General features: G+C 40.9%; 1 non-coding gene across 1 annotated transcript; it reads left to right on the forward strand.

The window, feature by feature from the left end:
- The first annotated feature begins 34011 nt into the window (after positions 1–34011).
- Positions 34012–34175, forward strand: LOC137454037 (U1 spliceosomal RNA). Its single transcript, XR_010990525.1, has one exon. It is a non-coding gene; the product is annotated as a U1 spliceosomal RNA (small nuclear RNA).
- The last annotated feature ends 37914 nt before the right edge of the window (positions 34176–72089 follow it).

Raw genomic sequence — 72089 nt, forward strand, 5'->3', positions numbered from 1 at the left:
GGAGCCTTCTCTTCTCCAGGCTGAACAATCCCAACTCTCTCAAGTCTGGATTCACTGGAGTGATGTTTAAGCCCTCTGAACATCTTTGTAGCCCTCCTCTCTCATAGACTCATTCTAACAGTTCCTCGTTCTTCTTGTGATGGGGGCTCCAGAGCTGGACACAATACTCCAGATGCTGTCTCGTAAAAGAAGAGCAGAGGAAGAGAATCAAATGACTTAAAGTCAGCGAAGTGCTTAAGCACATATTTAAATCACACAGACTTTACAGTCAAAAAGTGTGGTGACATGTTCCTTGTGTCTGCAGTTGAAAGTCTTGCAATTCTTGGCCTGCTCATTTTAGTTTGTCTTAGTGAGTCAGAAACATTGACAACAATGAAGTGAACCTACAAGATACAGCACACAGTAGACTGGCATTTGGTTTTGTTTTGTTGTTGTGTTTTTTTCTTGAGCAAAAGTCAAACAGATTCTAGAATCATAGGCATGAAGCTAAGCAAAGCACATGCTTCATCTTTGGAACCAGTAACCAACTCCACTAAGATCTACTTGCAAGAACAAATGATTATTTGATTAGCAAGGCCTTAATGGACTTCACGTACTGCCCCATACTTGGCTGAACTGGATGTTTGTGCTCACCCCAGTAAGATACTAAACATGTTTTGTCTCAAAACAGATTTAAAATTAATTCATAACTATTTGTATATAATATGATGCAGCCTCTGGACAGCCTCCTCCACTTCGGGTGAGGAACCGGACTCGCATTTTCAGGAGACATGCTGCTCCTGCTGACAACCAGTCAATGCCAAGAAAACTGCCTGTCAAGAAAAATGTCTGTGTAGATACAGTAAAGATTCAGAGATCAGGCTTTATAAGGTTTTTGCCATCTCCCTCCTGCCCTTCATGAAGCAGCAACATTTTTTTTCAGAACTGAAGATTTGAGTGAGAGGTATTGCCTAGCAGCAGAGCACCTGAATAATCATAATCTGAAATATTCCCCTGATATCAAGGCATGGCCAGACACAGAAAGAATCTCAGAGGATCTAAACAACCATTCTGGACAAGAATCTGCAAACTACCTGACAATGGCACTACTTTTCAGAGGAAGATCAGCAGCACACAATTCACAAACATTTCAGTTCAGTTATTTATTTAGCAAAATTAAAGCAAAATGTTTATCCTTCTAATTGACCATAGGGAACAAAATATTTTGTGAATGTAAATTACAACTGTGATTAAAATATAAGCTGCACTTTCTTAATATTCAGAGTGATGTCTGCTACAAGGAGAATTAACATAAATTCATATATTTTCTTATCTCTCCTAAAACACATTTTTATTACAATGAGAAGTTTACTATTTGTGATTATCTTGGTGGGAGTTGGGGGTTATGTCTCTGTAAAGAATCTAAACTGTCATCTTTTTTTTTTTTATCCCATATTTGCCAAGTTGCCTTGTGGTTTATTTGTTTGTTAAATGTATTAACCTGCTCCAGCCACTCTGCACTTTATAACCAGTTGTGGATTAATTGATATTCATGTGTAGGGAGCATTTTCTCGTAGTAGTGAAGTGACACGGTGAAGTTTATAGCCAAAAATTTGAGTTTGAATACTAAAAAAGGTCAAGTTAAAAGATATTGCAAGAAATATTAAGTGAATGTTTATAATGCATTTTGTCCCATTCTCTTAAAAAACAGCCAAAAGAACATGAGAATAAAACATTACTGATCACACCAGTCATTCAAGGACTACATAATCCTGTCCCTAGTTATGTGTTAAAACAGTTTAACCCTCCCTTGAACTCCCTGCAACTCCTCAAAACAGCTTAAAACAACTTCTATTCACAAGTAACACTGTCTAACTCACTTATAACTTGACTCTAGCTTGGATCACTTTCCTCTGGAAGGCTGCTCAAGGCCATTCCTCATACTGAACATATCTCTGCAAACCAAAAACATCGCTTGGGCTCAAGCTCTCCACAAGAACAATCTATTATTAGTGTTTGTACATGAAAATGTTTTCAAGCAGCAGTTCCTAGTACTCTTTGCCCAAGCCTGTGACTTTGACCAGCACAGGCAGTGAGTTACATCCATGAATATATTGAGAGATCAAATTTACATTCTTTTATGAATATACTTCTTGCCTGGGGCCTGACAACATCACCAGGCAGCAGGAGCTATCAGTGGCAGTCTCTCTTCAGGAGAACAATGTCTGCACTTAAACCCCAAAGTCACTCTATTTTGATCTTACCTTGTGCCCTGGTAAGTTGTTCATAAGACTGTCCAGCCTCAACTCCTCTGCTGCCAAAAGAGTTTTATTCTTTCTTGCCCAAAGGCAAAAACCTTACAAACTCTTCAAACAGGTTAGATACAGCATTGTGTGAAGGCTTGTGGTAACCGCTCTCCATCCCCCTGGCCCAGCCTTTTGAGCAAAGGTAAATGTATCTGAAATGCCAAGATGAAATCCAGTGACTTCTTGAATCACTTCTCAGTAGCAAGGAGAGAGTTTTTATTAAAAGGGCAGGTTACCCTTCTTTCTGGTGTCTAGTGGTGAGTTTCCTGCATGTGTCCATGTTGATGTTTGCTCTTACCAGCAGGAAGCAGGACTACAGTATAGAGTCATAAATTGCCTGTTGGCTGAGTTCAGTTTTGCTCTTTTTCAGTTGCATGGCTTTTAGCTGGTAGAAATTGCTACTGAAGGCTTTTGAACAAATACTAAGCATCAACAAGTTTCCTGGTGTATAAATAAACCTTATGGCAACAACAAAAATGTTATATCTCTGTTTACCACCACTTTAAAGACAGCTTCACTAAAATTTGGGAATGAATAGTTGTCTTCTTACATTGTATTTTTGCCATACAAACACAGAACAAAAAAAATTCTCAGTTTATAGTCTCTGTGTTCTACAAATAGTGAACCACAGAAAAGCAAAACTATGTATTTCAAGTGAAAAGAGATGTAGTTATTTTTACATCAAATCAGTTATGCATCAAATGCTGCTCTTAAAAATAAAATATTAACATATTAGTTGGCCATCTTCTTGGTTTTCCTTAAAAATCCAGCTGATTAGAGACATTTCCCATTTTTTGTACATAGACAACACCACTTTCAGGTTTTCAGAAGCTAAAATAATGTCTGACATGTCCTTTACTATAAAGGAATCTTTCTTCATCTGAGTGATTCCACAGGGACTTAAACAAAAGCCAACAATCAGAGTAATGTTATTTTCATTTTAGCACTGTAAGTGCCTTATCAAAACTGATGTTGCATCTAGAGTTTAAGCAAAGGTGAATGCTTTTAAATTCAAGAGTTTACCTGAGTTGTAGGCCCTCTTCTGAGCCTGGAAAGGAGAATATATTTGATTTCCTGGACTTCCATGAAAATCCCATAAAAATGGTGTCACTCTGTGCCACAGACTTAATTACTCCTCATCAACACTGGAAGCAGGGATTTTTCTCCACGTGACAGGCCCTGCAGTACACAAGAAATAAGTTTAAGAGGACTGAAACAAGCTATGGGTAGATTTTAGACATACTATGCATGAACAAACTCAATGGTTTTGACTAAGATTAGGTGTTTCATTTATAACCAATACTACCATAGCCATCCAATTCACAACTGACTAGACATTTTGCAGTTGAAATCCATTAACTGAAGGAACTACGACTCAGTGCCTCAAAAGTGTTGAGCTACCTAACTCCCACAGAAATCAAGGCATCTAAATACTTACAAGGGTGATGGCCTTGTCACCTCTTAATAAGAGGAAGGCTCATAAGGCTGCTACAGGTTAAGAACAACCAGAAGTTGCAGAAACCACAGTCAGCTAATTAAGTGCTGTTTTCTGCAGATATATTAGTACTCCTCACACCTTTGCTCCCAGACCTTCACTGGCTGGTAGTTTCAATCATCAGTGCACACACACTACAGCTACATTAGCAAAAGGCAGCTTGCAGGGAGGTCTTGGATTCTGGACTCGTTCAGGAGCGTTAACATGCTCTGGGTGTCTTACTTACATGTATCAGAAGTGCAAGAGCCCCACTTCTTTCTAGTATATAATTTTTGTAGTCAAAACTGCAGAAAGGTCTCTAATACACCTCCATGTGTTCCCAGATGAGTGAGTGCAGAGACCAAGGCTACACACCCTTCACCAGAGGTTGTGCCTGTGTTTTTTGCACGCCTGAGATTTGTCTTGTATGACTTTAGGAAGTCATCCATTCCTTCATTTAGGGAGAGCCTAATTTACCTTTGTACTTCTCCTGCGCCTCAAGTTAAAAGACAGACACATTCATAATGCATGGCTTTGTGATGAGTGCTCCATGACAGCTGCAGTCTGCAAACCAGGCACCAAAACTCCTTGAGAAAAGCACTTGCTAGGCACTGAGTCCAAGGCCAGTTGGACATAACATGCCTCCCCTTCACTCTACACATTACATTTCTACCCTCCAACTCACAGGTTTCACTGCTGACAAATTCTTCAGCATCCACATGTTGAGAAACGATACACAAACACACATTTGTCCCCCAGTCCATCATTTCTCACTCTCTGAAATGTCATTTTTGGTTTAGCTGTACATTTAAACAAAGGAGATTTGGAAAATATCCAATCATCTTCAGAGTCAGTGAAAAATTAAAGTGGCAACTACATTACAAATGCATTTAATCCATTAGTCTACCTCATGTAACTGAGATTAAAAAAATGCAAGGCTTAGATTTGTTCCTCCAGTATCTAGCAGCGCATGTTTTCTGACGAGTCATCTTGCTTTTCTGATTGCTCTCATTACAGCCTCAGGAAAGAGTGCAAGTCACTTCTTAGAGGGTATCCACTTCCTGACACTCATTTCAGAATAGCCAGCACAGCAGTCCTCTTGTGCGAGCAAACTGTGGCTCCCCTGAAACGCAGATCACCAGCTGGCTCAGGAACTGCATAAGAAACCCCCTTTCTGCTGCCTCAAAGGCTCTCTAGGAGGGGAACAGGGGTGTCCACCTGCCTGCTACCAGCGTGCTAATGGGAGCATTTTGGGCAAATGATCTGTGTTCTTCACTGACTCTGTGTCTCTTTCCAGTCTGCTTGGAGGTTATAGCTGTGATTAAAACCTCAAACAGGATATTTCTTTCCAGCAGACCACAATGGCTGAAATCAATAGGAGATTTTATACTGTAGTAATGGTCCACATTATGAGGCTGGAAAATTTCAAGTAAAGACTTGTGCCTGAAGAATTCTGTACCTCCAGTTTCAACAAAAAGAAAGGGGAGGGGAAAGGTTTCATGTTTAGAGAGGAAGGGTTTCATATTTAAGAGAGGAAGGGTTTCATATTGAAGTTTGTCATGGCTCAAAGTAATGTTTCTCTTAAATATTTCCTTACTAGCAGTGGCTATGGAATTTATCAATAATGTCACTCACAGAGGCAAAGGCTGTAAATAACCCACCTAAGACTGTGACTTTAAAAAAGGAGGAATGTGAAGCCCTTTTGGGTAGAAGAGATGTCCTTCTGGATTATGAACATGACACTCCAGTGTTAAAATTAGGGGCTCCATTCAAAATACATTTCTCTCAGATCTTTCTCCTTCTCTTTGCCAAAGCTTTCAAAAAGGGTTTTATTTTTCCTTTTATGGTACCCTGAGGAAATATCTCTCATGTTGGGTCAGCATCTTGAGCTGTCTACAGCATTTTCAAGACTAGTTTCCAAGGTTTTGCCCTCTGAGAAAATCAGTAGAAAGGAAGGCATGATGTAAATATACTTTAGCTGGCCACAAATTCCCTGGGTGGCTGCTCTCAGTGCATAGAATGGTTCCACACTACCTGGCCAGCTCCAGTGGAGCTGCCCTTCATGAGCAACAGGGAGAGTCACTACACTGTGACTGATGCACCAGCTCTGCTGACCAAATTAATTTCTGTATTAATTAAAAGTTACTGCCCAAACACAGTGCCTCAGAGCCATAGTTCCTTCCCTGGTTTCCACTGAATATTTCTTTATTGCTGGGCCAGATCCATTCAAACTCCTGGTTGCTGTCCAGCAGCACAAACTGGGAAAATATTTCATCCAAGGTCCCCTCTAGTCCTCTGAGGTTGGTCTTAACAGCCCATGTTATGCCCTGATGGTGGTGTACAAATATTTCAGGAGGAGGTGTAAGACAGATTCTTGTTCATACCTATTCCTTTGACCAGGGGTATAAGCTGAGATGCAATGCTGCCCTTACTAACAGAGGTTTCTCACCTTCTTTCACTAATTTTTCATTCATGAGATCTCCTGAGGACTGCCTGCAATGACTCCCCTCAACAGGTGAGCCCACGACTTTCTAGTGAGTGATCTGTGAAAGAAAACTAAAAACCAAACATAATGGACATTTTCCATGATGTACCTCACACACTAAGCAACACTGCACAGGGACAGCAGATTTGCTTCCCAATGTCCACAAATGATTAGCTCATGCGTTGGAGTGCAGGGCTGGATTCGATTACACTAATCATTATTTCAGTTCATGTAACTCCAGACTGCTAGTGATACCCAATGACTCTGGCACACTGGGAATTCAGTCAAACATTTATACTAAGGGGGACTATTTACCTCAGCCCCTAGAGGTACCACTTAAAAAAAATTCCCTGAATATCACCGAAATTAATATTAAGACTTTATACCCTCATGTATTTTTGAGGATTTATATATGTTGAGATATCATTTTTCCTACCACTTATCCTCTTACATACTCCCACAATATCTCATCTGTGGCATTTTCCCAGATGGGGCCCACAGCAACGTTCTTGTAGCTTTTGGCTCACTTCACATTCTCGCTGAACAAAATCCTTGATTTGACAAGGTCTTCTCTGCTGTAACGCCCAGCTCCACAGAGCACCAGACACCGCCTTGTGCTGACACGTGTCCCTGTTTGCTGCATGACATCCTCCGCGCACAGCGCACCCCCAAAGCGGCCGTGGGCCTCATTCTGCTCTGCCCCACAGTCCCCTGAGCAATAGGAAGCAGTGGGTGTGCCCACGCAAGCCATCGGCAGAGAAACAGCAGAGATTTGGCATTCTGCATCTGTGTAGGCAACAAGACAAAGTGAAAGGCAGTGGATAACTGAGATCTTCATTGCTTCCCTACCATAATTTTCCCGGTTTCAAAGGCATTCCAAATGGAACGTTGGGGCTGACAGTCTGTGTACTGGCTTCGATGGGCTCTGACTTAGATTTCTATTTTTGGGTGTGAAGACCTAATTTTCAGAGGCAGATAATTTTTGAAACTAAGCCTGCATCCCTTTCACTGCTCTTGATTTACATGCAATTTGTCAAACAATTAAAATGTGCATATTGTCATCAGGAGGCCAAAACATCTTTTCATCTCTTCTTCATATTCATTTTCCCACAGCACAGGTTTTCAACAAGTGAACTTGGCACTGAACAAAGCCTTCTTGCCACTCCTGACTGAATAGGGCTTCAGTCATCCTGCAAATGTTCACATGTGGCATTTCATCTGATTTCATCTTTGTGTACTCAAGCACAGCTTCAGTTTCTTCCACCCATCGTGAACTATGTTTATTCATTAACAGCCCCTTAACTTGTACAGGCTCTTCTAGGTAAGCCATTTATCTTATCTATCTGTGAACTGAGTGCTAGTCATGCAGTCTGCAACATACAGATATTTTTATAGGTATCTCACAATCTCCTAACATTTCTGATGTTGCTCAAGTCAAGAAACAAGGCAAAACACCTGCCAATTATTTCCCTCAACTAAGCCAGCCTTCTGAAGTCAATCAGTGTGTTCCCATCCAGATATGTAATCATCCTCTCCTTATCTCAACCTGCCAATTCATGCTGCGCTTCTGGCAGACCAAATTGATATTTAGATACTAGTGAACATCTCTTCTCACAATTGTTTGCACACAGGTGTGCCAGGAGGTTCTCTTTGCTTATTACAAACATGTCAGGAACCTCAGATGCACATCTTATCCAGGACCTCTGGACAGTGGCAATAATAAATAACTGCTACTCTCCCAAGAGGAACTACATAAAGATGGCCACAATGGGTAAATTTGTATTTTATACAGTTGCATACCACATAAACTCTGCATTGTAAGAGTGTTTCTAACAGAGGGTTTTTAAGGAAAAGAAGAAAGGGGAGGGGGGGAAGAAACAGGAAGAAAAATTATGATCTGGATGAGGGCATTGAGTCCATCATCAGTAAATTTGCTGACGACACCAAGCTGGGGGCAAGAGTTGATCTGCTGGAGGGTAGAGAGGCTCTGCAGAGGGACCACGACAGGCTGGACAGATGGGCAGAATCCAACGGCATGAGATTTAACACATTCAAGTGCTGGGTTCTGCACATTGGCCACAGCAACCCCATGCAGTGCTACAGGCTGGGGTCAGAGTGGCTGGAGAGCAGCCAGGCAGAGAGGGACCTGGGGGTACTGGTTGATGGTAGGCTGAACATGAGCCTGCAGTGTGCCCAGGCAGCCAAGAGGGCCAATGGCATCCTGGCCTGCATCAGGAACAGTGTGGCCAGCAGAAGCAGGGAGGTCATTCTGCCCCTGTACACTGCACTGGTTAGGCCACACCTCGAGTACTGTGTCCAGTTCTGGGCCCCTCAGTTTAGCAAGGATGTTGACTTGCTGGAATGAGTCCAGAGAAGAGCAACAAAGTTGGTGAGGGGTTTGGAACACAAGTCCTATGAGGAGAGGCTGAGGGAGCTGGGGTTGCTTAGCCTGGAGAGGAGGAGACTCAGGGGTGACCTTATCACTCTCTACAACTACCTGAAGGGAGGTTGTAGACAGGCGGATGATGGTCTCTTCTCCCAGGCAGCCAGTACCAGAACAAGAGGACACAGTCTCAGGCTGTGCCAGGGGAGGTTCAGGTTGGATGTTAGGAAGAAGTTCTATACAGAGAGAGTGATTGCGCTATGGAATGGGTTGCCCGGGGAGGTGGTGGAGTCGCCATCATTGAAGGTGTTCAGAAGGAGACTTGATGGGGTGCTTGGTGCCATGGGTTAGCTGTTTGGGTGGGTTGGATTGGTTGATGGGTTGGACACGATGATCTTGAAGGTCTCTTCCAACCTGGTTTGGTTTATTCTAATAAAGGTTATTCTAATAAAATGTGTTATGCTTGACATGAGAAACCAGAAGGAATGGCTGGAGCTAGCTGCAAATTAAAAAGACAAGCAGTTTATTCTAATAAGTCACCATTTTAGAGAATCACAAGTAATTTTCTGCATATTAGACAATGATCCTTTTGCACTGATTTTTCTAGGAAATGGCAACATACAAGTGATTGCCATGTGTTCCCTGAAAATTGATACTATACTTAGGAACATAAGAATTACCAAAAAAAAAAAAAAAAGGGGGTGGGGGGAGGGGGGAGGAAATCTGTTAATTAATGAAGAGCTTCCACTGCCAACACAGCTGAGTTCTTTACCTACAAAAAAAATCCTCCAGGATTTTTTATTTTTATCAAAAAAAATTATTATAATAATAACAACCCTACATAATATTATAATTTTGTAGTGTAAGTAAACTAGGAGTTCTCAGATGTGCAAAGTAGCTGTTTGGTCCCAGACTTTATCTGAAAGGAAACAGTATTTCATGCAGATTATACAAGACAAAGCTGGCTTCTTCATCCTGAAAATTTCTCTGCAAGTCTATCTTCCATCTGTGCCTTGGCTTTGTCTACAAATCAGAGGCAGTACAAGGCACTGAACTTCAAAACTGCGATTTTTTTTCTTATTTAGATGCTACATGTCTAATAAATGGCCCTTCCCTGTCCTTCGGTGATGCTATATGCTGTTTCAGTACAGAAATGGATCATGGAGGACACTATCTAGACAGTGGCCTGTCAATGCACCCACTTTACTGACATGTATTTAGAGTGTTTACAGAATACTTCACTGAACATCTAGCTCAGACTTACTTCCTCATGAGATGAACACACTGCCTGGGAGAGTTACAGCCAAGCTCCCTAAAGCCAAGATCGTAGCTGCAAGTGACTGTCCTGCACAGATGACATTCCAGCAGATCTTTAATACAGCCCATACAGCTCACATTGTCAAAACTCAACATTTTCCTATTTTTTTACTTCATTAAAAATTACTGAAAAAAAACCCACTTGCCCAGATGCTGTTTTCCACATATGGCTATGCTTCATTACTGGCAAAGGTGTATCACCTTTGTCTGTCTTGGATTAGGGTGGGATTTGCTTACCCACTGAAAGATGTTATGAATCCTTTTGCATTTCCACTCTGAAGTGAGCTATTCCAGAGGAGGCTGCCATACAGTCTTCTGGAGGTGCCTGTGTTTCAGTGGTGACTGATGTAGAAAGGTCAAATCCCTGGAGTATGTAACCAGATCACATGCAAATGAGCTTCCAGCAACTTTAATAGGTATTTGCATAAAGAAAGAAACAAATTATCACACGGACAAGCAAAGCAATTTGAAATATGCATCACAATATTCATGTTCCACGCCTACATAACCACAGAGCACATCACTGGCCTCATTTCATACCGTTCTACTTCAAAGATCTCTACTAAAAAGTGAGCTTATGCCTTTGGTTACCACAGAGCCACACCTGAGATAATACAACTGACTCTTCAGTATCTAGAGCAGGATATTCCTTACAGTAATTCTGATGACAGATGTTAACCTTTTGGGAATGCCCAGTAACATATACTAAGAAAACATCAACAGTCTTATGCACTGATTACTGCCTACCATGTCTTTGACAAACACTTAATGAAGCACATATTGGGGCTGCTGGTCGGACTGTCAATTTATTCTAAGTGAATTCACATGCCAAAAGGTTTGGGTGCCAAAAGCTGGAAAAGCTTTTAAACTGACTTCTTTTTTTTTTTCAGTCCTGACCATGATAGCTGCACAGCAATATGCCATCTGAAGCAATAATTGTTTGAAAACTCAGAATACCAGGTAGTTCAAGATCATAGACTTCAGTGACTTGCCCTGAAAACACTCTTTGGCTCAACCATAACATGCAGAAATGACAAGCCTACTAGATCCTTTTTTATATTACAGAATAGAGATTAATTTTATGTTGTAAGCATAACCTGTGACCTGGGAGAACAGTAATTATATTATTTGCCTGGGTTTGTTTTGCTTCTGTCCCTGTTTTGCACAGCCCACGTGCAACTGAGCTAGCAAAGCTTAAGAGGGAGTAAGGGCCCTAAAACAAAGGGAAAAATGTTCTGTTTCATTGGCAGCAGATCTGTTTGACGATCTTCCCATTCCCACTCCTGATCTTACACTCTTCTAGCTACTCAGTTATATGGCACACCAAACCTGCCTCCCTGACCACATTCCAACTGAAAGACGGTAATGGGAGAGAGAGCAGGGAAGAGCAGGAATGAACAAAGGCTGTCAGTAACATGGGAGACGAGGCTTTCTAAAGACAGAAATGGAAAGATAAACTAATTGTCAAGTGTTAAATTGATAAATGATAAAGCAGACATAATTTAACAGTCCTAGCATTGAGCACAGATGATCTGTATGCATGCATGAAGTGCTGCTGCTGGACTTTCTACTTCTGCTCCTGGCTTCTTTCAGATTATTTCTGCTGTAAGCAAGGATAAGGCATTTATCCCAGCCACTGTTTTTTCCTTTCTCATCGATTAAGGGAAACAAGGTCAGCCACCCCAATTTGGCCTTTAAAGCAGAACTGCCCATCACTCAGAGCCTCCAGAATCATAGGACAAAGGTTCTCTAAAGTCTTCTTTGATACAATCAGGAAGGAATTTGTACATCTCAGTGTGAATATATAGAGTGAAACCAGGATCTCCGAGCACCTTAACTGATCCCAGCAACTCCACTCTTAAGAATGCTGTCAAAGGGCCCTGGCCCACCCAGACATTAAGCAGTTGTGAATGAAAGAATATCTCCCTCTGGACTATATCATGCTCATCTTTGCAGCCACTAAACAGAGTGGATTGCAAGGAACTTTCACAGAGTGAACACTGGAGAAGCTAACATTACATAGGTCAAGCCCAGAATGAAAAGGAATCCTTCTAAAAATGTAATAAATACCTGCTCAAATGGCAGTGAAACCTCAGATGCACCTTTAATACTAGCTCACATTTATTCCAAATCTTTCTTAAACTACTTCAGGAAAGAATGGCCCCTCTAGCACTTCGGGTAGGTCATCAGAATGACCCTGATAACCCAGATTTCATAAATACATGGATGCAATAGACATGCAAAATAAAAAGCTTACAAAATCATGTTTAAAACAAATAAATCCAAAAGGGAGACCCAGTTATAGGACAAACCTGACAAAGACACCAAGTTAGGTGGGAGTGTTGATCTGCACAAGGGTAGGGAAGCTCTGCGGAGGGACTTGGATAGATTGGATTAATGGGCCAATGCTAGCGGGATGAGCTTCAACAGGGCCAAATGCCAGATCCTGCACTTGGGTTACAACAACCCCAAGCAATGCTACAGACCTGGGGAAGTGTGGCTGGAAAGCTGTCTGGCAGAAAGGGACCTGGGGCTGCTAACTGACAAGCAGTTGAATGTGACCAAGCAGTGTGTCCAGGTGGCCAAGAAAGCAAATGACACTGTGGCCTGTATTAGAAATGCTGTGTCCAGCAGGAGTAGGGAGGTGATTGCCTCCTTGTACTCAGCTCTGGTGAGGCCACACCTTGAGTATTGTGTCCAGTTTGGGGCACCTCAATACAAGAGAAATATTGAGGTGCTGGATCAAGTGCAGAGGAGGGCAACAAAGCTGGTGAAGGGCCTGGAGAATATATCTTAAGAGCGACTGTAGGAGCTGGGGATGGTTAGTTTGAAAATGTGGAGACCTCATTGCTGTCTACAACTACCTGAAAGGCCATTGTAGAGTCTGGTGCTAGTCTCTTCTCCCAGGTAATTAGAATAGAATAGAATAGACCAGACCAGGTTGGAAGAGACCTTCAAGATCATCGCGTCCAACCTATTATCCAACCCCGCTAATCAACTACACCATGCAACCACACACCCTCCTCCTGAACACCTCCAGGGATGGTGACTCCACCACCTCCCCAGGCAGCCCATTCCAATGGGCAATCACTCTCTCTGTAGAATTTCTTCCTAACCTCCAGCCTAAACCTCCCCTGGTGAAGTTTGAGACTGTATCCTTTTGTTCTGGTGCTGGTTGCCTGGGAGAAGAGACCAACCTCTGCCTGTCTACAACCTCCCGTCAGGTAGCTGTAGAGAGCAAGAAGGTCTCCCCTGAGCCTCCTCCTCTCCAGGCTAAGCAACCCCAGCTCCCTCAGTCTCTCCTCATAGGGCTTGTGTTCCAAACCCCTCACCAACTTTGTTGCCCTTCTCTGGACATGTTCCAGCAAGTCAACCTCCCTCCTAAATTGAGGGGTCCAGGAATTTGTGATAGAACAAGAGGGAACAGCCTCAACCTGCAACTGGGTAGTTTTAGACTGGATATTAGGAAAACCTTTTTCCGCAGCAAAAGTGGTCAGGCATTGGAATGGGCACCCAGGGAGGTGGCTGAGTTGCCAGCCCTGGATGTGTTTAAAGGTTGTTTGGATGTGGTACTTGGGGATATGGTTTAGGGGTGAACCTTGTAGAGTAGGGTTATCGGTTCAACTTGGTGGTCTTGAGGGTGTTTTCCAACCTGAATGTTTCTGTGATTTTTGTGAAAGACACATTAAAAGCCTCATTTAAACTGAGTGAAATCAGGAAAAGTTGGGCCAAAACATCATCTTTCACTTATCCTCTTGTACCTGCACATTGCAGATAATAGTGCCTCCTCTTAGATGAGACTCTGAACAGTGGGTGACCTTATGTACCCAGTGTGCTGCAATAACTAGGTACAGCAGGGGTGAATTGAAGATGACATTTCAGCCTTTAACTGCATGTCCCACATTTCTCCAATTTACACCAGACCCTTACGTTATTCCAACTTATCTTTTCTCTGACAGCATACAAAGCTAGAGGTTCAGAAACTGATAAACACAGACATAAACATGCACATGCATCAGCCAGTTCCTCTATTACAAAATTATCTGCACATTCCCTCATTAAATATTTGTATTCAGAAAGACCAGCAACAACTGCTCTTTTCCATGCAGGACCCTTTGCAGCCCTTGACTGAGGAATCCTGGCAGCAAACATGAAGTCAAAAGCCCTGAACTGGACTGAGGTTGCACCACTAAGAGGAGTCAATGATTTTGTAAATCCAGCAAGCCAATTGCAAGTCACTTCACTCTAAATAGCTTTTTGAGGGATTTTTTTTTCCCCCCTTCATTTCTAATTCACTCTTTTGCAAATAGCTCTGTGCAAGAAAGGTACAGAAAATATTGGCTGGATTGTATATGAACCCTGCTGTACTTATGAGACTGCCTCGCACTCTCTAAGCACAGAAAAATAATAAAAGCGGGGGAAAAAAAAATAAAAAGACTTACTTTACAGAAAACTGCTGCAGGAAAAAAGCTAATTTTTGCAGAAATAGTTCAGCACCGTTAGCATGTTTGTACAGTATACACCTTGGCTGCACATCATCTGTTACTGGAGAGCAGAAGCTGTATCCATCTGTAACTTTCATTAAAATAGAATAGCACTGCATAATTGTATTTGGATTTTTTTAATCTGATTTTTCTTTTCTCTCTCTCTCCCTCTTTTGTTTTTTCTTTCCTTCCCCCCTCCCCCCCAGCCCTGGGTTACCAATAAATCTTTCTTTCTCTGTTGCAATACAGGCTATATGGGGAAATGTGCATTTACTAGGTGCGCAGCATCAAAGCCTAGCATGGAAATTAAGCATGATAAAAACAGAACAGGAAGAAAGTGAAACATCAAATGGCTCTTACTAGATATGTCTGCCACTCATAGCATCTCCAAGCTAAAAAAAAAAAATAAGGAAGAATAGAAGAGCCATGCCTGTTTCAGAAAAATATACATACCAGGTATTTCTATATTAAAACTATATATAACTCCAAAGGACATATGGATAATTCGGCCTTTCTCTTGTCACACAGAGCACAGACTTCTCTAGAAAGGCTGTAAGTGAGCAATTCAGAATAAAGCTCTCTACATCAGGTAGTGCCTAGTTACTAAAAGGATTGCCTTGAGGTCTCAGCCTTGATGACCGAGGAGTAGCAGGCAGACAATACTTCACATTTGGAGCTTCAGTCACTCTTGGAGCTGGCTCAGTTACAAGGAATAATTCTGATTCTCAGCAAGTTTAACACGTTTTCATGCAAGAAATAATTTACTCTGTTGCACCCCCTAGTGGGATTACTTTATAGCAATCAGATTCTCCCTATTTTGTTATTTTTCTATTCATAGCACATATGTTAACCAAGGAGAGTCACAAAAGGATGTACTTATGTTCCCAAATTAACTTATTTCAAGGTTAACTGACATTTCTCTTTTCTATTGGTTGCTTCCAATAAGAAATAGTAAAACATGTGGTACGTACATATCTGAAACAATCATGGATTTCTGTTTCTGCTTTTTTTGAGCTAGGTTCTAGTTTCAGTTTAAACTCAGGATAGAAAGATTTTTTCCATTCCAAGAAAAAAAAAAAACTACTCATTCTTTTATTAAGGTCAAACCTTATGTGTAATAAGGAGATATTCAAACTGAGGAGGAGAAAATGTGGGGTTGGTGCATTATTAATGTTATCTATCTTAGACGGGTTCAGTAAGTTTTTGCATATTGGCAGACGGCAAAAAGCCACTGCATTATTAACATCATTATTTGACTTTGTGTCCATGTTGCTCCTACCTCAGAGAACCTACCTGAGAAAACCAGGCCCATAATGAATGAAGCAAAGGGTTAAGGAACAGAAATACCAGGACAAATCCCGGGAAGATTTAACTCGCCTTTGGGGTTTGTACGGATCCTTGCAAAGAGGTATTTGACCGTCACATTAGCAGGAGACAGACCCAGCTCATAGATTCAGTGTGACCACTGCTAACACTTCACACAAAAAAATGAACACAAAGCATTTGGGAAAACAGGCCCGGATCAGCTACACCTTGATATAGGTCTGCTAACAACAGTTGAGTCTTTGCCCCAGCTTCCTCATGGCAGATACAGAAGCTGAGGAGCTTTAACATACTCTCAAAACCCCACACCTATAGATTATCCCAGCACAGGAGCAGAAGAACACAGACAACTTTCCCTTCATTGGAAGCACCTTCTCTGGCCTAGACAATGTGTAAAAGGCAGACTAGAGAGCCGGTGTAGGTGTGTGACTAGAGACGGGTACCAAGAGCTTCTGGAAAGGTACCTCACCCTTCCCACAGGATGGAAGTTCAGTTAGTCTTGCTAACGCTCTCACTCTCTAAGGTTTTTCAATACACTTATAAAGATGTATAGATGATCCCAAATTGCCTTCCTCACTGCATTATGATTTAAACTACCAAGGCACTTCCAGCAAGTCCTGACATCAGATGGCAAAAAGCAGCAAACAAAGAGGTCTAGCTTATCTTTTTGTGCCTAGATGCATTTTATAACAGAGTATAAAGGAAATCAATATTCCCATCATAAATCTTGCTTATTCTCCTTATAGGGGTGATGGCTGACTTCCACGTGAAAATGTCAAAATAAAAGCGCTTTGCTCTCCAAGAGACTTTGGTTCAATCAGGCATAATACAGCACAAACAACCCTAATGTAAATAAATGCACTGAGAATGCAAACGTCCGCAGGAAACAGGACTGGTAGAGCCCTCTTACTTCCACCGAGAATATCTATCTCCTGCCTAAGCAGACACAGGAACACCTTCTGGTTGCTGCTCACCAGAATGCGCGCTGCCTCTGTAATCTGATGAGTGGTGATTTTCTCTCATTCATTAACATTCAAAATGGTTTCTTTCTACTTCCTTGCTTCCCCTTAGATGGTTCACCAAAATGTAAACAAGAAAGACCATTTGTATTAGCCAGGAAAAGCTGACTCTGGCTCACTGCCTGTGTAACTATGATAATAAGCTGTTCTTAAAGCGTTATCACTGTAAGCCGCCTTGGGAATCTCACGCACCTTGGAAGACATGAATCTGTTCTGGCGAACCCTCACGATGCAGCTATTGCTCTTCTGCCTTCCTGTGGCTGACACAGGTCACATCAAATCTGTTATGACCAAAGAGAACTTTTGTGATTTACCTACAAATGTGTAAAAGAAACTACATTTAAGTGCTTCAGATTAAGAAAGAAGCATCGCTAACAAATAAGCTGAGAAGGTTATTTCACGTTACCATTTCACATTAATGAATTACCAATAAATCATTTTGAGGAAATTGTTTCATTGTGGAATCAGGACACTGGAAAAGAACAACATTATGTATAGAAAATTAAATTCTAGCAAATCTATCTGACAGACAGTGAACCTGGGAAGGATATATTTCCAATAACGGACATTTGCAATGCACTATAATCTTATCTGGGTATGTATCTAAAATGAGAAGAGAACACAAGTGAAGATTTTGTAGGGAAGTGTTGATAACAGAGGCAACAGGATGCGAAGAATAAAAGTAAAATTGCTTCTACTAACCCAGCAGCAAAAACTAAAACACAATGTCATCAATACCTATGGCATCTCTGAACAGAGTCATCACAACGATAAAAAATAAACATATTTCATTTCCTCTGTTAAGGGAGGCCCTACGATCTGACACCTCTGTTTCTTGTTATGATGCTGCCAGTAGGTGAAATTCACAGGACAAGGACTGGGTGTTATTTATGTCCTGCTTAAGCTTACGTTTAGTTGGGGTGTGTCCTATAATTTGTTGCAGAAACTGTTCTTTCGGTAACCACGGTTTCGTTGCGCCTTATTTCAACCCAACACTTGGAGGCATTTTGTGATTTCAGTGATGCACATTTAAAAGTGAAACCTTACAATACCATAGTTTTGAATTTTGTTCACAATACAGAGGGATTTCTTTTAGTGTTCCCCGTTTCCTGACGCTTATGCTGGTACTGACACCTGTACAAACTGAGCGTATAACGCGATCAAATCACAATTCCCCAATCACATCAGCGGTGGTATTTTGCACCCGCTTGGCACAGATGCAATTTATTATATGACATTAAACACAGTGGTGAATCAGGCCTGCTGCATTTAAAACAATAGCACACAATTCACCTGCAGATACCATCACCAGATCTAGGCAGGGATGGAAATAACATTTGGAGCTCATCTTAAATTCTCGCGGATTCCTGTAACTACCACCAAGTAATCATGTGGCTGGAAGGCACTGCTTAGGAGCAGCCCAAGAATAACAAAGTTGTTGTAAATCAGACTAGAAATGCACAGGCATGGCTGTGTCAGAAAGATGTCACAGTGCACAGCTATTAAAGAACTCCTGGTTTGGAAAATATTAAAGATATGCAAAATGTAATGGAAAAAATATCAAAGCCATGATGCTGTAACCACATAACCCTGTAAGGAAATATCGTAACCCCAAGTTTTGATGACTCTTAAAGACTGCTAGTTCAAAGGGGAAACAAGATGAGTTTCCAACTCTGACAAAGACACTTCGTATAAGGGTTCCCTGCATAATGTGAACATTGTGTGTAATGTGGAAACTGTACAATGGAAGAATAAATTATCAGCAAATTAATTGGACATAAATAGAATGTTCTTACGTGTTTGGTTTTAGCTGTCAGCAGCTCAGCACTCGGAGCTGATCACGGGTGTTGTTTTATTCAATCAAATAAGACCCTTTATATTATATAGTGTTCCATATTCTGTAACTAGACCTATTATAATCTGAGCTGAAGCAGTTATCTTTACTACCTTGTGAATACAATCTGAAAGAGTTACAGAAAATGCTGATATACTTAAGATGACCTTCTTTGGTTCAGTGGCGTTACAGGCATACATTTTTTTCTTTTTTTGTTACTAGGAAGGAGAAAATTACATTGGGCTAAAATGAATACTAATGAAACTCCTTAGTTAGCTTTCTTTGTGATAAGAATAAAAAATTGGAGCTATGTTCCTCCAGAATCTCAAGTAATTTTTGTCCTTTATTCTGATAGAAAGATTACTGACAGTGGAGAAGGAGAACAAAGTAATTTCATAAAATATCTGCATTTTTAAGAATGCTTTTGTTGCAAAAATGTTGGTGTGCAATTTCTTCAATCTACTTTTAAGGCTGTAAAGAAAAAGTACCTATTTGTTCTGCACTGCAACAATGCCAGCTGCATTCAATCAACTAAAAAGCTGCAAGCCATAAACCTTCCTCCACAGCTATAGAAGAAAAAAAGGCAGGGCCATAAAAATTCATCAGGATAATGTAGAGATGAGGCGCGTTTGAATCACCATCCCTGCAATCAACCAATCACTCATCCTGTGGCATTTACAGCACATCTCATTCCCCTGTTCCTTAAGGACAATTGATTTTCCTGATTCCATTAGCATAACGGCAAGGAAAATGACTGCAGTGCAATATTTCTGGAAACTTCCAACAAGTATGCTGTGTGCTGGAGTGTGACCATAATAATAAGCTACCTAGCTAGCAACTACGTGTGCTTCTGCTGCTATGGTATCACATCCCAGGGAAAAGGACACAGACTAAGCAATTTTGGGTTTGCACACGGGAGAAGGAAAAAAAAAATAATAATGTTTCCACAGAATATAAACCAAAAACTCACTTAAGCAAATAAACATAATTTCAAGGCGGGCTGATCAGTAGGCAACATCTAGCAGGCCTTGAGCATTATTGTGTTATGGTTAATAACTCCATTTTCTGTAACATTAGTAATACTTCTGCATTCCTCGATGGCTTTTATACTCCCTGTTTTTTTGCTTAGGTTTAAAACAGAAGAAAATGAAACTTTAATACCACAGTTTTCTTATAAATATACAAGAAGAATGCATCAGTGGATTCCCCAAAGAATTTACAGCCATTCGCAGCATTACACAGTCATCAGCTCTAAGCAGGGGTCTCCACATTTTTCAGTTTTCTCTTTAGGTTCAGTGATAATATCCACAGTAGCTTAAATTATTCAAGACGATGAAACCTCATTGGTGAACATGCACTGCCTAAATTTAAAACTGTACATTATTATCTTCCCTTGTAAATGTATTTTAAGGATGTGTTAAGCTTTTTGAAGTGTAATTCAGAGACTACTGTATCTCAAACAACATAAAATACTTTTCATCTTGTGAAGGATCCTTTAGACTTCTAAGGTCCTATCTGTTGTACATTTTTAAGTCCCTTTATAGTTTCAAACCCAGTGGGTTACGCATGTTAAATTCAATCCCTAAATTGAATTCAAAGTTGATGCGAGCCTGCCTGTAGAACTAAGAAAAGCCTTCCTATTATAAGTACTGGGAGTCAATATTTTTAACCCCTCACTGACATGCTTTGTTTCTTGTACTCTATTCCTAGAAATGTTCCAGTATTACACATAACAATGAAAATTGCATCCTATGACATGACTGTCAGCCCAGATTCTTACAATAATTTTTAGTACTGTGCTTTCTCTAGCATTATTATTTCCCATCCTGTAGTCTCTATTCATAAATATGGATCCTTTCTTCCTAACCATGGTAGGAACACAGAGCTGTTACAGAGAACTTAAAACTTATACACAAAAAGGGACTATAATAGATAGAAGACAGAGAGGTGCTGGTTCACAAGACTTAAAGTTTCCCAGTAGAGCAGCTGGTAGGGATGACCTCTAACACAAAACTACCTTGGGTGTTGCAGTGGCACACACCACAGCCTGCAAAGTTGACTGGATGCAGCAGAGCAGTGTGCAAAGAAGTCTCTTGACACACAGCAATATGACACAGAAGCAAAAACATGAGAAGGAAATGCAGCCAGTAAAACCAAGAATACTTAGCAAATTGCAACATCTCACTGTGCAAGCGACATGGTTCTCCAGGATCAAAAAAACAAGTAGCTGACAGCCCCACCTTGCTCCTGGGTAGGCCTGAACCCATAACAGTGAGAAATACCCAACAATGATTCCACCATCATGATAAAGTGACCAACAGAAATTCTGCCTTCTGCACAAGAGCACCTATTATCCAGGTGCCAGGTGGGGTATCCTTATTGGGATACCATTATGGGGTATGTCACGGACCTTCAGAGAACAAGTCTTGGACAAACTGGAATCTGGCAGAGCCCGTGCCTCAGGACAGGACCCCAGTCCCTGTGAAACCGGTTGATGACACCTGCTCTTGAACATAGTGAAATATTGTGTGCTATTTCAATTCCTGCCCAAAAGTTCAGCAAAACTGATATGGGCTAACAAATGTACCCCTGAAGCTCAGCATTCTATATCTAGTGTTTCCTCCTTGACTGGCACCCACCCTCTGATTAACAGCATAGGCAAAGCAAGCACGATTTTGGATATGCTTGAAATAATTAGCCTTCAAGAAAGACTTTTGTCATCATTTCTGTCCATCCAACAAAGTTAGAAATTCCTTTGATATGCTGTCCATGTCACAATGCTAAATAACAGCAACTATTCTTAATTAAAAATGATCACTGGGTAGAGCCTTCCACCTTCACAGCAGTCTACAAAGAATCACACAATGAGGATCACGATGAGAGGAAGGAACAAGCCCAAATCTTTCTGAGTGTCTGACCTCCTACACCCTGGTGCTCATTATTATATATGCATTATAAAAAGTTAGTGCTTCCAAAAACTAAGGGTTTGTTTTCATCGCTTGCAGTGTGTTACTTTGCCTATCTAGATTTGCCCATTTATGCCCTGGGGTGTAGGGGTTTGATTTCTCTTGTTTGCATCTCAGCCTAATGTTTTACATATCACTTTAAATCTGCCAGGAACCAAAGCATTTTGCAAGCTGAATGCAAATGTCAAATAACCTTTTCAACAAGGAGAATGGTCTCAGCCAGGTCATGGGCTCCTATTCTCAGCAGCTCTGAGTTCACACTCCAAGCTGACACTCACTTAATATACAGATTTAGGCAAATTACCTTTCTTCTCTCTACCTCAATTTTCTCATGTCTCTAATGAGGATAATGATATACTGTTGCTTTTCAGAAGCCCGAAACCATGGTCAGTCTCTTTAAGAGATTGTCTGGAACAGGAGGCAAGAGTCCATCTGCTCAGTTTCTTTGACATGCACTTCTGAAAAGCAAGGTACTAAATAACTGCTGAGCACATATTTGTCACCACTGAAACAATCACTCCAGAGTCTGCTTAACAGAAACCAGCGAAATACCTACTTAATAGAAAAAGAAAATTAAAAGCATGGGATCTGGATCTCTGTCACTCACTATAAATTTACTCCAAGCTTACTGGCATCAGAACCATGCAATGCTCCCAGTGATCATCAGTACAAGCATTTCCTGGGCATGCTCTGCAATTACAACAGTGGGGGCAGTCTCACAGGCAGGACAAAAGGGAGTCCTCCACTCCAGGAGAGTTGGGAGCCATGGGATTGGCACAGAACCTTTACACAAGTTCCTCCCTTAAAGCATGTTCAGCCTGCTAAAAAGGGTGCATAATTTATAGTCTGCACAATTTAGAGCTGCTTGGATGGACATTACACAGGACCCAACACCACACTATCCCTAGAACAGGGCAGAGCACCACAAAAGCAGCTTAAAGCCATCTTTTCCACATCATCTTGATCTGTGATGTGTGTTTGTTGATCAGCACCCAGGATCAAGGCCACAAGCACAAGGCAGATTGACTGATTTAAAACTTAGACAACCCAAACACAAATTTCTTTCCAAATAGGAGCAGGCAAACGTACAGAGGAAGGAGTGTTTTGTGGGGGCTTACAGTTGGTCAGGAACTCAGTTTTATAGCTCCTCTGAAAAACAGCACTATCAGCAAAGGCACCCTGCAGTGTGAGGGCATCAGCTCTAAACTAACTCAGAGGGAAATGCAAATCTATTAAGTCAACACCAGTTGTCTCTGACCTATTTAGTCTTTATCTGCCCACAAGCTTATTCTGATTTACTTAAAGCAGTTTATCTAGGATGAGCTAAGCCCCTGTTACTAATTGGCAAGCACCTTGTTTCACATTGGCCTAAATGTCTAAAACTCAGCTAAAAAGGACCAGTTTAGAAAGATCAAAGTGTCTACAGAGCTGTTCACATTGCTTTAACTAAGGTCTTTTTAAATTGAATCTTAAATTAATCTACATTAATTGAATCCTCTTAATTAAGGCCCACGCTTGAGCCAAAGACACTGTCTATTTGTGTGTTGACCAAAGACCTGCCTAACCAGCACGATCCAAAGAAAATCTGTCGAGCAAAAAGCACCTCACATCCCAAATGTCTGTCTTCTTTTTTTTTTTTTTCCCTTTTTGCTTCTAGGCATCAGAACCATAAAGCCTCCAGGTCCACTGAAGTGTGCTGAACCTTGATCCATAAGTGCTGTCACACAGAGTGAAAATGAAGTACATGAGAGCATGAATAATATATATCACATTGCACTACATAGCTCCGTGGCATGCAAATGTCAAGAACTGGATCGTCAGCACAATATTCAGTCCAGTTCACAGGCTGAATATAGTATTAGGGGCTGCTGTTTATTTGTTTAAACTCAATATCCAAAAACCTTCCTCAGGCATGCTAACACTTAAGGTCAAAATAGTAAGAAAGACCCACTACCTTTAGGAACAAAGCCAGGGACAGCCCCAGCTAGGCCAGGGAATTCTGGCTCGTGTATAAAGCCTTCTGTCTGACCAAGACTGATCTTGAGACAAACACGTAGATGTACTGCTTGCTTTCTGACTCCTTACTCATGTTTCCCAAAGCTGCTGCCAAAAGCTCCACAAACTTCTGCATTGGCTTTTCTGCTACACACCAGCCACTGCTAGGTCCTTTCAAATCCCTCTGTAAGGGCACTCTTGCCCACATGAGGACTCAGAGGGGAAAGTAAACAACAGAACAGAAATTTTCAGGTGAAAAAAGTAGAAGAGGGGGAAGAAGAGGTTCCACATTATTCGCTGTTGCTTGTTTCTCTGATCTGATTCCTTCTGACTGGCAGCATGTTTTGTTCCTCATCCCAGCTCTCCCTGTAACTGTTACTTATTCCTTACATGAGTACTTCCAGATTGCAAGAAAAGCTGACTTTAGGGGCAAAAAATATTAAGCCCCACATCATGAGAGGACCCACAACATGACACAAAGGGAGGTGGTGGAGTTACCATCCCTGAAGGTGTTCAAGAGGGGATTGGATGTGGCACTTGAAGCCATGGTTTAGTTAGTCATGAGGTGTTGGGTGATAGGTTTGACTTGATGATCTCTGAGGTCTTTTCCAACCTTATTGATTCTATGATAGGAGAAGGGAAAGTACCCATATCTTAGTCCTTGATCCCTAGCAGTTTAATACTAGCTCCGCTCGAAAGAAAAGGCCTTATCTCTTTCTCTGTCACCTCAGTCACTTTGTGAACAGCCTCTTCTGTTGGGAATGGTCCCAAAAAATAAGTTCACATGCAGTGTTGAACTGCGATTCCAGCACCTCCCTTTCAGCTGCAGAACCAGATTCCATACTCAGGAACAAATTCTGCTTTCTCCCCTGTGAACACCAAGGGAATCCAAAAGAAAAGCCAGTGGGAGTCCCTTTTACATGTGGGACATGACTTGTAAAAAAGCAGCTCAAACTCAGCAGCCTCCAACCCTCTACCATGTGTCATATATGACAGCAGGGCTTGTAAAGTCAATGTAGAAAGAGGGGACCAGGAAACACTGTTGAGGTGGCCAGGACTCCATCAGTTCCTCCCTTGACTTAGACAAAACTCTCTTTAGGAGATGTCTATCTCTGGAGAATAGACACATTCTTCAAGAAAAAGCCTCCTGGTTTCCATTTGTAATGCGCATTTTAACAGCTTTAAATTGCTCTGCACATTAGTCAGGTGCATAATTAATAAATAATAATAATAATAATAACTAGAAGCCAGTTCCATCTGGCATCCACTGGAGAGCTTTGCCCTCAGTGTGGTTTGGTAATGCTCTCAGCACTTACTACTCAGACACCATCAGGCCACTCTAGGGCTGGTGGTAGGAGACAGTCTGGGAAGCACAGGGGAGGGGTTTGTTGTTCAGAAGGCTGCTAGATTTATTTAGTATCATATAAAAGCCCTTAGAAAAAAAAAAACTTCTTCCTTTCTCTTAACTGCCTGCCAAGAAATTACTTGGGGGAATGGGGAAAATGCTCTTTAAAAGGCTATTAAATGTTATTGTTAAAAGAAAAAGGTGCCCATAATGTAATGCCTTCCCCAGAGCAGTTCTTTCCTCTCCCCAGAACGGCATCTCAGCTTTCTCTTTGTTTTGCACTACCAAACTGAAGTTGACACTGTGACTCCTGATGAATTGGTGCTTGATGTCATTGCCAATGCTAATAGTTCTCCAAAAGGAGACTATTTGAGTTTATAATTGCAGCAACAGCTACACCAGGCACTCAGAAAACCCCCAAAATTAACCCTTTCATGATGCCAGAGAAAGAGAACTCCATTTCTCATTCAAGTATTTCGGTGAGAAACTTTGTTAAATAATACCAAACTTCTGTTCATTTATCACTGCACGTACACAGAGAGTGACCATGCTACCTCTAGGCAAGGGCTGACCTGTGAAGATGGAAGTTTGCAAAAATGGTTCTTTATACTGTGCAGGGCTGACAAGGTCATGAGTGTTACAGGCTACTACAGACCAAAACTTCAAAGAAAGCTACTAGTAATATTTTTAATCATTGCCTCCCTCAATCATTGCATCTGGGGAAATCTGAGCCTGATCTGAGGCTTGTATTCCTGCCAAACCTACTGAGCGAACTACACACCAAGGAGATGATTCAAAATACTATGAGCACTGTTAAGTTCACTAGTAGGAAGGCAACCCTGCAATTAGTAACATTTGGCATCTGATATGTATGGACACAAGCATGCAAATAATACAGATATACCTACATAAAGGCTAGGAAGGTTTCTTTCCTCCTACTCTGAGAATCATAGAAGGACAGACTGGAAGGGAACTCAAGGATTATCTGGTCCAACCTTTCTAGGTAATAGCATAGTTTAACTGGCATAGCCCACAACCCTGTCAAGCTGAGTCTCAAAACAGTCCACTGTAGGGGAATCCACTAATGCAGAACTCAGTGCCCATTCTACAACAACTGGTCAGCTGACATCAGCTCCAACACATGAAGCAGATTGGATCTGAATCCATTACACTGTTTAAGCAGTGTAACAGTAATCCATTACAGTTTAAGCAGACTGGAAATTATTAGAAATTATGGGGGGGTGGGGGGGAAGGCCCTAATTTCATATCCCTGGCGCTGATTTGACAACAGGCAGGTCTTTTCCAGCGTGCATTGGTGTTGTTGTCTTACTGACAGAAAACTAAGAAGGGACTGATTTTTCAATTATTTGGTTTCAAAAGCCTAGTAATGTTTAAGTCAGTGCTTGCTGTACATACAGCCCCCAGGTGACATCACAGCTTTGAGGTTCAGTGTTGAATGTGAAGTTATTACAGTGGGTGGGGAAGAGGGAAGCAGTCATTTTAAAAATCAGACTGACAGCCAGCACTCTGAGTGGCAGTTACCAGGAGCTGTCCTGGCTTTGAACTGTAACAGTTTTATTTAAAGTTAGATCAGGAGTATAAACTCTTCATCCCACTTTCAGCTTTTTTAATAAAAATTCAAAGTGAAGAGTTGTCATAGCCTTGAGTAAAAGCAATCTAAAGAGCTACAGTTGGCTACAACTCTGAGGAAGGGAAATTTTCTCGTTAAATTTCCAGCAGCAGTGGGAAGAGAACGAGAAAAAGGAAAGAGGAAAAAAAGGAAAGAAAGAAGGAAAGAAAACCCAGAGTGGGCAAAGGGTCAAGAACAAAAAGAGAGGGACAGTGCAGTTTGTCATTGTTAGAGGACATACATAGTTACCAGTGTGATGAGTGACATTTGTGTATACAGTAATACTGCTAACATTAGTACACTCAAGTGAGCAAATCCTGGCAGCCCTTCTACCTTCCAAGGGTGTAAATGCATTGCCACAATTCCAGTGCCACAAGAAAGCCACAGAGATGCCCTCTGTTAACATTGCTGCTGGGATGTCAGCTGAAGGAAGGCATTCCACCCTGATCCCAGAAATCAGTCTTGCTTTTTCCTTTCTCACACCTTGCAGGGGCTCATTCAATGCAGATGTCTGTAAGACTGGATGGAATTACCTCTTCTGGAAGCGGGGATGTGGACTGTGAATGGGTATAACCACCTTCACTGTGAAATACTGTATGTTAAAAAAAGACAGAAATAGCAAAACCCTAAGGTTCTCCCTTTAACAATTCTTATTTTGTATTTGAAAACCTTAATCAGGAATTTTTATTACTCCCAAATAGTGTTTGAAAATAAAAAACAACCCTTCCAAACTGCCTTGGGCATACAATGCTGAAACTTGCAGATGGAAGGCATTCTTGCAGACAGTGCTTCCTAATCCTGCCAGGAGTTGGAGTGGGGGGCAAGGAAACCTCCAGGGTAAAGTAATGGGAGCAGAGGTCCTGTAGGACAAGAAGATGATGAATTCCAAGGGACCAAGAAGAGCAAAACATCAGAGGAAGAGATTCTGGGTTAAGGAAGCAGAACGGCAGCAGTGGGAAAAGTCTTGTGGGAGAAGAGACTAGCAAGAGAGGTGAGGCATAACAGAGGAAAGCACAGAATGGCAGAGCCATAGGGCCAAATCTGTAGATAGCTCTTGAAATGCTAGAACAAAAAATTGTGGTTCATGGAGAGTAATGTAAATGCAGCAAATTCAAAGGAAGGATATATCTAATAAATTACAATACAAAGTTTATAATCAGGAGAAATTTCTAAGACAGGCTTTTCCATAGCTCAGAGCTCCAGTACCATCACTAACTACTTGAGATTCATCCTTGGTATTGAGAGTCACAGTCTACTGTGTCTAGATATCCTTCAGTGTCTATGTATAATATTCACCAGGTTCTGGTACTTTGCCCACCACTGGTATCTGGGCCACCAAAAGTCAGAACCAAATTGAGCAGCAGCTCCTGGATCAGAGCAGCAAAAGTTCCTCTTTCACTCCCCATTTTCACCTACCCAGTTTTCTCAAACTCTCTTTCAAGCTGTTTTCTAAGGTTTCTCTCTACATAATGATTGCTGGGTTTGGAAGTTTCAGTAGAAATTATTCTTCTGAGAAAAGGCAGGGAGAAATGTATATATGTTTCTATAAGGAAAAAAAAAAAGGAGAAAAATAACTCTAGCCTCTAAGGTTTTTTAGAGAGATGTGGAACCAAACTAATCACCAAGGAAAGATTAATTCTGAACTGAGAATTAACTATGCTAGGGAAGAGTGTCTTTAAGTATTCAGGCCAGCACTGGGTTTGATTTGACCAAGTTGTAATAAGCCCATTATACTATAAAGCACGATTAGTCTGACTCTTTACTAACCCTTTAAAACTAGGTGTTAAGACAGAATCTGTTTTACCACAACTGGCTAACCTGGGATAGCAGCCAAGGAGTGACATATGTCACCCTGAAACAGCCCTAAATTAGCTGACATGAGTATTTCTGACAGTGAAGCCTCGGCAGCACAGAGCGCAGTAGAGGATGCGGCACAAGGTGCAGCACAGGCCTGACAATCCACTTGACTCCTTGGACAGGTCCTGGGCTAAGGTCTACACTGATAAATCTTATTGTATACCTAACTCCTGGCTGAAGATCTGGAGCGACAGCACAGATGTTGTGTTTGCAGTTCTGCAAGTATGCCAGACACACTAGCAGGTTCCCTCCAGGGCAGAGCTGGGGTTACCCAAGTAGCCTAGCTCTTAAGCTTTGAGACTTTTGGTTCTGGCTCTGACTTGACTTTGAGTTCAAGTCAAAGATTACATGTGCAGTGATCGTTTGACCTTGTACTTTTGTCCAGTGTTAAACAATGCATTCAGATCATAAATTCTCTGTACCATATGTATAATATATACTTATCTATCTAGATACAAACCAAGACACGAGGCTAAGGAACACACTAGCACATGTACAGCAGATTACAGATAATTGCCGTTCATTTACTGATCCTTACCCCCCACAGAACTGTGTAAGTTAATGAGCTCTGAAATATGAGTTTCAAAAAAACTTTCATTGCAATAATATCATACACCCTCAGGCTCCTATTAAACTTTTTTTGCAACAATAATACCATTCAAACTAACATTCATATGTGAATTACAGTGATACTGCACCACAGGAAAATGCAGATAAAATTAAATAGAAAAGAAAGCACAGTTTTTAGTCCACTAGTTATCTTAGTCATAGTCAAATTAATAAGCAACAGTTCCAAGGGATAGGTGAATGGTCTCAAATAAAATCAGAACCTGCCTGACCTTCTACGATATACTTGAAAGGAGCAGCAGGAAAACAGAAATATCACAGGATTTATTTCTCAGAATTTCTACCCTTCTCCAAATCTAGCCTTCTTGAGGGGCTGCTAATCTCATCCCACTCCTGAAGAGACACACACACACTTACACATACATACACAATGCTCATCATCAGAATTTGCACCACGATCCCAGAGCAAGCCTTGACCCAAGCCCATATACAATCCAAAGAGTAGAGACTCATTCACTGAACTGTGCTGTTTCCATCTTCACTCTCACTTGCGCTGAAGCCAGCTCCAGTGTTGCTACAAACAACGTGCAGATATCTCTCTCGGGAAATCCCACACATAAGATTCTCAGAGAGATCTGACTTACAAATTTATGCCCAATGCAGATGGATTCAACTTGCCCTCCCAACTCAAACAGGGCCTGTTTTTTTAAGTTCTCTAGTAACTTGTTCAAGTTAGCTAATAATGAAATTCAAAATGCTCAGTGGGGATCAGACAGAAGAGGGTGGTCAGGCACTGCTTAGGCAGCTGCTGCCACACTAACACCTTTCAAAATGTAGCTGCAGAGCACATCAGAAAATGTCCCTTTCATATTTTCTATATCATTAATGTACACATTGATTTGAATGCTTATCCAGAAAAGCCACAATTTAACATTAGTTTCATGAGGAAATGCTAAAAACCACAGCACTGGACCCCAACATAATTCAGCTTCATGAAGTCTGAATTGTCATCCCGGACCATACGTATCTGAATCACCTCTATACTTCCACATCCGTGCTGAAGTTTTTGCTGAAGCCTCATACCACAATATTGTAAACAGAATCCAAGATTTCCAAAGGCAACAAGGGTAAGCCAAGATCACAAAGGAATTGAGAACTGGCCTCTAATTACTGTCTTGAATTTTAAGACTTCAGATTACATGTCTGTGTTTTGTCTCTGAGTCTGCAAGGAGGTCTGTGTGGTGACAGGAATTCAAGCTGTCTGGTGCTCATCACAGGTCCTGGGTACTTCCTCCCCATTCTGATTGTTTGGCCTTGGATCTCTCTGATTCATAGAATAAAGTAAATGAGATTGAAGTGAATTTTTAAAAGGCTCTGTTATTTCTGTCTAGGCTAATTGTGTAATCCAGTTCTGTGCGATAACAATCACATACGTTTTCTGTACTAGGTTCAGCCTTATACACAAAACCTTTTCAACATAGTGCTTTTAATATCCCTGTGCCTACACAATTCCAGTGCAATCCAACAGAGTGGGCTGGCCAACTCACAACTGGTGGCTGTTGATTTTTTTGTTTGTTTATTTGCAGATCATCAAGAGCATGTGAAGAGTGGGTATGTGTGAAAAGAACTGCAGACTGAGCAGCTTAAAATTGGATTGCTTGAGCAAAAAAAACACTCTTTTCCTGTTCAAAATTATTCAGGCCTGAATCCTGACCTCAAAGTAAAGCAAAGAAAACTACATTTGAAGAGGAGGAGATCTTGAGCTGGTTATAGGATCATGTTCTCCTTTTCCAAGCTAAAGGACAACAGAAATGTAGTTCTGCATTACAGCCCTGTAGCTGTTGGGGTATCCTTTGTATCTGCGTTATTTGTAGTCGGTCTAATATCCACTTGCTGAATTTCTTGCCCACCCTATATTTCACCAAATGCAGTAAGGACTGTACTGAAGCACAGCTCTGCAGGAAACACTGCAAGTCAACTATCAGGGATACATCTCTGAAGTAGGCAGCCCAATGCAGCTGATCTGATTTACTTCAGCTGGCTTCTGCAAGCTTGTGGCTTTGAAAGCCTCTCATCTAATGCTTACCTGGATTAATGGATGGTCAGAGCAGCACTGTGGCATGGAAAGAAAAGCTCCAAGGATTTTAAATGCTGTTTATTCCCAGCAAAGACCTGTATAAGCTTCAGAGTGAATAATTATTATGATAGCTCAGAAAACAATTACAAGCAAAGAATCTCAAAACTGAAAAGAGAAGGCACTTTTGGTTTAGAAGTCCTGATCAGCCTCAGTGGCCTTCACCTCCACTGAGAGGTGGAGCATAGCATAGAGAGCCCACAAGGTTAAAACTTTGAACATCTCCCATCCACACTGCAAGCAATAGAGCAAACCACAAGCTGGTGTGGAGGAAGAGCTAGAGAACATGTGCCAGGAGACTGGCAGCTTCAGCTCAGCACTTTAGCTCAGCCACTTTGGCGACATGGAAAAGAATGTAGTCCCACAGTACCACAGCAAACAAGGTCAAGCTGTTCCCCACCTTTCCTCCGATGAGTCCTGGAGCTAAGGCAGCTTCTTTGGTGCAGCTGTGGAGATTTAGTGTGGACAGTGGGTAAGGCTGGAAAGTGGGCATTGACTACAATTAACTGAGGGCCTGAGGGACACTGTCTCAGTGAGAGCACATTAATACAATTCTAAAGTGCAGGAGTGCTCGAACAGTGCTCGTTAATCAGGTTGAGATGACCTATCAGAAAATGTGAGATGAGTGTGGATAAATGGTTCATATGCTGAATACCAAGGCATTTAATGAAAAATTTCCCTAAATAGAAAAATTTTCCATGCTCAATATTTTTCATTGACTACTTTTTTACAATTGTACCCATTTAATAGCAATTGTCATTATGTTATTTTCTATGTAACATCAACTGAAAACCATTTATTTCCAGCACCAAACAGCAATTAATGCCAATTATTTTACACAACACCATGAACTGCTACAGATTTTTCAATTTTCCACTCAGCTTCTTTATATAATTTGGTGGTGGTGGTGTTTTTTTTAGTTTCCTAATTTTCAGGTATTTGAAACAAGAGACTGAAGTAATGATTCCATTTTCTGACAAAAGATAACTTAAAAGGCCCAACTCTTAGAGCAGCAGGAACTATGTAAACATAAGGATAAGCAGGATGCACCACGGTCTCTCTGATTATAACTTATGTCAATACTCATAACAGAAAATGCAAGACAGGGCTGTACTACACCAAAATGGACTTATGGAGGGTTTATGCTACAAATACAAACCTCTTACATTGTACTCTTCCTGTGACACATGGCAAATCTGACACCCCAGGACTGCCTTCTCTCTTGGTGACCGTAAATGCTACACCTTGAAGGTCGCTCAATTGCAGAATCAAGGTCAGAGCTCTGATGTGCATTGAAGAATTGATCCAAGAAGTGATTTCAGAAAGAGTTAATTCTTTGCTTTTGCTTAGCTCTGGTCTAACTTATTAGAATAAACTTATTAGAATAAACCAAACCAGGTTGGAAGAGACCTTCAAGATCATCGTGTCCAACCCATCAACCAATCCAACCCACCCAAACAGCTAACCCATGGTACCAAGCACTCCATCAAGTCTCCTTCTGAACTCCTTCTTGCCCAAGGTTGAGGAAGGACCACACCATCTGAAAATTTTTCTGAATGTTTCTGAAGGTTTTTTGAATAAAATGGATTTCACTGTTAACAGTTAATGGAAAGAAACTTCCAAGTTTTTGATCCACAAATTGCTGATGAAAATGAAGACACCATTTTTTCCATCAACTTTTTAGAGAACAAAAAACCATTCTGGTTTGCTACAGATGGATTTTGTGAATTCCTTTTCAAGTTATTGGTCAGTTATTACAATCATTAGCTCTACCTTTGTCTATTCTTACCTCCTCTAAGTCTACCAGACTTACACAAGGACCAGAAAAAAGGTACTCCAGACAATGTATATTGGATCAGGGCCTTTGAACTAAACACTTTGTGCCTAATCCTCATATCACTTGCAGACTTTCACCCTCAGTCACTCAGAGAATAGAAAATCTTTCTTCAGAAAGTTTTCTTTTTTTACTCAAACAAAATTACAGAACCATTTTTTGATTCACGTGGCTAAAGTCCAAAAACACACACTCTGTCAATGGTGTTGAATTTAGCATTTTTGTGATAAAGCTCTTTGAGCTTCTTTTCAAATAAACATGTACAGCTTTAAATGAATAAATCATGCAAATACATGTTAATGTATACATAAATTAACACAACATAATAAGGAAAGCGAAGAAACAAGATTACAAATTTTCTGCACCTCCGAAATATGAGAGTGATATTTGCTTTAGAAAGAACAAACTCATTTAGAGGGAGAGCTTATATAGATCCAAACAAACCCAAATCACCAATGAAAGCTAATTTTATGTTCAGCAAAGGAAGATGTGCTTCCCACAACAATAGACAAAATCCAATTAAATTAGGCAAACTTGAAAAAAAAAAACAGAGAAACAAAATTTAATTTAGAAAACAAAATCTCAGAGTCAAATTCTGTTGTCCATCCCATCATCCCATGTTCATAACCCTTTCGAAATGAGTTAGACGTTCTGAGGAACAGTATTCAATGTGCATGAAGAATGGGGGCAGTCAACAGGAGAATCTGCCTCAAAGATTCAAGCTTTCACACAACTTCCCATGCAAAGTGGGTATTTTCTTCTCCCCTTTCTCATTATTTCCATTTCTCTTTTTCAACTTTGAATGTTTTTAAATGAAGACAAGAAACAGCTTTTTTTGGGGGAATACTGCTCAAACTGCATCATCTCAATGTGTGTTTTTCATATATATGCCCTACGCAGCGGGATGAATTTTTCAAAGCACTCCCCCTTTTCCTAACTCTCTTCCCACTAAAGTAAAGAGCGTGTTTCAGTGGCAACAGAATGATTCATTGCTGAGATCTTTGGAACATCCTGCCCCATACCACTTTTACCTACAAGCTGCTGTTACTGGAAGGGCCATAGGTCTGTGTTTTGTGAGGTTACTTACCTGGCAGGGGAGACACCATGATCAGGCAGGTGGTTTTCCCAGGGCGAGGCTCATCCTTTGCACTCCGGGTGTGCTGAGCCCTGCGATTTCCCCAAATGCGGGAAACTCGACTGCATAATTTGTGGTAGTGGGGGACTGCGTTCGCGCTCTTTTTAGGGAACACAGTCTCAAGCTGTGCCAGGGGAAGTTTAGACTCGAGGTGAGGAAGAAGTTCTTCACCAAGCGAGTCATTCGTCATTGGAACAGGTTGCCCAGGGAGGTGGTTGAGTCATCGTCCCTGGAGGCATTCAAGAGGAGATTGGACGTGGCACTTGGTGCCATGGTCTAGGCATGGGGTCTGTGTTGATAGGTTGGCCTCGATGATCCTTGAGGTCCTTTCCAACCTAAGTTATACTGTGATACTGTTACAAAGAACTTCTCTCATTGTCTGACAGCCACAGATGGCAGTTTTTTAGGGTAAACCCAAACTCCAGTACAATACTGCCAAGTTTACAATGCTGCTTACTGCCACATATTCAGGGGTTACTTCATGAATATCAAGCATATTTTGACAAATGATACTCAGCAAAGACCAGGCTTCTGCTGAATTCTGCTCTCTGTTCACTCAAACTCAAACTGTATAATAAGGACACCTCAGAGCTCAGAGCTGTTTAACAGAAACATTTGCTTAAATCAGCTGTCTTTCACCCTGAACAACCTTCCTGAGATGAGCAGAAAATTCAGCCTAAGACTCCTAAGCCTAAGTCATATGGAGACGGAAGGTTTTATCATAGGCAAGCAGAGTATAAAGTAAGGGCATGTTCTGTGATTCTGTGACACCTATCTGATGCATCTTGTCTGTCTAATGCATTTGCCAGACCCTTATCATTGTACCTAGATGCCACGACTGACTCAATTTACTAGTCAGTTTTGATACATGGACTCATAACATGATTCTCCACATTACCACTTTAAATATCTGATTGCTTATCCAGAATGACAGTGCTGTTAGAACCAATTCATTCTTTACAGTGTCCTGGATCTTGGTCCTTTGCTTAAACTAGAGTGAAGCAGAGCAGATTTTTGTTTGCAACAGTCTTATGCCCACTGGTACACCACCCTTGCTGATCCATCAGCCTTTACATAGATGCATATTGTTAGCTCACAATTCAATTCAGCATCCAAATACAGTAAGTGGCAAAACACTTACTACACGAATTGCTAGCTGTGCAGCTTCCAGTCTCTTCCTTTCACACATTAGTTTAAAAAACAAGCACAGACAAGAACATCCTACTGCTCTGTCCTCCAAATCACCCAGCTTCCAACCATTTCTTGTAATGTCCAAGGCCAATACTGACACGTCAGAAATGTTACAATATATTTCTCCTTCAGTATAACAAATGTGCGATCTCCTGACAGTCTTCAGTACTGGACTGACAACAAAAGTATCAGTACAATAAAGCTGCAAAGTTAACAACCCATTCTGTGATTTCTGGAGATGTCAGTAGTTATTATAAATGACTTTCCAGTTAATTACCTGTTTTGAAAATTAAGGAGATTGGGGGTTCACAGCTGCTCCAATAAGCAGCTTCAGTGCCCGCCTCATCCCATTGAGTATGATAAATAATATATTCTCTACCACCCAGACTGCCAGACAGTGGCTGTGTCAAACTCCTCAGAGAGCACACTTTGTCTGCCATGTGTTACAGGCAACATTTATGACAAAAGTAGAAATTAGATGGTGGTTAATCTTGCTTCCCTGTGTCCCATGTGGGGCACAAGCACAGTTTTAGTGTGGCTTGCTGGATGACAGTCAGAAAAAATTATCTCAGCAAATTGTGTGTACATCAGGACGCAGCACAAAGAATGGGCTCAGGAAATTATTTTTGGTGAACTGGGCAATGAGATAATCTCTTAAAAGAAAAACAAGGTGACAGAAGAGCAAATTTTATTTCCCCTTGAACAAAAAAAAAAGAGGGGCAAGCTTTACGTTAAAGCTAGATCACTGTGAGGAAGAATGAAATCATACCGCTCTGGGGTTTTTAATTTGCTTCTTATTGCTGCTTAGACTACTTAGCTTGCAGATCATAATAAACTCTGTTATAATGACAGTACCAAAAGATGGATCCAGCTTATAAAAATACTACTAAAGTAATAGCAGCAGGTTCTGCATTGTAGTTCCTGTGAAAAGCAAAAGGAATGCTTCTCATTTCCCTTACGTGGGTATAAACAAGATAAATTTGATAGTCACAGAAGACTGGCAAATTAAGGCAAGTGAGATTAGGACTGGACTTACACGTAGGCTGCCATCACTGTAACAACACAGGACACAAATCAAAGTTTTGCCTGAAGAGAAACTCTGAGGTAGTACTCCCCAGTAAGTCTTATCTGCTCCTAAATGAGATTTGATTCAGCTCACAAAGTAACTCCAAGTCAACCCCCAGCTGTGATTTCCCTCTGAACATCTTCTTTTAAAAATATAATTACAGCATGGAGATCATAACAGCTAGCATGAGTTAAGGGAATCATAATTTTCTAAAGAAACTTGCTGGCTAGAGCTACAGGTTCCTCATATCAAAGCACAAGGAGCGGTAACATGGGTACCACTTCATTCCTCTGCATGTCCTGTCTAACATACCTCATGCCAAAAAGCAGTGCCATTCATGACTAGTGATGCCATTTATTGTTTTGACTCAGGCTTTCAACAAAATCCACTGTTTGTATCAAAGCACTAGGAGCTGTGGGTGCACTTCATATTGGAACTGTCCAAACTTGTATATTTCTGCCCACGGTTGTTGGATTTTACTCAAGCAGATAAACACACTGGTGGATCTGAACACCACAAGGAGCATTCTGTGCATAACATGTTCTTTATAAGACTGAAATAATGAATGGGCCAAGAAGCGTTAACTCCTCCTGGGAGTTTCTGAGAACTCCTGGGAATTCTTTCTTACTTTGATGAATCTTTTATTTTCTCCCTGACTTTTAATGAAATGCAGGAACTTTAACTCCTAAAAGTTGATAACAGCTGGCATCCTTTTGCTTTCACGCTTCGCATCTTTTCATTCTTAAGAGCCTTGCCAATCTTGTTTTGACCCTTCGACTCTATATTTCCTTCTGTCTGTTGATGCAGTGACTGGTTTACCACCACAGAAGTCATATAAGAGATCACTTACAAAACAACGAACTTTAAAACTTAACATTTCTTCCCACTTCTGTATAGAATACAGTTATTCCCCAAACATACAACTTCATATAGGCTAGGCTGTGGTAAAGAAAACAGCCTTCTGCATTCTCCTCTGAAGATTTTCAAAGGTTCTACAGCACTCAAATCAGGAATCATATTGATTTACAGTAAATCTTTTCTCTCTACCATCAGCATGCTAGCAAACACCCAACATAAAATGTTCTGCAGAAAGATATGGGGTTACCGAGCTATAGTTTAACTAGTATGGCCTGCTCATTAGCATGAAATCTACTGACACATTTTCGTGAGGTAGAGCTATCTTTGCCTGCATTGGAAAGATCCAGAAATCATATATATATATATATATATTCTTTTTTCTTTCATTTTGCAGTACAAGGCCTTTAGCTAGGATGACAATTTTGGTCTGTAAGACCGTAAATATTTGTCTATTCAAAGGCAGCATTTATCTTACAAAGGCACACATACCAGTTTTGCCTCTGACAAGTTCCTTGTTTATTTATTACTCTAATAACAAATAGACTGTCATCCCTGCTGGGCCTCAAATATGAACTAAATCTGCTGACACAACTGATTGGGAGAGGCTGCAAATTATTTTATTAAAAACTGTGCAACAGCAGATTCATGGTGGGGAGAATGTTTAAATCAGAATTCTGTTAGTGGCCTACATATTCCATAGTAACAACGTTCAAGGAAACTAGAAACAGTCTTCCAAACCTCCTGTTTATACTGCAGCATTTGATTTTCATTTTGTCCAAACAGGAGAGAAGCAGTGAAGGGGAGACAGATTTCTTTTGTGTTGAGTGCTCTGTGTGCACACACAACAAGAGCAAAGCACAGCATCTTAATTAGATGGGTCCAGAGGCTCCAGCAGACACGGGAGAGTGACAGTCACTGGACATGCTTGATAGCTCTCTCTAAAGCAGTGCAGAGACTTTCTGGGCAAAGCAAGACAGATCCATACATCTCCAATTTGGGAGAGCGGAGCCAACCAGAAAGTGATAGGAAAGGACTAGAAGCAGATGAGTGAAAAATCCTTTGTGCAGCGAGTGGTAACAGTCCTAAGACACATTGTGTCTTGCCAGGTCATCAGCAGTGCTGACCTTAAGGCTCTTCAGGCCCCTGGTCAGAGTGGACACTAGGGAGGAGTCATGTGCCTGACAGTGCCACCTGACAGTGCCACCTGACAGGTCTGAGACAAGGCAACCCAGCAGAGACCCATCCCACTACTTATGGAGTACAATGGCTCTGACAATTACCTACCAGCAACTGTAAGCAGAAAATTGCCAAATAATTACTACATAATAGTTCTACTTAGCAGTGTCCTTCAGACATGCTTCAAATGCTGGACCAAGATGTTTTAATATATGAACAGTCAGGTCATAAGAAACAGTATGTGGCACTCAAATCCCTCCAAGCCTTATTGCCTTCTGGGCTGCTACAGAGGTCTTACCCAGAATGAGACTTTGGAGCAAGAGATTTAGGAGAGGCACAAGAGAAAGGGAACATTAAGAACACATAAAGTTAACTCAGCCTTTTCATAAATCACCTTCTTGTCCTGCAGCTGTCACTGCAGTTCACAATGCTATGTGCTAGAATGAAACTTCTCTCCTTCCACATTAGTGCCACAGGAGCCACACAACGTTCCATCTCCATACCTAGCTGGGCTGCACACCTCTTCTAATGGGCTTAGCTCACAGCTGCTGCACATCAACCCCTGCCTTCTCTAGTTTGTCACCTGGGCTATGTTCAGTACTGCTTCAGCTCAAAAAAGCCAGACCTAGCAAAGATGTACTATTTATTTACCCTGTTTATGCCAAGCTGGGCTGTAGGGTAAAGAGAAACTTTTGAAACTGGCATACCCCAAACAAGAAGAGCATGTGTGACGAGTGAGATTCTTGTATACCTAGATGGGCAATCCAGAAGCTGGACTGGAGGAACAAAATGTAGAAGCTGCTCTGGTGCTTAGTGCCAGCTTGGTGAAGATGGGACCACCACATTGAGCCAAGGGTGGCTGCCTGATAGAAGCCAGGCAACCTTACCAGCAAATATCTGTGCAGAACAAGAGAGAGTGGCACATCAGAAGGCTATTGCTGACCAGATAGCTTTCCTGTGATAAGGCATTCACAATCAAGGAGGTACTTAAAGGCACAAACAGTCACTATCTGAAAATACTTTTATAGTTGTGTCATTTGTGTACTTTCAGAGAACTCAGCTGGAAATCTCTGCATTGCTTAGTCTCTCTAAAATTTATAGTGATACCACTGGTGTCTAAACCTTATGGTGGCCTGTGCACAGAGGAGAAACATGTGATACCAAGCTCCTGGTCACCTTCTCCCTCCCCATATTTGTTGTCTCCTATGCTGGACAGATTCTTACCCTGCACTCTTTACTGTAATAGCTGTTATAGTCACTTGATCATGTGGTTTGAGGCATTTCCAAGGAAACCTCTCAGCAATTATTTCTGGAGATGGGAAGCAGTCTTTTAGCATGTCTCAGTATCTATTCCACATACTTTATATTATAACAATTTATTCTGCAATGTGATTACATGTTGGCATAGACTCTGATTAGGGCTTTAAACAGGAACTAACAGCAGTTATGTTGAATATGTTTTTCATCTGATGATGCACAATACCATTGATTGGATGTAGATTATATTCAGCATTAACTCCAGCTATACAAAAATATCACAAAGGAAAGTCTATCTCATGGCACAGAATACTCTTTAATTGCATGGATGATCAGTACATGTTGTGACTTCTGCTTTTTTTAAATATCCTGTACACAGGAAAAGTCATGCCTGTAAGAGAAATGTTAATCCAAGTAATTACCAAGTATTGTTTAGTTTTCCTCATCAATTCTGCAGCTTCTTGATTTTTACCCAGGCTGTATCATAAAGCTAAAGTGAGAGGGGGAAAGAAAAAGCTGAATGTGTCTTGTCCAAAGATAAGTTTAAAGTTCACTATGTCAGGATTCAGGAAATGTATTCACTGATTCTTGCTGACTGCAGATGCATTGCAAAGCTGTGATAATGTGGTTTTTTTTTCCATAATCTCCCTTGAACCTCATATCCTTACTGCACCTTATACATTTGCCACCTTACAGTCTCAAAGCATCTTCAACCTCTGCACCCCTTGTCACTAATTGTCCAATTTATTTGCTCAAGATCGCGGAGCTTGCAGCAGAACGGAAATGTTCTCTAAGCTGCTTTCTTAATCCCTGGGAACCTAACTGATGTTGGCTTTCTAGAGCTAAAAAAGGAGGCTGGGAAGACAGATATTTTAGATTCTCAGTCCAGATTTGATAGGGTGTATATGACACCAGAAGTGAAGAAACAGTGATCTCACTACAAATTTAAAAAAAAAGTAAAAAAATAAAAGAAAGCCATGCAGACATTTCCAGAGGAGTTCTCTACATACCCAAAAAGAATGAAAATGATGGAAAGGTAATGCTGGAATGTGTCCAGAGAAGGGCCACAAGGATGATCAGAGGGCTGGAGCACCTCTCCTATGAGGACAGACTGAAGGAGTTGGGGCTGTTCAGTCTGCAGAAGAGAAGGCTCCGAGGTGACCTCATTGTGGCCTTCCAGTATCTGAAGGGGGCCTACAGGAAGGCTGGGGAAGGACTTCTCAGGATCTCAGGTAGTGATAGGACTAGGGGGAATGGAATGAAGCTGGAGGTGGGGAGATTCAGGCTAGATGTGAGGAGGAGGTTCTTCACCATGAGAGTGGTGAAACCCTGGAATGGGTTGTCCAGGGAGGTGGTCAAGGCCCCGTCCCTGGGGGTGTTTAAGAGCAGGCTGGATGAGGCTCTGTCCAGCCTGATCTAGTGTGGGGTGTCCCTGCCCATGGCAGGGGGGTTGGAACTAGATGATTCTTGTGGTCCCTTCCAACCCTGAATGAAACTATGAAACTAAGTACTAAAACATAGGGTCAAATTCAGTCTTTCCTCAGCATCATCAGAGACAATGAGGATTTGCAGCTTTGGAAGGAAAGGAGTACAACCACATCTTTGGAAAGTTTTTGGACCAGCTTCTGCTTCCTTAATTCTCCTACTGGACAATTTAGTCTTCATACATCTTATGGAAAATGAAGGAGACAAAAAGTTAGAGAAGGTAAGGAAGATCTGATGTGGTAGGGACAGACCCAAGGGAGGAGGCACCGGGAGCACTTGGGTCAGCTTTCAGAGAAATACAGAGAAATTTCTGTTTGCACTGCAGCCAGTAATGAAGCCTGCATCTTCCTCAGGCCAGGCCTGGGACAGAAACTTGTACCTGTGCTGTATCCTAGGTAATGTAATGACTTTTAAAATTTATTTCTTTACACTTTTTAGTAAATTAAAGATCTAATATAGAATAGAATAGAATAGAATAGAATAGAATAGAATAGAATAGAATAGAATAGAATAGACCAGGTTGGAAGATACCTTCAAGATCATCACGTCCAACCTATCACCCAACACCACCTAATCAACTAACCCATGTAACCAAGCACCCTGTCAAGTCTCCTCCTGAACACCTCCAGTGACGGCGACTCCACCACCTCCCCGGGCAGTCCATTCCAGTGGGCAATCACTCTCTCTGTGTAAAACTTCCTCCTGACCTCCAGCCTGAACCTCCCCTGGCGCAGCCTGAGACTGTGTCCTCTTGTTCTGGTGCTGGCTGCCTGGGAGAAGAGACCAACATCTGCCTGTTTACAACTCCCCTTCAGGTAGTTGTAGACAGCAATAAGGTCACCCCTGAGTCTCCTCCTCTCCAGGCTAAGCAGCCCCAGCTCCCTCAGTCTCTCCTCATAGGGCTGTGTTCCAAGCCCCTCACTAACTTCGTTGCCCTTCTCTGGACACCTTCCAGCAAGTCAACATCCTTCCTAAACTGAGGGGCCCAGAACTGGACACAGTACTCGAGGTGTGGCCTAACCAGTGCAGTGTATATACCAGTGCAGTGTATATAACCAGTGTATATTGTCTTGGCTTATACTGGCACACCTCTGATTTTACAAGTTATGTTATGGGCCATGTGTCCACCAGGATGGTTTGGCTCTATAGCTACATCAGCAAACATTTTTATTTTAATTTAGGCCTTACAAAAGTACAGCTTAGGGACCACATCCTCAGTAGACAGAAAATAGTGATCATCAATTGTCTTAGAGAATAATCCCTAAGATTCTCTGAGTCATGTTACCATCTGCAGGTACAATCAACTGCAGACAGTTGTGGAAATCAAAACTAAAGTAATTGAAAATGCATTTAAATAGTCACTATCCCACCTAAAATAAAAATGTCCATGAATAACTACAATGATAAACAATATGGACATCACACACATAGCAGTCAGTAAACTGGGAGATAATACCTGCATATTTTGTCAACAAGGCTCACTGTCCTCACTTCAGAAGACGCCTACTGGTTTGCTAATTGTAGCTTCCTTTACTAAGGCATAGGTCCATCTCATACATGGCTGCAGGAGGCAAATTTCTGCTTTGCCTCCACTTACTTTGTTCCCATTTGTCATCCTGTTCACCTGACTTCAGTCAGCAATTACATAAACATTCCCCTGAGAACCTGCATACCAACAAAAGGCAACTCCCGTGCACTAGCATGAAAGACATCAGACATGAGGCCAAAGCCTCAGAGCCAAAGAGCCTCACAGTCCACTAAGATGACAGTTGATTCTTTAGCTCTGGTTTTGCCTGGTTGCTAAGATCATTAACTTACTTTTACATAAAACCAAGTTGTCAGATAATCTTGATAATATTATCAATATTACACTGATCAAGTACCATCACAACAATAAAAACAAAACAAAACCCACATACATTAGAATAGAATAGAATAAACCAGGCTGGAAAAGACCTTCAAGATCATCGCGTCCAACCTATCATCCAACACCACCCAATCAACTAACCCATGCAACCAAGCACCCTGTCAAGTCTCCTCCTGAACACCTACTCCTTAACTAAAATGTCTTCCTTCGTGTTGGACAGAGCAGGCTTTTCATCCTCAGCTCGTGTGAAATACTGGTGGTGTTATTTTCACATTTATAAGTAAATATTCTCTCCTGAAAATCACACACAGTGCAAAGATGGCAAAATCAAACAAATAAATGGGTGGAGAAAAAGAAGGAGAAGATACAGTTATGGTACTGGAAAACAATTCTGCTCATATACAGGAGGTTACAAGTAAGCCAATTTAGATCATGGTTTCTGCAGAGCAAATGACCAAATGAAGATGCAGCGACAGAACAAGAGGAAGTCCAAGCCTTACCAAAAATTATGCCTAATGTATTAGAAAAACTAATGGTTGTTGGACACTTAGCTGAAAGACAGCACCTTTTCAGACTGAGGAATTTTAATGCTGAAGCATTGAAGGTTTCAATTTTCATTGGTGGCATTGTGTCCACTCACAGTAACATGGTCAATGGACCAGAAGGGAACTATTTCATTGAGTTTTAACACAAGGCAAAAAAATGCCTCTGTAATTTTTATATGCATCTCATCCAAGATAATAAAAAGGCAAAAACGTGGCAGAAGAACAGAAGACCTTGATGTACCTATCAAGAATAGCTCAAGTGGGTTATTATGAATAGGGTTCTGCAAGGATTTTTAACTCTCATAAAGACAGTAAGCATGGATAGGCAACTGCAGAAATGCGCAGACAGCACCAGCATGCTATTAGTAAGGAAGGAGAAAAGAGACTGATATAATACTCACCACAGAAGAAATCAAAGTAGCATCAAAATAACATGAGAATGTGCACTTACGCTGTTGATACAAGCCCTTGTTTAGATGCTGAAAGCTGCCAGTTCACTGACAGCAGAATGAGTTCCTAATCATACAGCAGGCTACCCTGGCAGTTTTTCAAGTGACAACTGAGAGTATTCATCTACAGAAGTAAAAAGGTCAAAAGTCAGTGAATTCTTTGCATAATTCAGCTCGTTGGATGTATGTCTGGTTTGCTTTCTCCTCTTGGAACTGTAATGAACACTGAACTATGCAGACCATCTTTAAAAATTACCCTCAGCATTACACTGACCCACAATTTCTTATAAAACTGCTTCCTTATATTGACAATAGTCAGGGCAGAACAGATCACCAAAGACAACAGGATCTTTCTACTTCTTAACAGTCACATCACTTAAAGGAAACATTTTTTTTTCCCTCCCTGATAAAAACTTAGCTGAGAATTCTGGCTACAACATATCGCCTTATTATTTGTACATCATGCCTAATACCATAGTGGTTTGGGGCTATGTTCACGGTGGCCCTAATCATCCACTGTGACAAGCAGACTTCTGTTTGGACTTGGATTTATTGCTGCAGTTTGTTGGTTACCTAAAGATTAAATTGCTCTCCTGTTTAAATAAGGGGGCTCAAATAGATGCTGTATATTGCTGTCAGATCCCTTTGACACATTCTCTTCACTTATAGCCACCAACTCGGGTTTTTTTGGATTTATGTGAGTTTCCTACTTATTTCCTGATTTTTAGGAGAGGTTTCTTCAATTGACTGCATGATCAAAACTTAAATGGACTCTGGATAATTTATATGCCAGCTTTCGATAGCTGTCACATGTACATTGAAACACATATACCACAAAGAAGACTATGAAGGTAGACACCCATGGCTAATACATGTACTGAATGGTGCACACAGTCTGAAAAATGGTCTAGTGGAGGCTGCCCCTGCCCATAGCAGGGGGGGGGTTATAGGCAGGCAGGGACTGGTCTCTTCTTCAAGGCAATCAGCAACAGAACAAGAGGACACAGACTCAAGCTACACCAGGGGAGGTTCAGACTGGATATTAGGAAGAAATTCTACACAGAAAGAGTGATTGCCCATTGGAATGTGCTGCCTGGAGGGGTGGTGGACTCACCATCATTGGAGGTGTTTAGGAGGAGACTTGATAGGGTGCTTGGCTGCACAGTTTAGTTGACTAGGTGGTGTTGGATGATAGGTTGGTTGGATAAGAGGTTGGACGTGATAATCTTGAAGGTTTCTTCCAACCTGGTCTTCTATTCAATTCTATTCTGGAATGCTATTCAATTCTATTCTATTCTATTCTATTTTTAAGGTCCCTTCCAACTCAAACCATTCTATGAATATAATTTCACAAATGTACAATTACAATGAATTGGAAAGACATACCAACCTCAGAAGAATTTTAGAGAGCTGCAAGAAAAAACAGTCTGATGTACGAATTAATTACCTGACCTCTGCATTGAATATGTCATATCTCACTCATTTCATTTTACTAAAATACTGTATAATCATGAACATAATCACTAACTCAATATTTAAGAAAAATCTGATTGGAACCTTTGTACTTGGGTCACACATAATGTCATTCAGTTTTACTCCCTTCCTGATGTGATTCATGTACAAAATTGTTACACAAAAAAATATAAAGCATGGGGAAATAAATTCTATTCCAAAGGGACAGCAACTTCTCAACCAAAGCATTTAAACCAAAATGGGTAGGGTCACTGCTCACAAGACAGCACCACATTGCCTGATTGGACATAGAAATATTGATATTTTGAGGAAATAAGTTATGGCATTAGATTATAACACATGTGATGAAATCATATCACTCTGGTGGCAACACGGAGGGCAGTTAGTCTTTTATATAACAGTTCATTGTGGGTACTGAGATATCTTTGAAAGCATATTGCTTGGCCCCCATGTAAGACAATCCTCACAAGCTGCAGTAACTCTGACTTTATTACTGGCTTTTGATGTACTTTGCAGTGAGCTAAATAACTTTCCCATACATGTACTCAGATATCATTCATGACTATTTGTGATTGCTTTAAGTATCTTGGGGGTGGAATAGATGAAGTTTAGGGGTCCCTTCCAACCCAAACCATTCTGTGATTCTACATCTTCACCATTTTAAAGCAATAAATATCAGCCTATGTTATGCAGGACAGAAGGCACTGGATTTTCATCCAATTACATTGGATGAATAGGACTAATATTCATACTAGACTTTAGCACTGATCATTGTCCTCTCCTTCCTTGCATGACTGCTTCTCTAAATCCTTTTGTTTAGAGACATTGCTTATATAAAGTTTGTTTGCATTGCATTCTGAAAATAGTTCTGCTCTCTGCTCAGCATTTTATATTTATAACCACGCTTCACAAAGCTTTTTTTGCCTGCACCTCTTACAAGTCTGTGGGAGCACACTGTTTATGAACTTGAAACAACAGAGACACACCGGAGTGGTTTCCATTCAAACAGCATATGGGAGCTACCTGGATATACAGCAGTACTATGGATCATTTGTTACACAACTAAAAGAGCTAGCCAAAGTAAAGAAAGTACCACTGGCAAAAAATATCTCTTTTAAGATTTTGCTCCAAATAAAGTTAAACTTAAGATTTGAGACACTCGAATTGTGTTTTAAAAGAACTGTAATGTGACATTTCCCAGATCAGCTGGGAAACATCCCTAGGAATCAGCCACATGAAAGGGACAGGAACAGCCCTTGGTTCCATTCAGTGTCATTCTGGTTAGTGGTTTCATAGTCTTCTGCTTTGGGACAGGTTGCCTGGGCTTCTGGAGAGCCCTGAGATATTTCTTTGCGTGGCCCAAAAGTAAAATGCAAGATGAAATGATCTACATGACACAGCTGCTCTGAAAACTTCAGACTAGGAGTACCTCAAAGGACTACAGCCCCAAAGTCATAGGTTGTATCTCCAGCAGTTTGCCTTCCTAAATACAGTTTTCATACTCTATTGCAGCGCCCTGCTCAGGGTTAAGTAGAGGTCCCCATGACTTTCACATGTCTAACAAGCAGGAGGGAACCGAGGCACCCTGCAAGGCTCCACCACAACTGCAATCTCTGGAAACCATACCATCTCTGACCCTGCAATACCCCAGTCCTCTGTGAACAAACATTTTGGAAACAGGGAACTAAATGCCTACTTTAAGACTTTAATGTTTCAAATATCATGATGAAAAATAGAAGCACTGTTACCTCCTGCAGAGATGAGACAGAAATAAATCAGGGGAGTTATTTACTTCAAAGGTCTCGATGTTTACCTCTCCTTGTCTCCTAACTGAGAGATACCATTCCTACTGACTGAAACCAAGAACGCAGCCAAGGGGAAAATATCCACAAAGTGCTTAAAATAGTGCAAATGAATGTAGAGTCTGATGGGTTTAGAACTGGTTCTGACAGTTTTGTATTACATGACAGTTTTAGGTGTTAATTTTCATTTTTGTTTGCATTTCTTGTCAGTTAAGACCAGATTCTCCCTAAACAAGAGCATTGTTGGCACCTGCCTCTGATCTGTTGGAAATCAATGACAATTGGGTGCTGGACAAGATGTTTCCTTCTTTCATGAAAAGGCACAACTCAGAACACAGCACTTGCCACAGATCCAGATGGCACACTTCATGCCAAAATCTCTACATAATCTGTACCAGGGAAGAAAACAATCACAATATACTGTGTGTATCTGCGAGCTGCCATTGGGTAACGGGCTGCACTTGCTCTGCCGCTTCCCCTTCCCGAGTCCTGCAGTCAGTCATGCAAACTGCTATATTTTGTCATACCCCAAACGTAACAGGCTGTTTTAAGTTGTTATATTTATTTCAGATTAAGAAAGCAATATATGAAGAGTGTGGTAAGGGTTTTGTAAGTGAACACTCAATTGCCCGACAATTCTGAAGTGCAATAAAAAGGACTTACAGAAGAGATTGCCTGTTGCTTGTTAAGCACAGCAAATGGTAGCAGTTTGCTTTTCTCAAAATACATGATTTTTGAACTATGAAGTCTGACAGAACCATTCAAAAACATCCAGAAGTGTTACGCCTGTATTCCCTGCTTATGTTCACTGTACACAATTATTGTCTGGCCCTGCAAGACAGAATGTTTAAAGATTAAAAAGTGCAGTGCACAGAAAAATGAGACTTAAGAATGACATCATCAAACACCACAAAACGAGGCAGAAATGCTAAAGGATTCCCTGGAGCAACCACAAGTCCTGCTGAGAACGTTCCTGCTGGGGCTCCCTAATTAATGTACCCATTTTCCACCTGTCACACAACAGAATTAAACTCACTGCATCTCTGCTTTAATTCTCCACTCAATCAATAATTCGGATAACAGATCCGAAGTCCTGTAGATTCTGTGTATTGATCTTCTCCCACCTTCAATTTGCCAGTTGTCTCCACTAACTTTGAGCAGTACGTCACTGAAAGTCCATTTCATTTAAAATGTAATCACTTTGCCAATGCTGAACTGCTTGCCAGTTTCATTAGTCTTCAGAAAACTTTCCCAAAATATGGAGCTGTGTGTAAACGCATGGAGGGTTGCATGGAAGCATAAATCACTGCTCAGCCTATGACTTCTGCTCTGACATTAAAAATTGGTCTACATAGATACACAGAATTAGGCTAAAACTCCAAATACATTCCTATTTCTTATTCTTCCCCCCCCCCTTTTTTTTCTTCCCTCCATTGCAACTCTCCATGATTTTTGCTGATAGAAAACAATTTTCCTTATTTAGAGTAGTTTAATAGAAAAGATTTGCAACCACTAGTTAAAAAAAAAAAATCTCTACCCTTATTCTGCTGAGACAACCTCTATCTTCTGCAACCCTGTGAAGATAGATCTCCAAGTCTCATGAGGTTCCACAGTAATTAATGCGAACCATTTAAATCTGATTCTGAAAGCTGAATGGACTAAACAATGGAAGGTAAATTACTTTTTGCTGTTTTACATCTTTTCAATTCCTCAGCAAGGGTCAGAGCTGACACTGGGAAGATTAAATAGCATACAGCACAAAACGACCCTTATCACTGCCTTTCTGGGAAATTTGTTTTCTCTGTATGTAAAAGGTATATAATGCTCTTGACTAAGAAGATACATGGGCATCATTACTATGTTTATACCAAGTGAATAGAAATAGATCAGGAGATGCTCGATTATTGGTGGAGAGATAGCAGACAAAAGTTATTAAAACACAGAGAAAGTACTGGTAGGAGCATCCAATGCAAGACAGATCCCTGCATTGTTTTTCTGAAGATAAAATTCACTGGGAAAAGAAACAAAAAGTTAGAAGTTTCTGATAGCAGTAAAGTCAGGCATGAGTTGGGATATCAAACCAGCTGTATTCACTTCCAAAAGCTCAAAGTCTGACTCCAGCAGTGCCATAGGAATGCACTTTCCAGAAAAACAAAACTAAATGGTGTCCAGCACTGTTCCCTTTTTGCATGTGGTGGGGAATAGAAGAATAGAATAGAATAGAATAGAATAGAATAGAATAGAATAGAATAGACCAGACCAGACCAGACTAGACCAGGTTGGAAGAGACCTTCAGGATCATCGCGTCCAACACATCAACCAATCCAACCCACCAACCAATCCAACCCACATAAACAACTAACCCATGGCACCAAGCACCCCATCAAGTCTCCTCCTGAACACCTCCAATGATGGTGACTCCACCACCTCCTTGGGCAGCCCATTCCAATGGGCAATCACTCTCTCTGTATAGAACTTCTTCCTAACATCCAGCCTAAACCTCCCCTGGCGCAGCCTGAGACTGTGTCCCCTTGCTCTGGTGCTGGCTCCCTGGGTGAAGAGACCAACATCCACCTGTCTACAACCTCCCTTCAGGTAGTTGTAGAGAGTAATAAGGTCACCCCTGAGTGTCCTCTTCTCCAGGCTAAGCAGCCCCAGCTCCCTCATGTATTATTGTGCCAATTCCTTTCATTCCCCAAGAAAAGCAAAGAGATTTTTTGGTCTGTTTACTAGATTTGAAGTATTAGTAGATAACAACTTTTTGCCTTGGTCTATCAAGTACACCACCAGCAGCCTCCTAGCTTAGAAAAAACATGGGAGTAAATTTGGGCATTTCTGTAAAGAAAGTAGAAGATCTTTAGAAAGGCTTACTAGCCTGGTCAAAGCTCATCCAGATAGCTGACTACCAGTTGTACCCATGATTTCATGAGTAGTTTTTTAAATAACAATACATTTTCTTAAAGTGGATAATTATATGGGAATCATGCCAAACACTGACTTGGTTTCTGCTTTCAAATACTTAGGTAAGTAAAAAGCTTTCAAATTCAGGTCTCCTGATATCTTAGACTGTTTCAACCTGTATTGAAAGTGATCCCAAAGCCACTAATGTTTGGTTTTGGAAATTAATGAGAGAGCTGCAGAAGTGGAAAGGACTAGATTTTTACTATATTTTTCCATTCTTTGAAAAGGAGTTGGAAAGTTATTATCTTCATTTCCTGGAAAAATTCTGGAATTAAACAATCAAACATTATAAGTGCCTGCAAGATAATAAGGAAATGGGTTACACCCACAAAGATTTTGTTAGGAAGCAATCCTGCCAAGAAAGCATCATTTATTTGTTAATGAGCCAACAGGCTTTGTGGATAAGGGAGGAACAGTTAACACTGTACTTTGAATCTAATAATGTTTGCCATATGATCTTATATGATAGTCTTTTTTAGGGCCAGGAAAATATGACACAAATGAAAAGGTTGCAGGTTAGATACACAACTGTTTGGATCATCATATCCAAAAGAAAATTATTACACTTAGGCAAATTCACTGCATGGTCTCTGCAAAAGATTTGCCCTGAGCATTGCTGTGCTCAATATTTGCTCTAACAGCACTAGTACAGGACATGTAGCTATCACCCTCAGATTCATAATTTCATAGACTGGCTTAGGTTGGAAGGGACCTTAAAGATCATACAGTTCTAAATCCCTGCCATGGACAGGAAGACCCTTCACTAGACCAGGTTGTTCAAGGGCTCTTCCAGCCTAGCCGTGAACACCTCCAGGGTGGGGCCATCCACAGCCTCCCTGAGCAATGTTGTGTCTCAACACAGTGTCTCAACCTCCTTACTGTAAAGAATTTCTTCCTAATCTCCAGTCTAAATCTACCCTCCTCAAGCTTAAAGCCATGCTCTCTCATCCTGTCACTACAAGCCCTTGTTAAAAGTCCCTACCCAGCTTTCTTGGGGGCCACCTTATGGTATTGGAAAGCTGCTATAAGGAGCTGGAGCCTTCTTTTCTCCAGGCCCTCTGATCATCTTCATGGCCCTCCTCTGGACTCACTCCAGCAGTTTGACACCCTTCTTATGGTGGGGGCACCAACACTGGACTCAGTACCCCAGGTTGGGTCTCACAACAGCAGAGATGACAAGAAACTTGGAAGAACAGTTTAGTGGGAAACAGAAACAGATTGCTAAGTTATTGTGACAAACTAGAGCAATGTTCAGAAAAACTGGATTAATAACATAAGATACTCAAGGATAACCAGCTATAGATGTAAACAGTGTAGAATCACTGGCTAGGTAAGAGAAGTTAAACCCTATTTCAGAAAATAGAAGTGAAAATTATTTTGGAGCTGAAGATGAATTAGCAGTATTATGCTGCTCAAAAAAAACCCCAGTCATAGTGTAAGCATATACAGAGTCTTGCCTATAGAGACCTCTCCACAATAATTCTGCTCTCTCAGATGCTATTTGCCACTATCTGCTACAGAGACGCCCACAAACAGGAATCCACAGCAGAGCTCACTGGATCACGATGTCAAAGAGCAACTCAAAAATGTGACCATGTTAAAAAGACAGAAAGAATTCTTATTGATTTAAAGCTAAAGATACCTGAGAAGGGTTGCAAGTGCTCAAAAGGCATTTTGGGGGAGAAGGGGGAACACAAAATTCATGCAAGCAGTAAAGAAATAATTTATGCCCTGTGTCCTTGAGAACAGAACAAAACATATTCAGCTAATGTAGCAGGAAATACTCAAGTTAGAGGCAAGAAAAAGCACACTATCAAAAAGGGCATCAGAAAGGGCAATGCAGCTTTGGAATATGGTTCTCAGGGCATACAGTGAGCTTCCATCAGCAGAGGGCTTTAAAATCCTTGACTAAAACCTGCCAGCAATGACAGGATGAAGTGGGCTGAAGCCCATCTCAGCTCCCACCCTGCTGTACTGCTAGGGAAGCACAGCTTTTCCTAGCTGCACAGTTGCATCTCAGCTAGATGTTCTATAGTAAAGAGGAATGGAATGGAATGGAATGGAATGGAATGGAATGGAATGGAATGGAATGGAATGGAATGGAATGGAATGGAATGGAATGGAATGGAATGGAATGGAATGGAATGGAATGGAATGGAATGGAATGGAATGGACCAGGTTGGAAAAGACCTTTGAGATCCTCAAGTCCAACCTGTCATCCAATACTATCTAATCAACTAAACCACAGCACCAAGCACTCCATCCAGTCTCTTCCTAAACACTTCCAGTGATGGTGACTCCACCACCTCCCTGGGCAGTCCATTCCGATGGCCAGTAACTCCTTCTGTGAAGAACTTCTTCCTAACCTCCAGCCTAAACCTCCCCTGGTGCAGCTTGAGACTGTGTTCTCTTGTCCTGGTGCTGATTGCCTGGGAGAAGAGACCAACCCCCACCTGGCTACAACCTCCCTTCAGGGAGCTGTAGACAGCAATAAGGTCTCCTCTGAGCCTCCTCTTCTCCAGACTAAGCAACCCCAGCTCCCTCAGCCTCTCCTTCTCTCTAGCAACTCAACATCTTTCCTAAACTGAGAAGCCCAGAACTGGACACAGGACTCAAGGTGTGGCCTAACCAGTGCTGAGTACAGGGGCAGAATGACTTCCCTGCTCCTGCTGGACACACGTACAAGATTCCCATTGCTTATACAAGATTTGCTTAAGGTATCACTGACCAGTAACAGAGAGATGACTATGCAGATTCTTATAAAATATATCAGTGGTCTTTCTCTGCCTTGCATGGATGCCTGCAAATTTCTGAACTTGGAAAATATGTTTTTACGCTGGAATTTCTGAGTGAGTGATTCCAGCTCAGCTGTCCTTGATATAACGACAAAAATGCATGGGATTATTGCTTGTAGATACAGGGCTGTGAACAAACTGCACGACCTGGGAGAACCTTCCCAGTTCCTCAGTCCAACTCAGCATTTCATTCACCTCCTGAATCAATGCAAATCAGATGGTAATTTATTTATTTTTTTCAGCTTATGCATGTGGCAGTCTCTGTGGGGAAGGAATACAGGTGTTCAAGTCAGAGAGAAGCTGGGCCTCATCCTAGCACTAGCCCAAACATGTAGCTAGCTGATACAAAACAAATAACGCCCTACTTCTCAAAACCAGATCACTCTCCAGGATCAGCCTACAATGTTACTGCAGAAGGCTGAAACTGGTTTTTCTGATCTACCATTTTGTTGCAGTAACCATCTTAATGCATTGCTCCGATAGTCTCCACCCACACCCAAGGTCTCAGTGATTAGCTTCAATTAATCCAAATCAATTAGCAGTTTGATTCCATACAGTTGCCACTACAAGGGAAAAAATAAAGGGAACTAAGGAAAGACAAAATGAAATAACAGACAGCTGACTCAATAACCATGCTGTTCCAGTCATTTTCTGTGGGTCCAGGGCTAAATTACTTGATCTTGAGGACAACATGCTACACTGAGATGAAACATAGCCTCTTCTATTTTGTAGTCTTGGAGACAGCATTAAAAATAATAAATACCTTGACATTATTTATTAGTAATGAGAGCAGTAGCAGGGAAGTCCTACAGAAGTCATGTCTATTCCACAGCTGGACTGAAAAAAACCAAAAGAGAATTTCGCTTGCAAGAATTGTCAGTCATTTACTATTCAAACAGAAAAATCTCATAATATATTAACCATATTTGTAAACCCTGCAAAGTCTCCATTGCATTGATTTATACCAACAAATGCATCGCTAAAGTCATTTATTCAAACGTGAGAACATTTCATTCCTGGTGGAGCAGTGCGCAGGATGTGACAAATACCTAAAATTTCTCAATTCCTGGCAAACCACTGACTTAGCTTCCGGGCTGAAAATGCCACAGCAGAATTCATGCAATCCATTTGGTGATACCCCTTCAATAAAGCATTTGGATAGGCAAACAGAGGACTCCATGGGAGGTGTTGTGTCAACAGCCCTTGACAATGCAATGATGCTACCTCAGATGTGGCGCTCCCCACGCTTCAGTAGCTCAGACTTCCCTCAAGCCCCTACTGGTATGTACTAAATAGCTATTCGTGCAAGAGCAGCTCACTCTTAACAGCCTCTGTATTAAGTTTGTTTTGTCCTGATGAGGAGATTTTTGTCATGTAACCATTTATTATTGAACATAAGGATGAAAAAAAACTTCTCAGTACAAGGATTTTAGACTTTAGTCTATCCTGCAATAATGCCAGACTCCCCAGTAAGACATTCTGGTTGCAGACTGTATCAAAACAAACCTTGAAAACAATACCTTCAAGCAGTGCTAGCAATAAGTTCTTTCCATTTCAATAAAAGCTTTCCATCTCTGGATCCTAAAGAGCTTTTTAAATATTAATCAAGGCTCTAAGCAGCCCTGGAGATGTTAAAATACTGCAGTTGGTGATCAATTAAGCCATACACAGTTTATCCGGTTTATAGATAAGGCATGGCACAAGAGCAAAAATACCCAAATTTGCTCTGCACAGAGTCAGATCAGGCTCTCCTAAGTGGATAGGAGGCACTTTGGCATCTGAAACATCCTCTTTAGTGTGTCCCATGATAACTGCACTATCCAGGTTTGTCCATTTATCCTAGGCATCCAAAGCCCTATTAGAGGAGATGTGACTCCTATTTTATCATAGATGAATGACTGAGATACAGAGAGATAAATGATTTGCCCAAGGTCACGCAAGAAGCCTGTGGCAGAGGACAGGGTATGGCTCAGTATTCCTATTTCTTCTCAATATCTCTACTCAACCTACTTTTTCTTTTTTCATCCCCCCATATTTCCTTTTTAGCCTAGTCCAGAGGGTCAAATCAGTCTGAATGATGGGTTATCCTGGCAGCATGGGGATTTGGGGTTGGTTTGATTTTTACTTTTTTGGGGAGGGTGGGGGTGGTGTTAGAGCTTTGTTTTATAGTTTTGACATACACAATGAGTGAAACATTCTGTACTTGTAGGGCTATTTATCTTCTAACCTTAACTGCAGCGTACAGAAACTAACACTGACTGCACCTTTCAGAGCACATGCAAGGGTAGCATGTTATTTGTCAAAGCTCACAAAGGCACTGCTGATAGTGCAAGCTTTGTTTGTGAGACAAAATGCTCTTCCCCCTTTTACACTGCAAATTTCTGGGCAATGTCAATACCAGTTTAAGAGGTCTCCCACTCTCCAGGCTCTTTCTGTCATGCGTTGACATCTTCTAGGAATCAGCAGATTTTATGCCTCTATTCAATTCACTTGACCTGCCTCTAAATATGTTCCCGGCCCCTGAAAAGCCATTCCCCACACAAACATATCATGAAGTCCAGATCAATAACACAGGATAAAAACAAACAAGCTAACTAAGGCAAGTCTGAAGTCTTAAGAGCTATCCACAGATGCTGCTATCAATATGATGTTCTGAATTGCACACAGCAGGATTTCATTTGCTACAAATAGCTTTGCACCAGCAGCATCTTCAATAATTTTATCATGCAGTGTTCCCTAGATAAAGCAATATTTCATTTAATAAACAGCAAATTAAAATAGCAAATACAGTGAAAGACAAAGCACAAATAGATATGCTTCAGAGTTTTAAAGAGAACATTGATTTTTTTTTTTTCCCCCTTTTATTTTATTTTTAGTATTTCTGTAGTCGCTCTCATAAGGTCACCTTCATGACAATTCCAACAGGGGTTTATCTTGTAGTGCTCACTCTGACATACAGCCTGATGATTTATTATTGCTTAGTTCTTGATACTGTTCACTGCACAATCCAATCTAAGAGAGACACATATTTCTCAATTCAGGGACTTCTTTTATTTTATGAAAAATCAGCTTGGTGCTTTGTGGTAAAAACTAGACTTGGCATTTGATCTTAATTTTTTCAAGTATTTTTCTCTATTCTGTGCTTCTCTGCTGCATCTTTGATGTATACCAGGATCATTTTTGGTTGTGGGTTTTGGTTTTTTTTTCCCCCTTTGCTTTTCTTCTCTCATTCTATTTTAGTGTGGCTACACCCAAAAGGAAAATGCGCCACAGTGGCAGCTTCTTCCAGCCACTCTTATCTAGATTTCTGTTTCATACTAGTAGGTGACATGGTGATAGATTTCATAGGTTTTCTCTCCTCATTTGGGAGAAGGAATATAATTATGCAAAGGAGGGTTAGATGGACAGTAGAAATACATCACTATTAACCCACCACAACACATGCAGATTCGCTGTGGTTATGTGCTTAGAGGGAGGGAGGGAAATACCTTCATATGCTAGAGAAGGTTTTTTTCTCCTCTTGTATTAATATCAATTCAAGGGTAAGTCAACAATTCTCATCATGCCTTTCCTGTGTCTATGGTATTATGATATGGTGCTGTTTAAACTCTGCTCAACTGCAAAGCTATCTCCCAGTATTCCCATAGACTGCCTGAGCCATTTGGTATCATTAACCCTCATGGACCAGGCTGCCCACCATCCAGCTACATTCCTTTAAGTCTGCCAGTCATTAGCTGGTACGTTAAGTAGCTAATGGGGCTCTGACAATATCTGCTGTATCATGCAGGTGCAACAGAATAAACATTTTTTTCCACTGGTGCTTTGTCCTAAATCATTAAGCATCCCAATCCTGGAAAGATTTATGTATGTGAATAAGTTTACTCACATGAGCAGTCCTGTTTCAACCCTCTTAAACACATGCTTGTAGGGTCAGAATCTTCATGATCAAACTGACTCTCAGGTGTTTGCCTAAAAGCCTTTTTAAAGAAACGTGACACAGCATCAGAAAGCACCAAAAACCACTTTTGCCTCTGTGTTTCTTCTTACTGACAAATATTTACAGAAGTGGAGTTTTTTTCCCTAAAAGAACAAAGATCCATAGTCCCACCTGCTCTTCCATGACCTCATTACTTTCCCGCTAATTGATCCGTACATAAAAAAATTATATACCGAGGCAATATGAATATTCCCCAACTAATTGGTGGCTGGTAAGGGAGATTAACTGAGGATATGTGAATTATTAAAGCTACAAACTCCTTCTGGAGTCTCCCCATTCTCCTGGGTCATGTTGGGGGGGGATCAGCTGGCTGTTCCCGGTGGGGCTAAGCTAGAGCAAGGTTAAGTAAGCAACCCACATCTCTGTGTCTGCATCTATTAGACACCTTTGCTGACGCGCTGGCGCCAAGAAGTCAGGCGCCACCCTCTACTCTCAGAGAAGCACAGGAGGTTGCAAATGGTAAATTTAATACCGCAGCAGGAGGTGCCATTTGCAGTCCCAAAGGATAAGTCTCCCCCTCTCCTTTTTCATGCTCATATAAACAAATTGAGGCTGATGCAATTTTGAATCCTGTTGTCCTATTTTATTTTTAAATATGTAATTTCCTCTTTATTTTAACATCTAGACAGGGTAAAATTAAAGGATTTCTGTACACATGACTGATGGTTAAACTGCAGTGAGGATTTATACTTTATGAAACCATTACAGCATTGAAGGATACAAGCACAAAAGCAATCAGCCAAAAAAAAAATTGGGACTTATTAGTGATACGCAGTGTAAAAGAAAGAGAGATTAAGTTGCCTGCAGAACCAATGCAGTCCTTGTCTTAGCTTAAAATAAAAGCAAATTTCACCTCCAAAAAAAATTATTAAGTATTTGTACAATGCTTGCCTGGTTTACTATACTTATTGTGACATGCTTTCATTCTTAGAACAATGTGTTAAAAAAGGCAAGAATCATGCCATGTTTTGATTTTATTTTTTTTTAAGTGACATTACTAGGCACATGTTTGGAAGAATAAAATAAAAAGCTAGTGAAAACTGCTGCCTTATGTATTCAAGATATTCCATCTGTATGTTGCCAGAACGAAGCAAGAAGGCACCTTCTGTACAATTAGAAATGGGGGGGGGGGGGGGGGGGAAATTACTATTTGCAGTCTGTATTGGAAAGAAATTGCAAATCAATATTTTTGCAGAGGCTGTTTAAGATGAATGCAAATTAGAAAAACACAAAGTGGGGGAAATACACAGCTTCTAATACCAGATACTGAGAACAAAAATGATCACATCTGAGGAAAAGACTGACTCATTTTCATCGTTTTTTGGGTATTCAGGGACCATACCAATTCCTCAGTCCAGTTTCCTACATAATATTGGTCAGAGAATTTCACTCTGACTTCTGAATCATGCTCATTCATATGAGGTCGGAGCCCTTTAGAAGGATACCAGTGCTGGCTTTAAGCAATTAGAGAATCTATTTTATTTCCAGGCAAATTCTTGCAGTCATTCAGTTACTCTCACTCTCAAAATAAAAAGGGCAGCAGAGGCAAAAGAAGAGCTTTGGCAGACGTGAGTGACAAGGTAGAAAGCAGAAACAGGAAAGGAGAGAGACGGAAGAAAATAGGCCAAAAATGCATCCAGGATTAGTAGACCAGAGGAGTGGGCCAGCACATTAGCAGGAAACATCAAGTATTCCTCGTGTCAGCATAAATATCTGAGACATTTCAGTCATAAATTACGTGGTCCATGACAGGCCACAGGGTCTTAGCTTCTGCTCCATATTGTATTACAGCACATCCATTAGCATCGAGTTAGATTTATCAGTGAAACTGTTAAGCCTACAAGATGCGACAGAGCGTCTGACCGCTGCCGCTGCGGAAGGGAGAAAATGGGATCCGGTGCGGTTTCGGCGCAGTAGCTTACGAAAAGCAGACTCAGGGCTGCGCGCTTCAAATGCAGGCATTCGGATGCTAAATAATTAAATACAACATTGATTCAAATAAGGAAGGAGGGAGAATCTAAGGACACAAGAAACGTTTAGCTCTCATATCTGGCACTCCAGCTTCTCAGTGGAGGGAACGGGGACGGTAAAGGCATGCAGCCTTCCAGTCAGCTTGCTGTTGCAGAGAGTACACCTTAAACACAGGCTCTAACAGCCGGCTCCTAGTTAGTTGCACAACCTTCCTACCTTCACCTGCCTCCCACTTCAGGCATGCCAAGCCCTATCTCTATGCATGAATGGCACATTTAAGCCCCCCCTTTTTTCTTCTTCCCCCCACCTCCCTTTTTTTATTTTCCCCATTTGGGGCCAAAATTAAAATGCAAGATTTGTCTCTGCTTCCCTTTTAGCGCACAGGAAGAGGGCCTGCATTTGACTGTCTTTGACACATCACAAAAACATGGAACATTCATGAAAGATTTATGGCAATGTCAAACGTTCTGGTTTGCTTTCAATTTTGTCACGCAATCCCAATTAAAAAAAGATGGTTTAGCTAGATCTGTTAAGGTTATTTGTTACTGCTTAGTCCCTCCTGTATCACAACTAATACACAAATACATGAGCCAGTGAAGTGAGTCTCAGTGGCCCTGTCTCTTTTTGGAAGAGTTTGAAGCGTGCTTCTTCTGCAGGAATCCTTAGCTGCTACTCAGACTGGGTTCTATATTATTTAAGCTTTCCAGAGCAAGAAAAAAAATACATAAAAAGAACTCTTAAGTAATGCATTAGTGTAATTTTTATCTAGAGAGGGCTTGTGGGACTAAGTGAGAAGATAAAGGAAATAACTGAGACATGTGGCAGTACTAATGTTAATATTTGATTAGAAATATTCCAAACAAGATGTCAAGACAAATTCAGTTCTTGTTATCAGCACACATCCAGCTCATTGAGGCTGATGTGGTATATTCAGAAATACAGTTTAGAAGGCAAGTAATGCAAAATCAGTTTGTGTTCATAAACAAACAAACAAAAAAGGACAAAACAAAACACCCCAATCCTTCCAATGTAACGCTCAAAATTAATTCACAAGGACAAGAACTACTGGAATCAAATTTGTACCTGTTCTTCCATTATTACATGCTGCTTAATTTAGAACAACACTGTGTTCAGCGTCAAGCCATTTGACTTCACCTTCCCAAAGTCTTAAATTCAATAATGAAAGTGTCTGAGGTCCTGATACTTAACACACTTTCAGTTTTCTCTTTGACCACAGTTGCCACAGGCATAATCTCCTGAAATTTCAGTGGTATGAGGGCACCGTTCTCTGCTACATCACATCAGCTTGCTCCCCTTTTTCACAGTTCTATGTATTCATTTGTTAACTGTAATTGTTTCTATATAGGACTTGCCTATTGCAGCACAGAAGAAAACAGAATCTAAAAAAACCAACCTGCCTCAGGTTGCAAGTCACCATGATGGTGTCAATATTGTCATTGTCTACAATGACATGCAAGGAGAAGATGGAGAAAGAAAGGCATACAATTAAGTTTAAGCTGATGGCATGATACCCAGAAGCAATTGTCAGGGAGAGAAACAAGAAGATGGAATTGGATGCAGACCAGTCAGAAGCAGAGAAATAGAACTGCATCTCAGTTCTATAAAGACAGCAGGTGAAATTATATGACTGGACAAGATCATCCAGAGAGAAAGTAAACAAAACAAAAGAAGGGGCAAAATAATTCAAAAAGTAAAACAAGGAGGAAGAAATAAAGAAGGGAAGAATTACTGAATTGGGTGAAGGGAAGTTGCACTCTTGAAGACTCCAAAACTAATAAAAAATACCATGAAGACTTGGATATGAAAGTCTGGACCCAAAAAAATGGTTGCTTGAGACCTTGATTAAAGTCCACCAGAACTCAACCCTGAGGTAGGATGTAGCTGCAGGAAAGAAATGCAGAACAAGTGTCCCTGGCACTGCTGTGAGCTTCTCAACAGACATCTTGTTGGCAGTTATCTTACTGGATATATCAGCAGATTCACCTCTTCTCTCCAGTTACATGACTAGAGTAATGCTTTCCTGCATGGTAGATCTGGAGAAATGAGGAGGGAAGATGATCAATAATGGAGCCATGTAAAGATATAAGATCTATGAAAGGATTTCAAGAAGAGAGAAGGGTCAAGGATATGTTTCTAGATGATGGGTACAGAAGTCAGCAGCAGCCCAAGATTGGGTAGAAGGGGAAGGAAAGTCAAACCCAAGACAGTGAGCAGAAAGGGTAGAGAGAATTGTCAGGAGAATCTGGCATAAATAAGGAGTGTTGGTGGTTGAAACAAGGCATGCTACTATGCATCTGTTAGGATTATCTCTGAGGCCCCTTTTTATCATCTTCCCCGCTTTTTCATATGTATTTCCTGTGCTCTTTAAGATATCATCCATTGAAATTACTTTTAGTGTCATTTCAAGTATCTGCTCTTATTTCAAGATGTCTGCATGCTGCCTTTAACTCCTCTATCAAAGGTGTTTCACAGCAGAGTCTTAAGGCAAAAAAGAGGGATCAGAAGAGGGAATCAAAAGCCACTGTAACAGATAAAGTTTAATTAGACAGTATCCAATTATTTTATGATCCATGAGGTTGCCTGTAAGAATTTGGTCAGCGAAACAAAGTGCATGATAGAGTATTTCTCCCCATGATGAAGCAACTCTTTTATAATATTTAAAGAGCATTATGGCACAACAGTAATAAAGAATTGAACACAAGGCTTTCAAATACAGCTGCAGAGGAATCCAACATGTAAAACACAGAATGGCTTGTGATCTATCTGCTTCAGCTTGCCTCAAAGCAGGAGTGGCCTTTTTTAAGGACAAAAAAATAAAGAAAAAAGAAAACAACAACAAAAAAACCTGACCTTGGTATTGCTGAGGGAAATCATTGACAGGATTTTGTGGAGGAAAGATAGACTGGTGAAATACAAATTCTTTTTATATTAAGACATGTCAAGTTACATCAGGCATAGTTTTGGACTATGCAACTGTATTTTGTCTCAGGCACTTGCTAAGCTTAACAGCCCGAAATAGACAACAGTGGAGTTGTTAAGGTTTATTTATTATTTTATTCCAAATGTGTGTATTTGAGCAAGGGGATGATTTTCCCATCCTGAGAACCAGTGAAAAAGACAGCATCTTTCAGGGCAAGCTAAGAGATGGAAATTAATGAAAGATACTTGTAAATCATTCATCAGCCTTGGCAGTGCCAGACATTTTGCATTTCAATACCTCCACGGTTATAAGAACAGCATAAGGTAAGTTTATAGAAACCAGACTATTTCCTCATCAAATGTATCACGGATTTACTGGGAGAAAGATATTCATTCCTTCCATCTCCTGATTAGCAAAGAACCGACCATTGTAGCACTTCTCCTCTGAAACATTTCTGGCATGCTGACAGGTTTTTTTTTCCCCATCACTATTGCATCCTAATGAGCAAGACTCCAGCCTGCTGTAAGAGCTGTTTCTCTCGCTTACCAGACAAGGGTTTGTGCACATGTATGTGACTCTTCTGAGAATAAATTGTGAACACTGTGTTTTCCATGTAAAAGTACTTCTGTTCTGAGGCACTGCCTCTCCTCAGTGGAGACATTCAGCTTCTTCCTAAGGCAGCAGGCTACTGGTTGTCACATTATGTTTCAATCTCAGATGACAGCATATTGTTCAAGTGTCCCTGCATTTACCTTAAAGTTTTCTCTCTTGACAAAGTTGCTCCTAAACAAGCATGAAAATGTCAGCTAGGGGATGATACCTTCTTTCGAAATGTCTTTACCAGGTCTTTGCCCTCTCTCTCTCTCTCATCTTTTTTCCATTTTCCTCTTCTGTGGGGAAGAAGTTGGGGGGTGAGGGTGTGGTGGGTATTAAGCTGGCCCCACTAGCCTGTGATGTATGCTCTCCTTTACATCTTGATGGAACAGACTCCTTCTCCCTACTTGCCTTTCTTCATACTTTTCTGCCTATTTAATAAAGAAACAGTGTCCTAACCCTGCAGATCTTATTTATGTTTAAACACAGAAAAGTCAAAAGAAAAGGGATCCTGGACAAACTGAACAGAAGACATCATCATGCCTTTAAACAAGATGGATCTGAGACTCTGGCGAAGAGAACAAGAACATCGCTTCGAAGCAGAAACCATCAAATAACATATTTCTACTCAGATTGTGGCACCTTCATCTCACTGACTGACTGATAGATCCTTACTTTTACAGCAAGAAGATGATGAGAAGCAAGAACAAAACAGACCTACTTCATAACTACAGCTGTGTCCCAATGTAAACCAGAAGTTACTACACTTTCAGATGTATAATACCTCTCACAGTTCAGCTGCCACATGGGTTATGCACTTGGAGCCTAACCAGGAGCTCACTTTAAAGTCTCTCCTCAGTTCAGCTCTTAACTTTTAATTTCATTGTCACTGGTTTGTGTTTTTCTGGGCCATCAGAGGTGTCACTTGCCCGAGGACTATGCTTCTGAAGTGCTGATATTACTGTATATCATATTTATAACTACTATACTGCACACATCCACCGACAGCTGTTGGAACACCAAAAGACCTCCTCAGCATCATTTCTCAGATTTTCCCAAATGGGAAAGAGACTCATGAGAAACACCTACAGATGACTTCAGGACCTACTCTTCATTTCTATTTCAAACTCACTAGAACTGGGACCCTAAGCTTGGCAAGGGTAGCGTTCTGTTAGTTTTCCTCCAACCATGTTAAACAATTGGAGTATCACTTTCCTGTTGATTACCATGACTGTTGTCAATAGCTCCTGTACAGGAGGCATACAGTGAGAGGTAGGAATGATTTCTATAGAATAGCCTTCAAAGTTTTCTTTTAAGAGGGTGAGGAATGCACCCTATGAAGGGAGACTAAAATGTGGTAGAGGAAAGGAATGTGAACCACTATTCCAGAAATACTGCTTGCCAATATCAACATTTAGAGAGTGTAAATTAAATTTTAAAAAACACATCTATTTTGGTAGAGCTGTAACAAAAAAAAAATATGTGAAGCAGCAGAAATACTCCTCGTTCAGCTATAAGCTCTGTGGTAGAAGTCTGAGGACTCACTTATCTTAGTTGCAGCATATTCCATAAACATGATTGTGCCCTAATGATACCACTGTCCTTTAGCAAAGCCCTGGGGCCACACAAAGGATTCAGTGCTGTGGACAACAGCTAATGTTTTGCACACTGCCTAAGGCCTAAATAGGCCTTTCATATACAGGCCAGATGTTCACTCTTTCTTAGGCCAGCTTAAGGCTAGAACAAACCTTTTCAACCAGGGTTTATCAGAGTTTCTAAATTACATACTGGGAAGAAATTTAATTGGTTTAATTAAGAAAGTTTATTTCATGGTAATTCAGTTTTGTTATGCTGCAAGACTTAATGTGTCCTCTGGTAGGAGTGATTTGTTATAAATATTCATAGCAATCCTCTTCCCACCCAAGCCAGGGAAAAAAAAAAATTAAAGTATAAACTTGCAGATTAAAAAAAATAATAATAACCTGCAACATGACTGATAAAAATCTCCTCACAGTGGTATCCATGCTTAAGTCAGGATAACTTCATCTCTCTGTTTAGATAGATTAGACCAGACCAGGTTGGAAGAGACCTTCAGGATGATCACGTCCAACCCATCAACCAATCCAACACCACCTAAACAACTAAACCACAGAACCAAGCACTCCATCAAGTCTCCTTCTGAACACCTCCAATGATGGTGACTCCACCACCTCCCCAGGCAGCTCATTCCAATGGGCAATCACTCTCTCTGTATAGAACTTCTTCCTGACATCCAACCTAAACCTCCCCTGGCACAGCCTTGAGACTGAGTTCACCCAGTACTCAGATTCTCTCTGCTTTCAAGAGGAAAGTCAAAGGCAACAAGGTGTCACTTTGACTGCTTTCTCACTCTGAGGTTTCAGTCAATACTTTTCTTGACCAATTGCTGTAGGTTCCTGAGTTTTTGAGTTGCTTTGGGGAGGTTTTTATTATTGTTTGGTGGGGTGTGCTTGTTTGGTGTTTTTCTTTGGTTGGGCTTTTGGTTTTGTTTGAGGTTTTTTTTTCAAAAGTATCATAAGAAACAGATGTTCATAACTACAGCTGTGTCCAGATGTAAACCAGAAGTTACTACACTTTCAGATGTATAACACCTCTTCCAGTTCAGCTGCCATGTGGGTTATGCACTTGGAGCCTAAGCAGGAGCTCACTTGAAAGTCTCTCCTCAGTTCAGCTCTTAACTTTTAATTTCATTGTCACTGGTTTGTGTTTTTCTGGGCCACCAGAGGTGTCACTTGCCCAAGGACTATGCTTCTGAAGTGCTGATGTTACTGTATATCATATTTATAACTACTATACTGCACACGTCCACCGACAGCTGTTGGAACACCAAAAGACCTCCTCAGCATCATTTCTCAGATTTTCCCAAATGGGAAAGAGACTCATGAGAAACACCTACAGATGACTTCAGGATCTATTCTTCATTTCGGTTTAGTTGATATTACTCACAACAAATTAAAGCTGATTTAATGTCTTTTGAAGAGAGCCCTGCTCGATTGAGGTACCTAATGATGTGCATTACTGCACCACACATCCAGGATTAGAAAAACACTGTAAACTAGAGGCCATTCTACCTGTTAAGGTCATGATTTAATCCTTCACACTTGAAAGAACCCATGACTTCACTAAAAATCCAAGTTCACAGGCATCAGTCACTACCATAATAGGCCTGCAGGTCAGGCAAGACAACAGGAGGAAAACTAATGTTGATTCAGTTAGGTTCTTCTGAGACACAGGCATCCTTCACACTGTTCTTTTTTTGCTCCTCATCACTAATCATTACCAAAGTGAGGAAACTGTGAGGAAAGTTCATATGTTGAATGTATAGCTCTCCAGTTGCAGCACAGATCTATACAGATCAATAGTGGGTTCATTCTTTCGCAGCAGCAAATTTAGCGTGGGCAAAATGGTGCCCACTGACAGCACTGATGCCCTCTGCTCGTAACAGGTACTGCACTGGGAGACCAGAACAATTGCTGCCTATCTTGTCTTATTACTTTATCCCCAAGCCTGCCCAAACTGTTGCCATGAGGCCATAGTCTGGCCCTGTAAATCAGAATTAGAGGGAAGTCTGCAAGAACAGAGATCACAGGACAAATCCCTCAACCTTTGTTATCGCCTTTGTCAATTTTTCTGTTAAACTAATCCACCAACGCCACATTCAGGAATCTGACTCCATTTTACTTGCTGCTGTTCAAACACAGGTAGAAATAGCACTTCACAAAGGAACAGCTACTCTAAAAAAAAAACTGAAGAAAAAGCAGGGAGAAAGAGGCGTGCCAGTGTTATATGCTAAAGTGACAGGGTAAATATTTTCAGTTGGAGCAACCCAAAATGCTCAGTAGTTCTTATAATGTTTGACTTCATTTACTAATGCTTTTTCATGAAAAAACAACTGAGGAGTACTCAAGATTTTTAGAAAACTGACTTTTAGCACATACTACACAGATTTGCATGATTTCCTCAAGGCTTATAAAAACTGCAGCTCTCAGATACGGCAAAATACACAGGTATCTTCTGGAATATTTCATTTCAAGCACTTGCACATTTCTGGGAAGTCAGGCAACGAAAAAAAATCACAGTATCACAGTATAACTATGGTTGGAAGAGACCAATATCAGGATTACTGTCTGGGATCCAAAGTGATAACTGAAGTCAGGAGGTACACTGAACAGACAAAACCAGAATGCACCTTGTGCTCCAAATCTGTTTTGACTTTATGAATTGCAACAGCCCAAGCACACTCTTGGTTCTGTATCTGATGTGAGGGCTGGTGTAGCATCACACAACACAGAGACACTTTCACACTGTTTTTTTGAAATTCATTCTCTTCTGCTTTCTCATGTTAAAAAAAATATCTGTAAGAATTGGAGCACCAGTATCTATAAAAGGGTTATTTTTAGCAGCCCTCACTTAATCCACCTTTACAGGAAAAGCCTTGTGCTGGTCTCGCTCATATATATGACCAAAAGGGACTCAGAATGGAGCCAAAGAACAATTATCTTTTAAAAGATGCATGCATTTCTTTGCTTCTCTGTTAATACTGCACTGTGCAGAACAGTTTACCACCCAGTCCCTAGGAAAGCTGCAGTGATTTCAGGAATCCATGCTGAAAAAAAAAAAGACAACAGCCACCACTCCTTAGCAAGCAGGTCAACTTTTTCTCAGCTGGTTAAATGAGGAAAAGTGGTGAGTCTTCCCTAGGTTACTAAAATCCATAAATCAGGTATCTTGACAACACCTTTCTGGTAAATCATAGCAAGAAAAGTAAATCCATCTACAAAAAGACCAGATTGATACAAACCATATTTACTCTCCAGTTCCCATGGCTTTCCAGGTATTTTAGGCAACAAGAAGGTAGAAGTAATATCCTTTAATACCACAAGGGACACATTCCGGAATAAACAGTATTACCCACCTATTCCTTTCATAGCAAAACAAAAAGCAACAAAGCTGAGTCTTATTGTTAGAGACTGGAGGAATCAGGAATACACATCTGACACTACTGCTGGGGAAGAAATAATCTGCCTTTGTAGCTGGCCTACCAGCATCTTGAGGTTAGGTAAGTGCAGTGAAGTTTAGAACAGCATAGCTTCCTTCCACAAACAAAATGTGCCAGCCTGTCACAGCACTGCAGACAATAGATGGCTGTGTGACTACTTACTCTCCATCTGATCTTCTCCAGTTCATGATGACAGCTCTTTCTCTCAAGTTTACCATATCCACCTTGCCATAATGGCTTATGACAAGGTAGTAATCCATGACTACCTGCAGAGACTCACATTTATGCCTTCTGTTGACAGAAACTGAATTCATTTTTCAGAATGCACAATACAGCTCCCTACAACCTGAGCTAGTGGAGAGCTGTCAAACTACAGTGAATTGAGCAGTTTTAAGAGCAAGCCATTAGAAGATGACATTATGTAACAAATGCATTCCAAATTCAAATATCTTCTTTCCTTTAAAAATCTAAAAATAGAAAGAAAAAGGAAAAAAAGAGAGTAAGCATCATGTGACATATGGACACCAAAAAAAAAAATGTTTACAATTCTGTATTTAAATGGGGTTTGGTTTTGGGGTTTTTTTTAATCATTTGTTTACATTTGTAAGACTCCAAGATGTGGAACTATAAGGAGAACCTGGTTGTTAAAATTCTCATTGTCATGGCTTGAGTTGAATCTGCTGCTGACATTCAATATCATGTTGCTCTCATGGCAGCTTCAAAATGGAAGTGCTGGCTGGAGCAAAAGTATCATGGGGTTTGAAGCTCAGATCGTAACATGAGAGGCTCTCTGCTCTGGTTGCTGCTTTTGGTTTCAGGGTTTGAGGTGGTGGTCTTTTCCACTTCTGGCTTCTGCATGCCTGGGTTGGGAGCAACAGTTTTATTGCTGGCTTCTGCTGCTCTTTCTGCATTTTGCTGCACTTTTGTGCAACTAGGCTAAGGCAACTGTGCATTGTATCACTTCTAGTGACATTCTTTATCTCAACTTAGGTCTCTGGGGAGGGTGGGGGGTGGTGGTTGGGTACTTCCCCTCCCATCTGCGTGGTGGGAGAGTGGTTGGTGAGAGCAGGCTCTCTTAACCCATGACACTAATATTTTTGGATGAAATAAGAAATCCACTGAAAGGCAATGTAATAAAGGGAGTGTGGGGATGGGAAAAAAGGGGAAAATTGGAACACAAAGCTGTGGGGCCATTAGATAAATTTAAAAAATAGTATGATAGACAGAGGCAGAGCTAGCAGGGGTGACAGGAGAAGTAAGAGGTTTAAACTTTAGTATCATGTGCAAAGAGGAAAAGCCCATCAGGAGCAAAGTATTCCAGATGATGGAGAACATAATTTCTGCTATAAATTTTCTAATACATCAGAGAGGAATGAGCTATGTGCCAAAACAGTGAGAAATAAAAAACTCACAGAGGTCTGGGCAAAGACACCAATACATGTCACACTAAGAAGAACGGCTGGGCTGCAAAAAATCTTAGTTTTTATTTTAGACAAACTCAGTCCTTCAGTAACCTCCACTCAGGCACCTATAGCTTCATTTATTTAATTCACCTCTCCCACCATCACTTAAGTCACTGTATTCAAAAATTTACTGTTAATATTTTCTGTTCTTCTAGAGTGTGTAACTTCCTTATGAATCACCACAAGTGTGCTGTACATTGCCTCTAATTTACCTGCAGATTCATCTGGGAACAAAGATATTACTTAAACCAAGTAATTTTAACATTTTTTCCTACACTTCTACTGCTCCTTTCAGTGGAATTTGGTACAATATATAGTTTTGGCTATGCATCCTGTCACTCCGAGCACAGACACTCTGTTCAGCCACAAATTATCTCCGCTTCTCATTACTAATATTCATTCACCACATGCATCCCCATGCGGGAACTACACCTTAAAGCAACATCAGTTCTCTGTGAAATTAGAAACTGAAGACTGTTTCATTAGCCACTTTTTTAGTTGCTGCCGATAGTGCACGGGATTTTAGACTTAAGTTCATAACCTGTTCATAAGCAGTATTTTTTCAGTTCGCTTGCTACCATGGAAAAGAACCAAACCAATTAAGAATGCTAAAATTGCCATTTCATTTTCCCTAACGAAAGAGAGAGATTCTGCTAAACCGACAATAAAGAAAAAAAATCTCTCGCTACGGGAATTATCCAATTTCACTAGATAGGTCATTTCATTAACTAAGAAGTAACAACATCTCTGATCAGTCTTTCTCACCTATAAATTACCATTTTTATCTCTTCAAATCTTTAATTCACTGTTGCTTTTCTTCCCATTTGCTACCAGCTACTGCTTTTGAAACGCTACCATCAACCACATCAGAAGCAATTTTGAATAGGTGAGAGTTCATTTTGAAATGAGCTGTACTTGGACCATTTTCTTCCTTTTCCCCCCACTGTTATATTTTACTACGAATCTGCTTAAACCAGACTGACAATATGTCATTCATAACATTCACTAGTTGTCATGGAAAACTATCTCAAGGTCAAGTAAAACTAGTCCAGTGGACTCCAAGCAAAAGGAACAACAACATGAGAAGCTTTTCAGTATGCAGAGAGCAAGGTAGATACAAGCCCAAAGGAGCTTGCCATGGGGAATGGTGAAAATGGTGTGGGGGAAAAAGACCAGACACATCAACAAGGAAAGCACAGTGCCCAGAAAGGGACATTAGGAACAAACATATATGTATCTGCATATATCCTGATCTAGTGTGGGGTGTCATGGCAGGGGGGTTGGAATTAGATGATCCTTGGGGTCCCTTCCAACCCTGACTGATACTATGATACTATATTTTGATGAATGAATATGCATACATACCTATATACAGGCATACATATATACTTATAGATAAAAGACAGGCAAGTTAAAGCAGCTTCTAGGCAATCTGAACTTATATGACTGATAACTCATGCAGACATTGACCTTGATAGCACTGGGATCCTGGTACCAAATACCAGACACAGGTCACCGCTGTCATCTCTTCAGATATGTTTCTATCCTGTTCGTTTTCTCAAAGGAAATTAAGATTGGTTAAGTTAAAGCTGAGAGCAGGGACTTACCACCTGAGGTCCCTGGCTATAAAATTCCATGTGCTCAGCAGAGCTCCTTTGATTGGCTTCAAAGCTCAGACTGAGACCTTTCTATTGAAAGGTTTCATATTTGACTATCTGCCTGCCCTCTCTTTTCAGCTATTTTTCCCTTATTCTCCTTGCTAAGAAAGGCTGCTCTCACTGAAGCATTGAGTCCTCCCTCTTTCCTGAGGTATTACTTTTATATCTGTGCAGTGTCCCAGATAAAGACAACCAGCACTCTAGACAACAGCAGAACAGCTAAGGAACTTCAAACTTTCATCAAGAAAGTATCTCACAGAAGCATCCAACAGAAAACAGACATGACAAAATAGCCCAGCTATCCTTTAACAACATTTAGAAAATAATCCTGAAACAAGTCAGAGTCAATTACAAGCTTGCAAGTGCAGCCTCATACCATCAACAGAGACATTAGCCATTGCTTTCATATTACTGTCAAGGGTTTGCTTCTGGTTATGGTCACTGTAGAAAGCAAGTCCACTGGTACTCTGCCCTCCAATTCTTAACAACTTACTTCAGGAAACCTTCCACCAGAGGCCTCAGCATCTGCTTCTTTGGTAGGAGAAGCACAATCAAAGAAATAAAACTTCTCTAAAAAAAGTGAGGAAAACATTTTTTTCCCACCCAGAAACTACTCAGGCAGAGTATCACTACAATTCACCTCTCCGTTGCAACAAATTGGTTCCTGCACATGAGTGAATATAATTTTCAACCTTTCAAAGTACTACAGGAAGAACATGTCACATGATTTATGCAGTACCTTCAAAAGACCAAGAGTAGACCTATGCACCAATGATCTACATTCAAATCAGAGGGAATTTGGGCATGCAGATTTCCCTGAGTTAACTAACTTGTGCATATAATTTGGGTGTTGTGGTTTTTTGGGGGGAGGGGGGGAGGGGGTTGTGCAATGCAATCATTTTCTGCCCCAGAATAATCATGGGCACAAATAGCACCCTCATTGTGTAGATTCTAGCATGATACTGAACTGACCAGAATATTCCAGTCCCATTCCCAGGTCCTACTCTCCTACTTCTTCCAGAATCACAGAATCACCAAGGTTGGAAGAGACCTCAAAGATCATCAAGTCCAACCTGTCACCACAGACCTCATGACTAAACCATGGCTCCAAGTGCCACATCCAATCCCCTCTTGAACACCTCCATGGATGGTGACTCCATCACCTCCCTGGACAGTCCACTCTAATGGTGAACGACTCTCTCAGTGAGGAACTCACCTCGAGCCTAAACTTCCCCTGGAGCAGCTTGGGACTGTGTCCTGTTGTTCCGGTGCTGAAGCAGCAGTGTGCTGATCCATTTGATCACTAATGCAATGGATCAGGTTTAAAAAAAAAAAGAGTAAAATTTGTTCCACCTACCAGGGGTCATTTCCTAAGGCTAGAAAGCTGTTCAAGCACTTTCTTGGCAGATCAAAAGTCTACTTACCCTTCAGCAAG

The sequence above is a fragment of the Melanerpes formicivorus genome, unplaced genomic scaffold (genome assembly GCF_026170545.1).
Source record: "Melanerpes formicivorus ecotype bairdi unplaced genomic scaffold, bMelFor1.0.p_v2 SCAF_75, whole genome shotgun sequence".
Taxonomy (NCBI): domain Eukaryota; kingdom Metazoa; phylum Chordata; class Aves; order Piciformes; family Picidae; genus Melanerpes; species Melanerpes formicivorus.